This window comes from Melanotaenia boesemani, chromosome 6 (genome assembly GCF_017639745.1).
Source record: "Melanotaenia boesemani isolate fMelBoe1 chromosome 6, fMelBoe1.pri, whole genome shotgun sequence".
NCBI lineage: Eukaryota > Metazoa > Chordata > Actinopteri > Atheriniformes > Melanotaeniidae > Melanotaenia > Melanotaenia boesemani.
In genome coordinates, this window is record NC_055687.1 from 19,965,223 (window position 1) to 20,031,977 (window position 66,755).

Sequence of the window (66,755 nt, forward strand, 5' to 3'; positions counted from 1 at the left end):
TTAACACCCCAATGAACTAACACTCTGGGATTTGGAAATTGAGAGGTATAAGAAATGGCCTAATATTGCCATCTGCCTAATATTATCTTTTGTGCTTCCACAATGGTCTGACCCACCCTGTGGTAAAAAGCAGAGCCTTTAAACCCAGTGAAATGTGTGTGAAACCTCCATAGCTTGGAATAATATCTGACCATCCTAAAGATGTTCAGTCAGATTGAGATCAGGAAACTTGGGGGTTAAACTTGCAACTTGATATTTTTGACATGTTCCTCAAACAATCCCATCATAATTGTTTGGTTACAAGGCACAATATCCAGCTGAAAGTAATACTACTGCTATGAAAGAATGCATTTGGCCTACAACTATGTTAAAGTAGTAGCTTCAATACAGGGAACCTGTATCTCTCAGCAGAATATCACCCAGAAAATCTTTCTGCTTCCAGCAACTTGCATCCATGTGCTCAATCCAGGAGCCATTTCTTCACCAAATAACATACAAGTGTACATAAATACAAGGTCTGGTAGCACTTTATAATGCAGCATGGTAATAATATGGTAATAGTATGGTAACATGACTGTAATACAGAAGTAATAACTGGGTAACACCATGATGTTACCAAAGTAAAAACCATGTTATATATTCTGGTAGTGACACTGGGTACATCATGGTAACAATAGACTAAAGCCGAAATTACAGGATAATAAGAGGCCTGTAACCTCCAGCAAAGAGAGGAAAACAAATATAACAACAAATTTAAAGTATTTGGTGGTAGTAAGGTAATATTGTTATAATTATGTCGTAACTCTCTGGAAATATCTACAAAAGGTCAATATATATTTAAAATGATTTATTATAGTGACAGAAATGTCATAATAATCTAAACGGACATGTTTCTACGTAACAACCACAAATCAGTGCTGTAAAATAATGAAAAGCAATTACATGTTTCTGTGTTATTTTATGGTAATATTACATTAAACTAAAGATAAACAGGCTTAACAATAACCTGGAAACAATGGCGGTAGTTAAATAAAGGCCACTAAAGTAAAAGAAATCTATAAGAAAGAGAAAAAAATAGCATTTGACAGTATGAAGTCAAACCAGTACTAACACCATTTGGGCGCTTCTCATCCTAAACACAAAGAAAAAGCCCATTATTTTTTTAGAAAAATCTACTCGACTTGCATATAGCAGAGTTGTTTTATTAAAATAGTATCTGTGTCATTGGAAGCTCAATGCACCTGTTTGAATAGTTTCCTGATTTAAAACAGCTCACACTATAGCAGAGGAACAAATAATTCCTTCTGCCTGTAACTAGTTCTTAGCACAGTTCTTCGTGCATTTCTTTCTAACATTGGGGTGCAAATGGTAGTGGGATCGGTGGAGGGGCTTGACATTATTGATGTTGGTTAAGGGCCCTGAAGAAAAGGTTTGGGAACGTATAAACCATGTCAGATCCTTAGACTTGATAATTTTTTTTACTTTCCACAGTCACCTTCAAAAAGTGAAGTTGGTTCCTTAAATAACGGCTCCTTAAAAGGTGCCATTATAATGAAATAATCAATGTTAAGCAGTTCACCTGTCATGTGTACGGTTCAGTGGTACAGAACGCAAGATTTCACTGTATTGGTGAGCTTCACTTTATGCACCAGAATTCATTACAATAGACTTGTGGCTCTCATCCATACTGCATTTTGCTTATACAGTCAGATGCTGTGCATTATAAAGCCAATCATGGTAATGGCTGCAGCCTGGGAAAACTGGACAGTCCAATCATCACCCTTGCCTGAGAGTGCCTCTTTCCATACTTGACATTTGATATGTGATTGCTGCCTCCACTCACATATGTTTTGATAATCAGAAAACCTCCCACACTGTTTCAGGCTGGTGTTTAGCTGCAGCTGTTATGCTTTCTGAAGTCTTGTTCGGCTCTCTAATGCCTGGACTTTTTCCAGATGAGATAGTCTTTAAGTTCAGCTTCAGAGGGCAAGAAACTCTGGGTTACTTCAGGATGGTTGGGGGTGTACGAAGAATAATTAGCTTACTAGCAGAGAAGTTGCTGTCAAGGCTGCAAGCTAATTTTTGTTTAAGAAACCAAACCAACAACTATTTTTATTACAATATTGCTTTTTGCATGTATTTGCTATTGTGGATAAAAAGAGATCAAGTGATTTCCATTATATGTAAACCCACATACTCTTGAAAACACAGACTGGGCACTTAGTAAAGCAATAGAGCAAAGACAGTAATTACAGCCTGGGACAGGTCACTGGGCTTGTGGTTCACCTCAACCCTTAACAGTGGAGCTATTCTGGACCTGTGGGAATATAAGAAGGGTTATTGTCAGAGGTCAACTTCAGTTACAAGGCTAAGAACATTAATTACTCATAGGGGCCGCACAAGAGTGCAGCTTAGACTGTAATTGGTGGGTTGCCTGCAAAGCACATGAATCACTGAACACCTCTGCTGACCAATGTATCAGTGACTGATTATATGGGTTGAGTAATTTTACTTCAAGCACACTGCAAATAACCTTCTACCTATAGAAATGTGTGCTATTTGTTATTTCCCTCTTGTCAAAGTAATTATGCAGTAGGAATAGAGTATTGGAATTTTGTTGTTGTAAAATAGGGACTGTGCAGTGGAAGATCGGAGGGGGTTGGGGGCATACCAGTGCACTGTGTTTGCATACTGTGAAGTGGACTTGGCCTAGATATTGTTTACAGGGAGTTCAGTGTTACTGCTTCATAAATGTGATGGCATTTTATCCATTTTTTCTGAATATCCAAGTTGTTCTCTGCATTTTATGTAGGACAATACTCTAAACTGTGACTGTTTCCGGAGTTTTATATTTACTTACACACTTTACCTTTAAGGAGTCAACAAAATGCATCCAACACATTAAAGAAGTGTACCCTTTGTATCTTTAAACTAACTAAGTACACTGTGTTTTTAATGGACCTGTGAGTTTGTAAAACTGGAAATACCACAGTGTTTTGGCAGGCTGGAGTAATTTCTTGTGTGTTTTTTCCAATGTTGCATAATCTGTCACAGATAATCCACTGACTTCCCAGAAAGAGATCATAACTGAAACCTTGCTTTAGTGTTTGGAAGCCAGGTGCTCTCTCTCACACACAGACGCAGAGTTTCAGACAGAACGAATAACCACACACTGAAATTTCTGCCAGCATTTGCACACATGCCTCCCAACTTTTCCCATGGAGTTTCCAAGTTTAGACAGACTTCACCCTGAGCCAGTCCAAAAATGGGAGGGGATGGGCCAATACAAAAGCTGCAGGAAGACTTAAAATCTGTCACTGTATACACTGATGAGTTAAAAAGAACGACGCAAAGCTGTAAAATTGAAGGCAGTTATTTTGTTGAATTTGTTTGGAATCTAGAGAAATTACTGAATCAAATTTCAATACGTGCTGACACAAGACCTGCTTGTAGCAGTGCTTTGTTCTTTCCAAACCATTGAATATTTTGTGTGTCAGACTGAGAAACATGTCAGAGGAGGTGAAGTCAGAGAGCCTTTCACTGTGTGCTGTAAGCATGGCAGCTACCCGTGAACCGGAGCTAATTTGCATTTTTGGAACTGGGGATTTAGGGCGCTCTTTAGGCCAGCGTCTGCTCCAGACTGGCTACAGGGTGGTGTACGGCAGCCGCAGACCTCACAGCTGTGGTCCATTACCTTCGGGAACTCAGGTATTTTGCATGATGTCTTGCCAAAATTAGGAAATTTTTCCACACAGTTATTGATTAAATTGCTTTTGTTGTTGTTATTGACACCTGGTATTTTAGCAGGATGTTCATAACACAGATCCAATAACTGTCTGTAAAAGTCAAATTGCATATTTAGTGTTGGCAAAAAAGAAACAGTTCATCAGGCTTTTAACTAGCCAAACAAGGTCACTGATTAAATGCCACTTCTGTGCTACACTGTTCAGTGTTTTGTTTTTATCTTTTATGCAACACATGAACTTGTGTCTCTGAGCCAGTTGTTAGTTGATGTGCTGACTTCATTCATACCTGTGCATGATAAGAGTGTTTTCTCTGTGTGTGTGCAGGCAATGAGCCATGAGGCAGCGGCCAAATCAGCCAGTCTGGTCTTTATTTGTGTTCACAGAGAACACTATGACTTTCTGGAGGCACTTGCACCCCAACTCCAGGGGAAGGTACCTTGTTGCACAGTGAGATGTCTTTGTGTAACCTAGTAGTTGGATCATTTCTAACTTTGCTTCCACTTCACTGATTTCATTAATTGGAAGGTGCTGGTGGATGTCAGCAACAATCTTAAGAAGAATCTATACCCAGAGGCCAATGCCGAGTATCTGCAGAGGTAAGGAGAACTTAGGCAGTAATTTAATAATCTCAAAATTAATGAGATGTTTAATGGATCATGTGGTTGGAGTCTTTCGTTACTGGCACAACATGAAGCAAAAGTTTGTTGTTTACTGTCCAGGCTAATCCCTGAAGCTCATGTGGTGAAAGCTTTTAACACCTTGTCTGCCTGGGCCCTTCAGAATGGACCCTCAGATGCCAGTAGACAGGTATTAAAATATCTTTGTTGAAAGAAACATGCAGATTTAAAAATGTGCATAGTTTTCCTTTGAAAATTTATCCTTGTCCAATAATGTAATCTTTTTTTTTATGTAAGCAACACAAAATAATAATAATAGGTTGGATTTATATCTTTATATCTCAAAGGGTTACAGGTTTAACAAGGAAAAAAACATTATTAAAAGTAAAGATATTTAAAAGATAACTAAAAAAAAAAAAAAGATTTCTAAGAGAGGGGTTAAAGTTTTTGTTAAAAAAAGAATGTTTTAAGCCAGTGGAGTGAGTGGAGGACAGGGGTAATATGGCCATGTTTGCACACTCTCATCAGGACCCTAGCTGGAGGGTTCTGAATATATTCGAGCCGTTGCAGGCTCTTGCTAGGCATTCCAATAAGAAGTGCGTTGCAATAGTCCACTCTGGAGGAGATAAAGGCATGGACCAACTTTTCTGCATCTGAGAGGGAGAGAATGGGGCAAATTTTGGAAATGCTCCGGAGGTGACAGAATGAGGTCTCGCAGAGGTGGTTTATATGGGATTCAAACGTGAGTTGGGGGTCCATTTTTACACCAAGATTTGTGACTACTGACAAGAGGGGAATATTGGAGCCAGAGATTTGGTCTGGTGACGAGTGCCGACCAGGATGACTTCAGTTTTGGAGCTGTTGAGTTGGAGAAAATTGTTCTCCATCCAAAGCTTAATCTCCTCCAGACAGATGGTGAGCTGTGACAGGGATCACAACGATGATGATGAGGGTGGGGTTGCAGCTGTGGTTTTGACATAGAACTGAGTGTCATCAGCATAGCAATAAAAAGAAAAACAATGGCGGTTGATGACCCGGCCAAAGAGGATGAGGCCAAGGACTGGCCCCTGGGGAACTGTGAATGGTGACTGTGTGTGGGTTGGAGGTGGAGTGACCCAGGGAGACGTGACAAATCATTTGTTTTCCAACACAGACACAATCGAGGATTACAGTTCTCTGATGTGTTCACATGGTGGGTGCTGCCCAACAAGTTAAAAATAATGATCATTTTCAGAGAGGAAAGCATTTCAGTCTGAATAACATTAAAAACTCATTTTGAAGTTTTCATCAAACAAAATGCAAGAGAAACAAGCTAAATTCTTGGAGTCAGCCTAATGTTTTTGTTGTGAATGCCATCTCTGATATATCTTTAAATCAATTAACTTCGCAGTCTGGCTGAGATCTAAGCTTCCCATCACATGTTTTGCTCCTGCTCCCTTTAGTGCACAGCTGCATGTGTGATTTTCTGTTTCTTTTTGATCTGGTTGTGCAATCCCAGAGGACAGCAAAAACCACCGAGTGGTGTGCTTTTTTTGCACTGGTGTGTGTTATATTTGGAGCACCACATCATAAAGGTGTTCATTGAGCATTGTTGTTGGTTTTTACTTACATTCTTTAACTAAATTTAGTATTTCACACAGGACGTCACGATTTGTCTGTGCACTTTTATGTTCAGCACTCTAGAGTCAAATGTATCCTTTCATCATTATGTGTGCACATGCATAAATGCATAAATATGAAAATAACAAAGACAAACAGAACTACTCAAATTTTGGAGCAGTAATTACCTTAGATGTTTTCATGCTCCAGGTGTACCTGTGTGGGAACGGTGCTGAAGCTAAGCAGACAGTGGAAGAGACGGCTACCAAACTGGGCTTCACTATTGTGGATAGAGGTTCTCTGTCTGCAGCCAGAGAGCTGGAGGACTTCCCCCTGCAGCTGTTCCCACAATGGAGGCTGCCCATGTACCTGCCCATTGGCCTCACTGCCGCCTTCTTCTTCTATCTGGTCATGAGAGATGTCGTCTATGCATATGTTACACAGGGGAAAGACGTCTCCTTCAGAATTATGATATCCATTGCCAACAAGGTGAAAAGAAATAATTATCTTGAAAACTAGAATATCCATCACTGAAATAAGAAACTCTAGATGTGTTCTATGAAAAATGTTTTAATCCTCATAATAATCTCTTTCAGGTGTTTCCCATTGTTTCTCTCATCCTGCTGTCCCTGTGTTACCTGCCTGGAGTCATTGCTGCTTTTCTTCAGCTCTACAGAGGAACCAAATACAAGTCAGAACCTGAGATGGACTGATATTCAGTGTCTGCACAGATGTTTAGAGTGTGTAAATATACAGAACTTCTTTGTTCCAGGCGTTTCCCAGACTGGTTGGATCACTGGATGCTGTGCAGGAAGCAGTTGGGTCTTTTGGCTCTTGCCTTGGCTTCCCTGCATGTATTGTACACTCTTATCATTCCTATAAGGTAAACAACAGCTGCATGGTAAATACAATATCATCCCACCCCTTTGTTGACAACATTCTTGTATTTTCTCTTTAATTATTTAGATTTTGTGTCAATCTGTGGCATCTCTCTTTTTTTTTTTAAATGAAATATTGCAGTCAAACAAATAACCAGGGTGTGACATGCACTAAAAAGCCTCTGACTGAGATTCAAAGCTGGGCTGGCTGTCTTGAGAACTGGTAGCCACCATACATGGGGTGTCTCCTCCACTCACTGAGCTAAATGCCATACCATTCATGTCTTTCTTAATGTAGAGCTGAAGCACGGGGCATGTTACTGACTCAGTCCATATCAGTCAAAAAGGAAACATAACAAAAAATTGCTACCTGCATGTGACCATATAAAATAAGTAAAAGTAATATTCACTATTTTATATTCAAGCTATTACCAATACTGAAATGCAGAACTTTATGTATAATTACATAATTGGACATATGGCTATGGGGTGTGGCCATGGACTGCTGTTGTTGTACATCTTCTCCAATTTATGTTTGGGGTAGGGATAGGGAACCAGTTGATTTGATTCCAACTTAAACACTAAATTCCCCTAAATATTACACACTGTACATTTAAACCTGCCTTTATTTTATTGTTCTTTTTTCCATGCTTTGTCCTGCAGATAATCACTCATAAATCAAAACATAATGAAGATTTAAATAAAAGATTTTAATGCTTAGTTTTTATTGGAACTTTTGCAAGGTGGTATCATTATAGCACTTCTCATTGTGTCTGTTGTTTTTGCAGAAACGTGTTAATCCAAGAGGTATTTGTTAAAAGCATTCAGCCCACATGGATGTACAAATGTTATTGTGGCACTCTTATATAAAAGCCCTTTATCTGACAAAAATGTTGCAGTTAACCTGTTGCAGGTAACACTAGCATAACTTTAAAATAAAAAATTAAAAGTGAAGGTTTTTTATCCATTGGCTAAAGGTTGTTTGGCATACAACATTTTAAAAGGATGGGTCTTTCAGAACATGAATGAACTTAAATAAATTTGCTAAAATGATCAAATGTTGGGGGATATGTTAATGTATTGCAGATTCATAAAAAAAAGAAAAAAATGTACTGATTTAAAAGAATCAGCTCACTCTGACAGTGTGTTGAGATGCCTATCTTAGGAGGATTGCATTAGTTTTGTCTTTAACTGTTGTTGATTATTTCATTTTTGTTAATTTTTTTGTTTAATTGTTTTTATTTGTTTGTTTTTTTGTCCCCAGGTATTATGTGAGATACAGGATTTCAGCAATAACTATCTCACAGGTACCATGACAGAAAACTTTTCACAACCAAATGACGATGAAACATTTCTCTAATTCATGTACTGTCACTTTAAGATCAAGGAGAACAAAACGTCAGTGTTTGACACTACCATGGCCTGGCGCACTGACTCTTACTACTCCATGGGAGTTCTTGGATTTGGCCTGTATCTCCTGTTGGGAATATCCTCCCTCCCCTCTGTTAGCAACGCTCTCAGCTGGAGAGAGTTCAGCTTTATCCAGGTGAATACTGGCATATTTATCTTTTCTTATAAAAGAGGTTATCTGAAGTGTGAGCTTCGATGTTTTCACACACTTATAACAGAGCTTTATGTGGCTACACAGTCCATAGACATTTAACCCAATCGCTGAATCCTGTTTACTTCAGGTTTTCACCTGTGTACAGTGTTGTGTCTGCAAGAATAGATTTCCATTTGTGCACACAGTAGTGTCTGTGCCTCTATGTGCTTTTACAGAAATGACAAAATGACAGAAACTGCAGTTTTGCATGATTTCTATGTTTGTACTTTTTTAGAATACTTTTGTAAAAGGCATGTTATACTGTACCTACTGGAGAGCAGAAAAATACTGAAAATGTAGGAAATGATGCAGATTATGCTGGAAAGCTTTCATTTACACCCATGTACCCAAGCTTCTGGATTTAAAATGAATTAATTTTTAATTTCCTAATTAAGTATAAATTCTAAATTTCAAGGAAAGTAAAAACTAGCAGAAAAACAGTTGCTAAATCTTCACACGTTTGCGTGCTCATCAAGATTCAAGCCGGGATTGATGAGGACAGCTATAGCGCTAAGACTGAAAATAGGAACACAGGCCATACATCTGATTTCACCGTTTTGTTGAAGTTTGAAAGTTTGGTATTAACAGTATTTTTCTCTCCTTGCTTACTCTTCTGTGATTGTTTTATCTTCTTCCACGTGGTGACCAATCAGCAAAGAAATTGGCCCGACTACAGGGAACAAACTCATTCATAAATGTATCTGGGCCATGTCAAGCTAATTTTCCCACTCCACCCCTCCCCTTAACTCCAACCCAAATTACAGCAGCTCTTTAAATGTTAAGTTATTCATCAAATGTAATTTGGAGGGCATATATTAATGCTGGGCCACAGTCTTAAGGTTTTCTTTAGGCACACATACTTGTGTGTGCTGTATGTGTATGCACATTCCCTAGGGGCATGAGTTGGTTATTTCTATAAAAATTTGTGTGCAAAACTATTCATGTAGCCGAAAGCTTCTCTTAGTAAATGTCAGTCTGTTGCTACAATTCCTAACCAAGGCTACAAGAAAACTCTAAATAAGTTCTAGAGGAAATTATTTTTTTTTATCTGTATGGTTGAGGAATATCATTCTACTATATAATATTAGAACAAAATGCACCATTGTTTTCTGTGTAAGTAGTTAGCTGAGGTATGTCTTACTGTGTTTTATTTCTCTTCCAGTCCAAACTTGGATACCTGACATTATTCTTCTGTACGTTTCACACTTACCTGTACGGTTGGGACAAATTTCTTCACCTCTCCGCCTACAAATGGTACACTCCTCCAGGCTACATGCTCTCTCTGGTGGTGCCGTCTGTGGTGCTGGTGCTCAGGCTGCTGCTATTTCTGCCTTGCCTGGACAGAAGCCTCACTCGCATCCGACAGGGCTGGGAGAGAATGGATCCCGAGGATGACAGCAAGAAAACACTGCTAACGTAGGACTGTCAGTATTAGACACAAATGCAGTGGTTTGCATGAAAAACAGACAAAGACTTGGAGACTTGTCTGTTACATGCCTCAGCAATATTATTATGCAACTAAATAAAGTCATTAACTAAGCTGTTCACACACTTATATCATGGTAACATGGCTGTATTTTATTTAAAGCCTCACTCTGGTTTTTACAGGAATACAAAAACCACAATATATAGTCACTTTTTTCTATATTTCATCAACAACCTGCAGTTAGTCAATGTGTTACAGGTCAAAGTTTATTGGATTTATTTTACTTATCCTATTAATCTGTCTTTTTCTATGAATCTTTGTTTTGGACTCATTTGTCAGTGGTTTTCCATTTTCCTTAATCTGTGTTAAAATACTATTAAAATAAAACTAAACAGTGTATTCCTCCTTTTTTCATAATCAATCATTTTCCATCTAGAAGCTTTTTTTGAATGTAAAAATAGTAATTTGTTTACCACAAATCATAAAAAAGATCACAATGGTGAGTGTGAAAGAGTGGCAAAGCGAATAGCTGAGTGATAATGTCTAGTTTATTGAATGCAGTGTTTGATGCCACAGAAAGTCGCTGATGTGTGTGAAAAATGACAGAGATGAATCTAACCAGATGCCCAGGTATTTGTAAATTTAAATAATAATTTAGGGCTGACTCATCTGCTCTTGGGGGCATTAAAGGCATTTTTTTTAATTAAAGATGCATCTTTTTTTTTTTTTTTTTTTTTTTTTTTTTTTGCTAATAAGGGAAAGATAAAGGTTTTTAAACTCATCTTACATGGGGAGTATTTTGCTGTGTGTTTTGTTAAAACATTCTTTGTTTAGATGTCTCAGCCTGAGCCCTCATCCTGCTGGTCGATGCTGTTCTCTGAGACCTATTTTCACTGAGCAAAGGCTATGAAGATCTATTTAAAAATATACAGTAAACATGTAGTAAAAATGTAGTAATGTTTTGTATGCATACTCTGTACTCTGTATGTATACTCTGTGTATATATATATATATATATATATATATGTGTGTGTGTATATTGTTATTTTTTCCAATAAGATTCTTGTCTTTGTAAGGAACTTGTGTTAAAAGCAGAATCTTCTTCAAAGCTTAAACTTCAAAGTCCTTTATCATAAATCATGAATGATAGGTGTGCCACATGCGATGCAGAGTTCACATGTACATCATTCAAATTTTAAGAATCTACAACTTTTATTTCTATGTACTTAAAAAAATAAAACAATTATTACCTTTTTTTTAATGTCTGGACAAATGCTGTTTTCTATGTCAATAAAAACAAAACATAAAATCATTTCAAATTCTTTTGATAAAAATTTTTGTTCTTTTTTTAGTTTCATAAGCTACCTCCTATTAATTCTTTTTTTTTCTTTTCAGTCAATAATTCACAACTATTTTAATATCTTTCATGTAGAACGTAAAAAGTCACTACAGCTTATGTGACACTGACAAAACTGAAAATAAATTAAAAAACACTGTTAGTAACTGTGAAAATCACAATGGCCACAATAGTTTATTTTCAATATATCAAGGTAATTTACTAACTGATCCAACTCTTGTCTTTCTGACCACACACACACAGACACACAAGACAAATTTGCCTTTGTGGCCTTTTGCCAGAAAAGCCTCTTCCTGTCAGAAACCATCTGCCAGACAGATTACTGAGAAGATAGCTTCTGCCAGAAAATATTCATGCCAGGAATTTGTGGCACAAAACCCTGAAGGCAAACTTATCACAACAGCTGGCCACACCTAATACTGCTTGTGACTTCCTTATTCTCAGGAATACTGCTGATTATCAGATTCCATTTGCAAGATAATGTTACAAAGAACTGACTCCACATGGGAGTGTGTGTCTCTTACAATAACAACATCATATACAGTACACACTTTTCCATTCAATCCAGTGGGTAAATGTGTCCAAACGTCTGACTGTGGTGTATCCTCGCTTTATTCAGGAGCAGGAACCTAACAGTGAGGATTTTAACGTGATATGGTAACATGAAATCTGACAATGTCCACATGACACATTACAACCTTGTACCATGTACAACAAAGTTCACACAACGAATGCGCTCAACAGGGGGATGCTGGATCATAGACAACAGCTGGGAAAAATTAGTCCTCGAATTTCCTGTTTTGCAAGGACAATAATTTGTCTTCAGCTAATTGATTTGTCACACATTTCTTTCAGAGATATGCATCTAGATATTTCCCACATTCTATTTTATATATTTTATCATATCTAAAGCTGAATTAATATGATTGGGTAGTCGGATAGACAACTGGCTGTGTATTTGGATGATGATTTTGACGAGATGATGTGGTGATAAAATCAGGACTTTATCAGAGTGTTGTTATGCAAAGTGACACAGAAACTTATGCACTGCTCTCCAGTCAAAATATCTGACATGTTTTGCCAGTTTATAAAAGAAAAATATGTGAATGAGTGAAGAATAATTAAAAATATTGACTGTATTAATGTACACTCCAGCTTTACAGTTTTTATAAAATAAATGTGCAAAAGATCAATCTTAAACATCTACATGTTGTTTTTAAGTGTCATGTAAACTGGCCCATACTTGTTCTTAACTTGTCACTTAGTCAAGAGCCTTTCACTCTTACAACATTAGTTTTCAACACAAAGAACTGTTGCTGCTGGTTACCAGCTGTCCTGCTGTGCTGTGGTAAGAAGGAATTCATTCTATACTTCTGGGTTATCAACTAATATTAATATTGCACTAAAATCTTGAGGTGAACATATTGACACACAATCCTAAGTCCCACAAACTGTGGTCAGCCAGTCAGGCAGAACATTAAAAAGGATGTTGTACAGGAATCCAGAAGGATTTTGAAAGCTGAACTGTATTAAAACATTTTAAAAATCAAAGAACATGATCCTCACAGCGCTGCCTGTTTTGTCCAGATGAGAGATAGCTTGTTAAAGCAAACTGCAGAGGGTCTTTTAAGGTGCTTATTTGCTTACTTGGTCAAAGATTCTCTCCAGGAATCATGATATCACATGTTAAGACAACTCTCTATTGAGGAGAAATGGATTAAATTGTTTATGATATTGGAACAAAGCAGTCAGTTCCCCAGAACACTGAGTCCTTCTCCTGACTTAAACTTTGTCCACACAAAGTCTTTTGGTCTTTTGACAGTTTTTTATTCTTCCTACTGAAAAGCAAAAAAAAAAAAAAAAAAAAAAAAAAAGAATCCAACAAAAACAGAAAAACTTACCAACTCACATGGGCACAGTCCTCAATAAATTCTCTCTTTCTCTGAGGGTCTCTTCAGAAGGCTCTCTGTAGTAGGTGGGACAGCTTTGAGAATGAAATAAATAGTCCAGCAGAACAAAGACATTTTTTTCTCTGTTGTTTTGAGTGAACTGCTTCACCTGCACATCAAGACAATTGTAATGAGATCACCTGTCAGACCTATTAGAGACATTTTGTGAACACTGAACTATTTAACAGATGAAGGGAGGTCGGCTATGACAGCTAACACCTTTGGATTGTGAATACAAGTAGTTTGGAAAAAATATATATTTACGTAGTATACACTTAAGGCTCTTTGTGAAGCACTAGGAGTTACTGACATAAAACATTGTATCCACATTTTGAGCTTGTCCACTTTCTCTTATTTGGTCTCAGATTCTTCTGTGCTACATGTGGGATGCCTTTTCCTCGAATTTGGAGTCTCATTTAGCTGTAGAAAGTATTCTACAAAAGTATTCTCAAATGTGAACAAGTCTCCCACTGGCATGGTAACACATCAAAACAAATGTTTAAAAATGCCAGCAAAAATGGTTACATTAAATCCAAACGAAAGATAACGATAAAGATGAAGAAAAGTGTGCTAAAAAGAAAGAAAAATCTGGGAAATACACATATGTGCTAATATATCAACAGAGCTAATGCAACAAGCAGCAGTGTTTCTTCTCTTTGCTGTAATGTGATGACAAGTTTGGCTGGATATACATTACATTTTTAGAAATAAAACACAGCAACTTAGAACAATATAAGCCCCGTCTGAGAACATTATACGTAATAATTCAGATTTTGTTAAACAAACAAAAAAAGGAAACACATTTTTGCCGGTTCAACTCCAAGAAGTTCCTCTGTTACAGTTGTGAAAGCCTGCAGTTAGCATTCTTCACCTCAAACAAGGAATATTTCACCATATGAAAACTACTCTGTAAATTCTGATGATTAATCAAGAATCAGACAGCCCTGTGCTGGTGCCCTCTAAACTAAAAGAAGAAGTAGATAAAGGAAGTTGATGTGGGGGAAGGAGTAATTAAAAGTTAATCCTTTTCAAACCTTTGCATAGAACCATAGGACCGGTCTCACGGTAAGATCACACCATTCACTTTAGATATAGATAAACCTATGTAGACTTCTTTTTTTTATAATTTTCATCTGTTTTGTTTGTTGTAAGTTACCAAAACAAGTTTTTGAAGTTTTAGTCTGTTATAGAAAGGGTTTTGGGATGAAATCTGAACATTTTCTATGGTGTCTTTTCTCTTTTCTTTTCTCTTTCTCTAAGATGAAGTTGCTGTTTGTACTGGTGATGATGACAACTTGTGCTGCAAGACTTCAAGGTATTTTTCAAATAATTTCAAGTGACTTCTTGTCTTTATGTTTTTATTTAGGTCAGAAGCAGTCCACAGTCTTTATTTTTATTTATATTCAGACTAAATAAATAAAAAACAGAATAAACATGAGTTTGTTTAAAGTACCAGCAGATCAACAAATTAAGTAAGCATGCAAACTAAATTACCAGTGTCACCTTTAGCCACACAAGTGTAACTTTTGCAGTTTTTCTGTAAATTTGCAGCCAGAATTTTTCTTGCAAAAACTTTATGGTTGGCCATGTTAATGCAACAATAACACAATGTTAATTAATTAATGCAGACAACTATTTTACTGCATATTAACAGTTTTTTCTAAGTCTGAATTCAAATACGGACAAATCATGGGTCATTACAAGTCTCAACCACTGAGAACAGAGGTCATTACAGAGAAATGTGGTCATTTCAGCCTGCAGCTCCTCCCCCATTTCTGTTCTGTCCATATGTGGAAGAAAGCACACTAGTTCCTGATATAGTGTCCAACGACGTAGCTCAATCTCTCATTTTACTGTTTCTTTTTAATTTGAAGTTTTAAGTTTTAAAAGTTATTAAAAACTAGTTTTCCCTCTTAGTCTACAAGTGCTCAGATTCAAATCCTGCTTTATATTTTTTATAGCATAAACACCTGCTGACTTGTTACCTTTTAACAAATCTTGAAATTTAAAATTTTCTTTGTCTCACACACAAAATCATATACATATAATTTTATTATAATAATATTTCGTTGGGAATTTACAAGAAATATTTAAATTTCCATATTTTAATTTTCCATTTTAATTCTCAATTTAAAAAGCAGTTTATTTGTTTTAAGTGTTTGTATTGTACTTTACATCCTGTAGCACTATTTTTAAAAGTGTGCCAAACAATGCTTATGGTGTCCGGATCAATTCATTATTAAATTATGTGCATACAATGGGATTAATCTTGGTTAATCACAGAAAACCATGTGATTAATCAAGATATTTTTTATAGATGCCCAGCACTACAGAAATGATGACATTGCTTCTCTGGCCTTGTAATTTTTTATTTTTTTATTTATTTATTTTTTTTGCCAGTGATTCTGGGGATTATCTGATAAGTTAGAATCTGTAATTAAATTATTGCAAAATCATCCTCCAATCTTCCAATAGGAAAGAATCCTTCAAAAAATTCCTGGATCCAGACAGTGATCTGGATCACCACTAAAATGTAATCACTTGTTCCTTTATTCCATTTCTGATATTTTCTGAAAAAATAATCAAATTCCATATATAAAATTTTGAGTTATGTTGCCAACAGACAGACAGACAGACAAACGTACTCTGCTGGAAACATAACCTCTGCCTTAACATGGGTCATAAGGTTCCTTTTTTTATAAAAACTCTGCTTGACCCTTTCTGTGTAGATCTCTGTGCTCTCCCTGTTCATGAGTGGGTTCTATCCGGATATTCTGGTTTCCTTCAACAGTCCAAAGACATGCATTTTTGTTTGATTGTTGTTTCTAAATTCAAATGATTACCACACATTGTTTGTAACATTGATATGACATAGATAGCTTCAGTTCAATTGTTAAAAAGATGATTTAATAAAAGAAAAAGTATGACACAAATGTATTTTCTTTTTGGACTTTTTTCAGATATGTCAGGTAGAATGTTTACCTTCCCACTTCAAACGAACAAAGCATATGTGAAGCTGAACACACCAAGACAGGATTTCAATGCTGTTACCATCTGTCACAGGTAGCTTTAAATGTGTAAACTGCATAGTGGGTTCTACTGTATCTCCATCTGGGAGGAAAACCATTAAATATATTATATGTGTTATCTTTTCAGATCCTTTACTGACCTCAAAAGAGATCACATCTTGTTCTCTTTAGCCACACCTTCTCGTTCCAATGACTTCCTGATTTTCTGGGACAATGCAAACAAAGAGATGGAGGCCTTTGTCGGGGATAAAAAGGTAGAGTTTGGAGGACTGGATTACAAGCCAAACATGTGGCACTCTGTCTGCACAACGTGGGATTCTAGTTCTGGACTGGTGCAGCTATGGTTTGATGGACAACCCTCCATTAGGAAATTTATCAGTTCTGGATCAAACATCACAGGGCCTGTTATAATCATTTTAGGACAGGTAAGTTGGTAAATATAACCTCACTGAATATATTTGATTTATACAGTCAATTTGGAAATATCATACTATAAAGTTGATATTTACTGTCTCTCAAACCACTGCTTTCCTTACAGGAGCAGGATACCCATGGTGGAGGATTTGACATTAATCAGTCTTTTGTTGGCATGATGACCGATGTCCACATGTGGGATTACACCCTGTCCCCCTGTGAGATTCAAAACTATGTGGATCAACTAAACTTCACTCCAGGAAATGTGCTGAACTGGAGGGCACTTGAGTTTCAGATTGTTGACCAGGTCCTGACAGAACAAAGAATAACAGTTTGCCATTAAACATTTAAAATGTAAACATTGTATGTTAAATCATTGTTTATGGAAGAGTGAATTTGATTTCTTTTAAGTGATTGTAATACAACAGTGACGTTATTTTGGTTCTGCTGTATGTTCTACATGTCCATATCATAAAAGGAGTGTTCATTGCAAGACTCTAAAACCAAACAGTTTATTTTATTCAGATCTCAGTGTTTGCAGATATTTTGCATACATACATACATTTTGTATGTATGTATTTTGTATGTATACAACTCTGTTGGAGGACTGGAAAGAATCAGGAGCAAGATGCAGACCATCCTCAAGAGCAGTAGTCACCCCCTGCATGACTGTGGTTGCCCAGAGAAGCAGCCGCAGTGACCGACTCCTCTCCATACTAGAGTTGGGCTGATATTGATAGTAGTATCGGAAATACTCGTCCATCCTGCCAAATGTAAGGGGATCGGCAAGAATCATAATCCTTTGTTTTCTGCTCAGCATAACCACATAGACACAGGACGTTATGCAATCTCATCCCTGCACTCCCTAATTAAAACAAAAAAGAAAAACTCTTCCCGCAGTTCTGTACTAATATGCCTTCTCCTCCTCTGCTTCTATTCCTCTTTTTTCCTGTTGTTCTGTGACTGGCTGCCGGTGATCAGCTGTTTGGCTTTTCCGTTGCTAGTACCGTCTCTCATGTTGCGTTTGTTTATCGTTCATCAGAGAAAGAGGTTCTGCGATACAAAGCAGAGCAGGACCCTTCTCTAACAAAGAAGCTGGCAGGTGGTAGAAAGAACTTATACTTCAGCTATGCAGAGGTGGGTTTAGAAAAGTTTTGATGGGGAGACACTGACCAGGAAACGAGTCCTCTTTTTTTAAGGTCTTGACTTTATGAAAAATTAAACTTATTATTACAACTAAAGTGATGGTAAAATGTAAAAAATGAAAAAAAAACCCAAGTAAAGGTTAGTTAACATTTAATATGTGTGAGCACTGGCTCTTTCAGTTGATGCAATAAAATAAAAACAGGCATAGTTACAAATGGTGATTCATCATGATTGAGAGCCAGTGAAGACCACCTTTACAGCAACAGCATGAAACTTACAATTTAATGGTATTTAAATGCAGCACTTAAGGGTAAGGCATGATATACTGTACAACACAAAGTTCAGGACAATTGTAAAACTATTACTTTTCCCAAATAGACGACACAGATTCATAAGCCTTGTAATAATATGTTTAGAACACTTAAAAATTCTGTCATTCTAAGTAAGAGTTGCATATTAACCCAATTTTGTCATTTAATTATAGTCTTTACTGTTCAGTTGAAATTCAAGAAATCTATAATAAATCTATAATAACTGATAACGCTCAAGGAATTGACCTGGATGATTTTCATTTTTATGTTCAGCAACCACGTGACACTGGTACTGTAAATAAACAAGTCCAAAGGTGCAAAGGCAAACGTGAACAAATTCTTTGATAATAAATGTAACACTACAATTACAGACTTTTTTGCTAGTAAAATAATAAAACTTTTAGTGTAAAAGGACTTTCTTTCATCTAAACCATAACAGTATCAAAAACAGCGCCACTCGCTACAAATATGTCTCATCATGTTCCAGGTGAAAACTAAACACATCATGGTGAATCAAGTGGCAGATTTTATGCTATCCCTGCAGCTTAGACATGATTTGATGATTTATTTGTAGTGTTCACTGCACTGTCACCAGCTATTCTGCTACTTAAAAAATGCAATTGTTTGACTGCCATGTTTAAAATTAACCACATTTCTAAACAGAAAAACAGAAAACATATATTTTTTCCTTTCTCCTCTGTATTTCTTGACCTTATCACTTGATATAACTGTGTTGTTGACCTCGCCCTCCGTTTCTTGAAATATAAACCCATATGGTGTAAACATTTACAGGAATTAGCAGGAAGTATTAGCTGGACACAAACACAGCCAATCAGGACAGCTATTGTAGTAACAGCCACAGTATAAAACTCACAGTCCAATGCTACTATACACAAGATCCAGACACAACTTTCAAGGTAAGAACTGGCATACTTTGCAAGGCAGAATAAATTAAAATAGCTGCATACATTAATTGTTTTTTACCTGCAACATTTCATCTATATGTTAAGGCACAGATTGTTTTGTAGTCTAACAGTGGTAATAATGTATTAATGGTGTTAACAATTGTTTAATGTAATTGTGTTTATATTAGATGGAGCTGTTGCTTCTGCTGGTGACACTGACATCATGTGCAGCAATTCCTCAAAGTAAGATAAATATATATATATATATATATATACATAGTTTTGAATCTCACAGGGGGACAGGGTGTATATTTTTATTTATTTATTCATTCATGTATCTCTATTTCAGATCTGGTGAATAAAATGTTCACATTCCCACAAGAAAGCGCCACAGCTCATGTGAGACTCACTACATCAAGACAAGATCTGAGAGCTGTAACTGTCTGTCTTAGGTATGTTAAATTTAAAAAATGATATGAAAATTACCTAATTCTTTAACAGTGAGATCCTTTTTTTTTTTTTTAACAAGACATGTGCTTCCTGCAGGACCTTCTCAGACATCAAAAGGGACCAGGCGTTCTTCTCTTTGGCAACACCCTCTAAAACCAATGACTTTCTTATATTCAAGCTAGGTGTAGCTGATAAGTTTAACCTGCATGTTAGAGACAAATATGCAGCTGTTGAAGGGCATGACTGGAAACTGAACACTTGGCACTCAGTCTGTGTCACATGGGACGCTGCATCTGGACTGGTTCAACTGTGGCTAGATGGAAAACCTTCAAGCAGGAAATTTGTCAGCTCTGGATCTAATATAAATGGACCCTTTATAATTGTTTTGGGACAGGTATGTTTCGAAGCCACATATTTTTTGCCTTTAGGTGAAATACAGTTTCACTAAGAGAAAGGTGACCAACATAGATCCTATCAGCACATTTTATGCTTAGTGTGAACATTTTATGCAATATAGGTAACAACACAACAGCAAACAAAATAATTTCCTGTGTGACAGAGCACAAGTAACTTTGAGTAACTCCTGTTTATATACCCACACCTTTACTTTTACCTTTTCCCAGTGTCCTGCATGTGGCTTTCACTGACAGGGCAGCAACAAAGGCCTAGTACTCAAAATGTCTTAAATATGGGAGCTTGCAGATCCTTCTGTTCTATGCTACCCACACATTTTTGCACTAAACAACCAGTTTTACTTAGTTTTTCATTGGCCAATCAGGTATTATATTCCTCAAAGAACATCTGTGAACCTTCTCCCAATGGGCAGCTAAGGAATCAAGGGGTGAAGGAATCAGGGGGTGTGGCTGCTGCTGCTCTGCAATATTTATTTATCTGACGGTTTCAAGTCTGACTAATTCTTGTCCAGAACCAGTACAGTTTTGTCCAATCATTTACTATTAAAATTACATATCTTAAATTATGACAATTGGTTTTGTTTTGGGGTTGAATATTGGTAGGGACTGAAGGTTGTTTTATATGTGGCTTTCCCTTTTTCAATTAATTTTAACCAGCTGTATTAAAATTATTCTGTCTGAATCTTACATTTCCAGATATTATAGTATTTGTTTAAGTCTTCCAACTATGCATCGAATGAGATGTTATGGTTTGCTGTATATACCACATATCAGGAAAATATAAAGCAAAGTAAATATGCTGTATCTTAACATAAGTTTCTGCAAATTTTCAGGATCAAGATACCTTTGGTGGTGGTTTTGATACAAAACAGTCATTTGTTGGCATGATGACTGACGTCCACATGTGGGACTACACCCTTTCCCCCTGTGAGATCCAGCGCCACGCGGATGGTCTAATTTTCAACTCAGGGAATGTGCTCAAGTGGGAGTCACTGGAATTTCAGGCCAATGGAAAAGTGCTTATTGAAGAAAAACAAAACAGGTGTTGTTGCAATGCAAACACAAATTTTGTATAATTTTTACAGAGAATGTAACAGACTGAATTATCATTTTTTACAGATATTGCTGACATAGAAATTGCATTCTGGTTTTAACTTTTTACCTTTATATACACAATGTTCTTTTAATCTGTAAATTATTTAAATTGCTTGTTTCCTTAATCTCTCAGCAGCATCATTTGTACCTCTTTATGTATTACAACAACTAATATGAATATGTGCGAAATCAGGAAGACTTGTCTTTGGTGCAGAAGTGATTAAATAAATACATGTAACACCACATTTAGAAGCATGAGAGCTGTTTCTAAAAAACAGTCGCAAACACATGTAAGGCAACATAAGTCTCAACTTAACTTGGAGTTAGAACTGATGGTGTTTGAACAAGAAAATGGAGCTGGATAGTTTACCTTTAATATCTGTAATGTCTTTGTTTTATGTAAAGCACTTTGAATTGTCCTGTACATGAAATGTGCTATACAAATAAACTGCCTTGCCTTGCTTAAGACAAAACTACTTATTTCTAAAGACTTATAAAGAATTGATCACAGAACTTTCAAAAATCAGTAGTGAAAAAATGAGATGAGAAGGAAATTGAAAAAAAAAATAGATAAATAAATAAGGTAGATACATCATTCATTAACTTCGATCTATTCATTTCATGTACATATCCATGTCATGTGTGATTGCCACTGATGTCTTTATCAATGTCTAAGTGTGTGTGTGTGTGTCTGTGTGTCTGTGTGTGTGTGTGTGTCAGAGATAAATGTGTAAACAGACTCTCTAAGAAGTGCTGTATGGGGGTACAATTTGGTGAATGTGGCTTTAAATGTAATTGAAATAAAACTAAAAAGGAGCTATATGAAGATAAATACAAAGAAAAGTAAACATAAAACTATGACATGGGTAACATGCACTTACCCATATGGTTACCAATGCTATGTTTTGAACTGTAAACTATAAAACACTGGAAGGCTTCTGTCCTCATTAGCAAAACCATTCAAGTCTCCATGATTTCAACAAATTTCAGACTTTAATCCATCATACAAACCTGCATCTACTAGTCCAGCTATGTGAATCTTAAACTTGTACCAGAGAAGGTGACAGAGCTTCTGATTACTGCTTGACATGTAAATTAAATTTTGTTCTTTAAAGTTGACATTCTGTAATAATAAAGCATGTTTTTTTCATGCTGTTCCCTCCTCGTCCTGCCTCTTCTCTAGCCTCGAACTTTCAATTCTTTCTCATTCATCCAGTCCAACCACTGCATGCATTCAGCCCATCAATGATTCTGTCATTCAAAAACAGTTATTTCACTTATTGTCCCTCTTGCCTAACCCACACAATAGACACTCACCGCCACCTGAAATCTCAGAACTCCTTGATGAAGCAAGCCAAGACTCCCACCTGCAGAGCAATCTGCCTCAATTTTTGCCAAGGACTCAGTGCCGAGACTTTGTTCATGTTTTTTTTTTTACAAACTATTTAATCTCAAATTAGTAGCAGGGCCTCCTGTTATTGAATTGACCACAATTTATATCTGTTTATCCATGACCATAAGATAAAGACTTTAAAGCCTGGACATGCATGATCATGTGATAAGTTTTAGGGTTGTTTATATGTGCAAAATTGGGGGGGGGGGGGTATTTCTCTATCTTAATTTAGTCTTGGGACAATATTGGAAAACACAGTCTCATTAATATATCTATGATCTACAAAATCACTTTATACCCAGGAAATGTGCTAAAATCAACAACCGCTTGTTGGTAACAGGAGAGTAATAGGTATAAAAGGGTGATTGTAAATTATGTTTCTAAATAAGATTTTTCAGATGCTTTATAACAGGATGTCTCATTTAAATAGCTGCTTTGGAGGAAAGAGAATATGACTGTCATGGCAACAGTTACTTGGATCATTTCTGCCACCTATACTAAATTCTATCAACATCCTACACCACTGTGGTAAGCTACCTGCTTCTCTAACGCACTGAAATGATTTTAGAGTGTCTAAAATGTGCATGAATGGCTTGTATATCCTTTGAAAATTAGTAAAAACTGTGGCTGCCAGATTGCAGCATATGTTGTTTTTCCTACACAACAGACATGTCTGCACTATGTGTCATTATATGCATCCTAACTTGTTTTTTTTTTCTATTTTTAGCCCACCCTCCAATAAATTACATGATATGTTTTTTGTTTATTTGATGGTTTGTTTGTTTTGTCTCTTTGGCACGAATGTAAGTCATTGGTACCAAAATATGAATCCAGCCCATTTCCATTTTAATGGTTCCAACTTAAGTATCTGATACATGGTGTCACCACTCATATAATTCCATTTTTGATCAGATCTGATACAATTCCCAGAGTTGTTTCTATTTTCCTTATTCATATCAAATCTTCTTTGAAACAAGCTTAATAAAACAAGCAAAAAAAAAGTTTACATAAGTGAATAAACTTGCATATTATTTGCAGTTTTCTTTTTTTAAACTCCTTTTATTCACTATTTTTATTTGCTTGTTCTGTGGTACAGGATTAAATAATAATCTTGTTCTTTTTGTGCAAACATGCTGGGGTCGTAGTTGAAAAAAATACAACCTATTTATTATTAATATTGTTTTTTTTATTATGTGTTTGTTTTGTTTTATTTATTTTTTTATCATTTTTTTTTAATCATTAAAATTCTTGTTATAAGTTCTGTAGTATTCTTTCCAGGTCTCTTGCCCACCAACCATGACTTATCCTGTCTGGAAACTCAGTCAAATGGCAGTTTTTCCCTGCTAAGTTAAGTGTGCTCTCACTACTTGCAGTCGCTGGGATCTAATCCCTCCCCAGGGTTCATCCCACTAGCTGATCCGATGCCATTCTCAAAAAAAAAACTATGAAGCTGCACATCCTCTGCAGATAAATGATAAAATCAGGTTGTGAAGGTGCAGATCAGCTTTTCATGTTTTGCTTCTGCAGAGATTTGTAGATGTTTAAGAGCAAACTACAGTTTTTCATAGTATGTAATAAACCCTCATTCAAGGAGGAAGTAAGAAAGAAACAAAGAAAGAAATCTAAACAAATCCACGCTGTCCACACCCACACATGCACATTTTTAACTGTTAAAGGTTTTGCTGTGAAAAGTGAAACATATTGAAGCTGTATGTTTAACAGAGAACAGATAATACATAAAACAGGGTTTTAGGACTTAAGCCAACTATTTTTCAGAGGTTTTTAGTTTTCCAGGCCAAAGAACATCAGATTCACTTGAAAGACATCCTCATACCTCAACTCCATGAAAAATACATGGGTATTTTTTTTTTTATCATAGCCACACTCATTCTTCCACTGAGTTCCTTTTTCAGTTATAATACACTATTCTACCTATATAATTTAATATTGTTACCAAACAATAATTAAAAATAATATTGTGTTGAGACAACAGCAAACATCTTCACCCAAAATCTAAAATGGTAATGAAGCTGTAAAAGTCCATGTCATGCTACCATAAAAATATTTAATCATTGTTCTTAAGCGGTCTTTTCCTAAATATACACGCCCTGAAGACTTGAATGGTAAATATGTAATGGCGAGTCCAAGACTTTTGGATGTAAAACAATGCATGACTTTACATTTTTATTCTCCAGCAACTCTGGCTTAACGCAAGTGCAATAATGTTTTTTCATCTCCTTGTTTACCAAGAATTACAATATCTGATGATATTCTACCAAAAATGTTCCTGATGATTCTGATGTTAAAGTTGCCCAAATAATGTTTGAAAAGCTCAATACACTAGTTTATAGTTTTACTCAAGTGGGCGGACTCATATCTGATTTCCAAAACCAAATGAACCACACGGACAAGAGACTTGCACAATTAGTTCAACTCCCACCCAGGTCAGTATGAGTAGCAGCTATAAACAATCACTGTTTTTGCTCCCTAAATACAAAGAAGGACCTACATTAGTGATCATTTTTTTCTATGAATTTCTGTATCTCTCAGCATTGTGTCAGTAACAGTCATGGCTGCAGGCTTTTTCATCTCAGGTTGTTCTTCTGTCCGTTTATTTTGCAAATTTCTTAGGTTAGCCAGGACATAATTTCACTTACACCCCTAAAAGGTTAATGTGATTATGTGATGACATTTCATATATAGAAGGCTAAATTCAGCATAATAGAAACACCCTTTACTTGCAAAACAGATGCAAAACCTACTATTGACTGCAAGCCTTTATTTTTCACACCCCTACACTGTTTTCTTATAATAATAATTCTCATATCCTAAAAATATATTATGAGGGGTCAAAATCTTTGAAATCTCCATAAAAACAAAATTATCTTTCAAAGAACTTGATAATAAAATGTATGAATGGCCAAAGACATAAATACAGTGTCACTGACAAGTCAGTTGTGGATTTACAAAGAAAGGGTTGCACATCTTTGATAAAGTCACTGTGGGGGAAGGAGAAGTGGTAAAAAACTTGTACAGTTGAACATGATCATCCTCTAAAAAAAAAAAAAAAAAAGAAATCGCAAAATGACTGTAGCATTCAGAAACAGAACTGAACTTAGCTGAGATAGCCAATGTTTTCTCCAGGGCATCTTCCCAATCTACTAATAAAATAATTAATGGGATTAGAAGCTGTAATTTATTGCTGTTGCTGGATCTAATTAGTTATGTGTCGCCAGGAGTTCTCCTCATCCAAGTCACAAACTCACAGAGCTAAATATAGTCATTGCACCCCTTAGAAGAGAAGGGGTGAAACTTACAGAAGATGTTTCTTGGGGTTTTAGATGAGCTGTAGATTTATAGTGTATTACTGTTTTATTCCTTTTTGACATATGGCGACAGAACAGCAAAGGGTAAAAAATGTGCATGCGGCTCATTGCACTGATAATGCCAGGCATCCGTCTGTTGTCCAGACAACTACTGGAGTGATGCTGAAGCAGCCACTGAAATTATGCAAACTAGCCTAGATTAATCTATCTCATATTGTAATTCCTGAAAATAGCTTAAACATCTTTCATGTATCACATCTTGTGTAATACTGCCGGATACAGCTGTCAGGGCTCCTGGGAAGCCAGTGCTCATAGAAAGTCAAAGACCTCTGCTTTAATCACTATCTCTTTATAAGATTCATTCTGCCTCACTTTAGCCCTTGATTGTGTATATCAGTGTTATACAGCTTGAAGTTTTGCGTTATTATACTGTTATGTATGGTCGGTTAGCTCAGTTGGTGAGAGGGTGGTGCTAATAACGCCAAGGTTGTGGGTTTGACCCCTGTATGGGCCAATGCTGGTGCTTTTTGCATCACAATAAATTGGTGATTGCCGATGAAAGTAAAGCATCATGTCTAATATGACGGATGTTCACATAAGCCAACTGCATACAAACACTGGCCCCCCATGCTGTTACATATTCCCTGTAAAATGATAGTTATTCTTGGGATAGAAATATAACAAAATCAGAGGTAAGAAAACCTTATTTTGCTTTATTTTTTATGTATTTGTGTGAATATTCTCATTTGGCACATATTTGATCCCCGCAACCAAATTTAAATATAAATATCATAATGATGTTTTCATCAGTTTAGAATCCCATAATAATAAGAATAGTTGAATTTCTATTTTCTTAGAACAAGTCATTTATATCTGCACGTCGCCCGCCTCATCTTTTACTACCATATTAATAAAGTAACACTGGCTATTTATCAGGGCTTTTCCTGTTGTTTAATTGTAGGAGAGGCTGTTGTTATCTTATGGAAATGGAGCTGCTGTGACATGATACGCTCACTGTTTGGATCTTAAGGCAGTTTATTTTTATGTATGAATTTTATGTGGTAGATAAGAAAAAGTATAACGTAAATGTATAGAAGTAATGTGGTGAAAAATGTGATCTGCTCATGGCCCCATTCAGAGTAGCCGTTAGTTTTTACTCCCACATCAGGTTAATTACCAATTCTCCAAAATCTGAACACTTGCATTCCTGTTTACTGCAGGTGATTAAATTCAATAAAATTTTAAAAGCTGGAATATGCCTTTAAGCATAGCAGATAAAAGAATGAGGTTAAAGTAGAGCTGAACATTATCCAACATTTAGCATTGCACTGCTTAATGTCTGTTTGTCGAGATAATAATTTAATATTTTAAATTTTTAATCTCTTTAAGATGGTCTTTAATGTTCTTGCTATTTCAGTGGCAAAACTCATTTTGGACAACTACTTATTCATCATAAAGATTTTCTAATCAGACAGAACTCCTCTGTTAGGAAGTTTAAGACTTGCTTGCTGTAGACTAGCTGCAAACATCCAGTGACTTCCACAATAAATTAGTCTGCACAACAGGAGCTGCAGCAGCAACACTGTTCACCTCGAAACACCTCTCTTTTGACATTCCTGCTGAATGAATTAAGCACTGTGTGTAGTGTGAGAACTCAGAAAAAGACTCTTGTGATCAGAAAGCTGCTTCCTGATGTAATGGAGGGCAACTTTTATCTCAGCTCTCTGGGAGACTGAAAAAATTGTGAAGGTTTAATTCAACAGACAATGAGAAATACTTGCTTGTGATTCAGGAAGCATTCGCAGACGTTTGAATCCATGTACCCTACATGGTTCTTAAAACATAAATCTTAAATGCCCTGCTGAGGTTCACAAAGCTGATATTTCTTACATGTTCACAGTAACAAATTCAAGATTTACCATGAATTGCTTTTGACTTAAATATGTTTTGTTTTTTTTGGTAGATGTTTTTGGTTATAGTGAAAATTAGATGTGTCCACTCTTTAAGAACTGAACACACACTCTCTTTGAATATAAGTGTGAACATCTGGGTGTTTTTCCCATTGGTGCTGTTTGGAGTCAGAGCTGATATATACCCGCGATTACTGCAGTCACCTGATGAGGGACTGAAATCCAATTAAACTATTTACCATCAGACACAAAAGCAAGGTGTCAGCATTTTTATTTATTTTTTTATCCATTACATAAGGGATTTACTGTCTTTTACGAAAAGTGCTCTTTTCAGAAAGAGAACAGATTCTTATTTCTATTTTGAGATAAAACTCACTTGCATATGAACTGCTGAACCTCACACCTGTGTTTCTGATCTCAGATAGGTTGATGCTTGTATGAATGTCTTGCTCTCCAGTTTGGCAAATCAAATTTGATTTAAGGCACCTTCAAGCTGGTTTACCATAAAAAAAAGATTGTTTCCTCACCCTGTCAGCATTTAGGAATCATAGGCTGTATTCTCCATATTTGCAGACAAGGTTTTCAGAAAATTATGGCAAATGGCTTTCTACCCAAACAATCCAGAACAGACTGCACACAACCAGTCTCCTGTCTCACAGGTCTGCCAGAAGGCCTGCCATTAGTGCCTTTCACTGTCAGGACCATTTGTGCTGCTGTCTGCCACATGTGCACTAGAACCTGGACAATTAAAGCAAAGTTATGTTCAGCAATGAGTCTGCCACAGTTGCATCGTAGGGGGAAAGTGTGGAGAAGATGCAGAGAATACTATGCTGACTGAGACTAATTAAAGCGAGGCTTACATAGCCTGGTTATGTGGAAGGTCCTGAGAACGTAGGAAGTTCTGATGAGTGAATGGTGGAAAAGAGGAGCTGGCAGAAAAAGAGCGCAAGCCGAGATCTGTCATTTTCTTAGCAGCTGAACAAAGAATGCTGTTGGAGATCTGTGACGTGTGGTGGGGTTCATGGCTGGTGAGGCACTGACTCCTCTGGAGTCAGATTTACAATTATAAGAACTGAAAAGAGCATCTTATTTCACTATTTCACAACTATGCCCCCTTGAGGTGAGGTAGAGTACTGCCTGTCTCACCTGCTGACTTTTCTCTGCACTTTATTGTACGATAAGTAGGAATAATTCTCTCACACATACATTAAAGACATTACACAGACTGTGGACAGTCATGGTGTATAACAAATATTTCTGTAACGTTCATATTGGCAATATGCTGAGGAACAGAAACGGGCTCGCGTGATGCAAGCCAGTTTATATTGGATCACGCAGTCAGATGAGAGGCACAGCTCGCCGCTGCCTCACTCGGGATTTCTGCCCTGTATTTGATCAGTAAATCCTTAAATTCTGCAATTTTTGTGTAGAGTCATAGTGAAAATGCATTTTTAACACAGATTAGTGGAAAATGTTAACATTTATTTTATGTACTTTTTTCTTTTTTTTCTTTTTTTTATCATGACGCCTTTTCTGTATAAGATGTACTGGCCCTGCACAATTTATTAGTAACCTAATAATCAATACGCATTATCATACTTTGTGAATATATTATCGTGTGTGTGTGTGTGTGTGTGTGTGTGTGTGTGTGTGTGTGTGTGTGTGTGTGTGTGTGTGTGTGTGTGTGTGAGAGAGAGAGAGAGAGAGAGAGAGAGAGAGAGAGAGAGAGAGAACTACATTAATTCTGCACTGTTACATTTAAACAGAAACAATCTTTATAGTCCAAAGCGTACCTGGCAGCAGGTGGAAATAAAGTACAAAAACATATTTCAGAGTGGGAGGTAGCCTTTGAGGAAATGTATTTGTTCAAAACATGTGTTGAGCTGTATATATGTTGCTGGTGGGGGTCCTTCCCCTGAAAACCTGTGGGGCTGGTGGCCTGAATGCGCTTTGAATTAAGCGTGCGCCCTCTGCAGGGACATTAATAAAAGGCCAAGCCATGGTTGTCAAAAAGGAACCCTGTCTCTATCTATCTACATCTGTCTCCATCTATAGATTAGCTTTCTCTTTTTCTATCTCACTCTATCTTTCCCTCTCTCTTCGGCCTGTATGGACAGGGCTCAGCAGCTGATTCCAGTTTTACCGTTAGCCAGCCAGAGGCAGTGTACTTTAGGTGTTCGTGAAATTGGGGATATGTAGGGTATTAATTAGTTTTAATGAATGCCATGTTCTTTTTATTTAATGTTCAGTACTTGTATAGTTGGGTTTCTTTGGTTACATTGGCACTGACAAAACTATTGATTTATTCAAGACAGTCAAAGTAGTAAAATGATAACAAGTGTTTTTTTGTTTGTTTGTTTGTTTTGTTTTGTTTCTTATACAAGAATGAGTGGCGGGAGCGCAGCATTCTACCAGGTTGAACTTTCTTTTGGGAGTTTGTATCAGACCTTTGAGACACAGCTAAGCTAAGCTTGAACGTTAGCCTGCCCCCAAGCAGGCTAGTTCTGGTGCACAAGTTACCATGGTTATTCAGCCATTCAAATAAGCCACGTGATGGAACGGTCCTCTCTTATCAAGATAAGCCTGGCTTTCCTTTAATCCAGCTTCATGGACTACCCCCCTGCTCTTACCAGTACTGTTTACATCACTCAATAGTCACTCTTGATATTTTGTTTCAGTTTATTTAGACTGACAGGCAGTTAAAAAAAACAAAAACAAAATAAAAACAAAAAAACCAACAGCATTATAAAAGGGAGATTTTTCTTTATCAGTAATCTGTTGAATATATTAATCAGCACTGACGTAATCATGAGTATCCAGCATAAGGTCATGGAGTGTCAGACATGTCTGTTAACAGTTGTAACTGTTAGCTCTCCTCCAAATTGAGAGGGTTCTGATCACTATTTGATGCAGTTGAAGGTGCTTCACACAACTCCACTACAAAATAAATTAATAATATATCCCTTTTGAACCATTTGTGGTTGTTAAATATATTGACACAGCCTTATAAACCATTACACAACAATACAACTGTTTAAAGTATCTGAAACATATTAAAGGCTTTTACATTGTTGTATCAAGGTTCAAAACATATCTGTAATCTGTACGTAAGATAAAACATAACATTTCACACATTAAGCACAAAGCAAACTTTTCCAGATATCTTGATTTTAGAAATTTCTTTTCAACTTCCCAATATTATATACATTTTCTGACTACTTTCCAATTGTATTGAGATTATCTTGGTCCACAGTACATTGCACTTAGTCTAAAGATTGGCAGAGAGATTCCAGTCAGCTATGACTTTAGTTATACAGCTTTCATTTAGCATCTATCTCAACATTTCATGGATGAATCTTATGTAAACTCTTCAATAAATGTGGTGTATGCTGTTTATTTATACTCATACAGAGCTGAGCCTTAATGGTTGGTCACACATAAAGTTATTAAAGGTTTCAGGGCTGTCTAAAAGTGTAAAATTAAACGTGAGAGGAAACAGAATATGTAAGTGAGCTTGTTTCACAGCTTTTCTGCATGTTGCTACATTTTAATTCTTTCCCAGGGCAATATTGGAATACTTTACACACCAACACACACAGCTGAATGTACCCCAACAGCAGGAAGTGGGCTAAAATCAACAGCAATTCTTCAGTAATAAGAGAATAACACAAAGTGAGAGGGTGTAAGGGATTACAGATTGTGTGTGCAGATAATGATTTTAGATGCAAGATAACTGGATGTTTGACTAAATGTTCTGCTGTGGGCATGACAGGGAAGGCAAATTTCTCATTTACAGAAGCACCACACTCTGTCACAGTGACAGCTACTCCATCTTTCTCTCTTTTCTCTTCTTTCTCTGTGGATCATTAGTGTTGGACATACTAACCTCCCCTTACCATTTTACACCTTTTTCTCCAGCCATTTTTATAGTGTTTCCCTCCTCTGCGCTTCACCTATCAGGTTCAACCTCATCTGCCTACTCAGCTACTCCACTGGCAATTGTTGTATATTTATGGCAGCCTTCATGTTCTGTTGCTACCTGCTTGCTTTACACCTGCTTTGCAAATCTGCTAGTGATTTAAACACTGCATTAGACCTGTGGGAGTAAATCTTGTCTCTGTGAAACCAGCTTTGCTTTCTAAGTAATTATTTTGATTCTTAGTATCTTCACACCCTTTGTTTTGTCACTTCCACACGTGCATCTATGTACATGTACTAATTCTGTCTGTGTAAATTCAGCATTTTTATCTTAACCATGATACAATGGCTGTATAAGTGTATATGTATAGTACAGTCATGTGGTTCTTTGTGCACGTTTGCCTGCCCTTGAGAAGGAGGCTGGTTTGGGAAATGGGGTATTTGTGTTGGAAAGCAGGGAGATCAATAACATCCAGGGGGGGAAAAAAAAACTATCTCAGGGACACAATTGCACCACTTGAAATGAAAAAAGTGGAAAACAGAAACTGCTGCTTTAGTTTATTGAAGCAATAAATCAGTCGGGTATATCAATGTGTTTTTTAACACCTCTGGTGAAAAATAAGACGTGTTTTAAATGCTCAAATATTATAATCAGAAAAATCCGGAGAGAAAGAGAGAGAGAGGTGTCCATTTGGCTGAGAGGAACCTCCATTTAAAGATCAGAGCTCACAGGCTGGTGGCCTTCATCTCACTCATCTCCTCTCTTGGCTGATTCCTCTCCCAGCCTTGCCGAATGCGGGTGAGGGTGCGATCCACACAGGGGAGAAGAAGAAGTAGCTTGAGCACCAGAGTCACAGAAGGCACAATCAGACAGAGCATGTAGGCCGGAGGGGTGTACCATTTGTAGGGGGGAAGAAATTTATTCCAGCCATAAATGTAGCCATGTGCTGTGCATATGAACAGAGTCAGATGGCCCAGCTTAGACTGAAAAATAAAAACCATATAAGCATGAAATGAAAATACAGGCAGAATAAACATTTTAGGAAAATGACCCTTTCTCCCACATGCTGATATTAGATGAGAATATTCTCATTTTATACCCTTAAGCCCAAACACCTGCAGGTACTCTAAAGGGGAAGAGAGATGATCCCTTTTATTAAATCAGTTATTTTTCAATGTATTCCTTTAAAGCAATTAGCTAATTTATGTTAATTTGTATTTTACCAAAACATGTAAAATAAAAAAGAGGATATTTATCTAACCAATCAGCAACCAGAATACAATATTGACATACAGTTGGTACAAATATAGTTTCTAAATGTCATCATGAACCAGCATGATAGATAACACCCCTAAAGGACTGTTAAGAGGACAGCAACAATGACTTTGCACTGGGCTGTGCAGCAGCAACATGTGAGGGAATGGAGAGCTGTGCTCTGTTTATGCAGCCTCTGGCCTCTGTCTCAGCTGTCTGGGATGAACCTCAACGAATCTGTGCTGACATCTGGCAATGTGCAGCTCTCCACCAGAAACAAATTTCCTGTACTCTGTAAAGACTACTGTATTTCATATGCTATCTAGTTGTTCATCTAGTTAATTCATTTTGAAAACTACATTAAATTGATTCTGATTGGCAGAAAAGCTGTGATTATTGAGGTACATACTGTATTTGTGTTTATGTTAATGGTTCCATCTAAATTACAAACATGATGTTATAGTGATAGGTCATGGGGTAGAATGAGATAAATGTAGCGCAGGCATTACATGCACTGCTGTCATCATTACTTCTTAACAACATCTTGCAGTCTGGCTAGATAGATATGAGTCACCCATAAGTTATAGAAATAATGAACAACATAAAATCTGCTCTCTGGTTTGTCAGCTTCCATGGCTTCTTCCATGGCTACTAAAACCATGTAACATCTCATTAACACAGGTAAACCAAAGATGCAGTTAATTGGATCTTTTATTTGTTCCTCACTTGTAGATTAAACTAAGATAAACGGAGCCAGCTCACCCAATAGAGACAAAATAAACTGCAGAAATTGCACTTAGAAGACAGTGAAGCTGTTATGGTGGATAGGGAGAAACATTCATTCATAACATCAGCAGGTTATGCTAATCCAAAGTCGAAATCACAAAATATGAAATGGAGCAAGAGTATGATGAATGCCAGTGTTGAGCAGTGTTTTTTTCTGGCTAAGTCAGATGATGTCCTTTGTTTTTTTAACTCTTATTTGCTTCTTCAATCATCTTCTCAGTAAATGATTAGGATTTTTTTTTTCAATTTTTTTACATGGTCCATTTGTGAATGTAGGTGTGTGTTTGTTTTAATAATTTGTGTCTGATGCTTCTGTGTACTCCATAAAGTTATAGTTTCTTCATTATGGAAACTTCTTCCCAGTATGCCAGTATGACATGATGTTTTTGCCTCCTTGCTACAAATGTTGGCAATCTTAGGTTATATCTGGAAACTTTTTATTTCTGAGTGCAGATAGAACATGATGTATGTGTCTTACCATCAGAAATAAAATGCCAAGCTGAAACGAAAGTAAAATAAAACATTGGCCAGTTTTTTTTCCTTCTGTTTGACCCAATTCTTGTAACAACGACAGATACATGATATATTTCAACTGTCTCAAATGACCCAGCAAGAGATGGAATAAGCTACTTTCCTAAATGTGAAATTAGTTTTCTGTGAAGTGAAGGATTAGCTGAGACATACTGTAGACATTTCCAAATAACAAGATATTGCTTTATTTAAGTTTAGCTGTCAATAACAGATAGCATATGGAGACTTTCTGTACATACTACACATTGGCTAATTACAGCAATTTTTTTTTTAGTTTTTAGGTTAATGCTGGTTTAGCTAAATATACAGCTGCTCTGAAGCTATTATTTAGTAAAACAAACATTTTTGTGGTGTTTTTCTGATAGATGTGAATTTGAATGTGTTTTTTTTTTTCTTTTCTTCGTGCTTGTAGAATCCTCAAGTGTTCCAATGAGCTAAAAATACAAATTGCTCCACCGCCATTACAGGATAATTGGTTTTGTAGCACACTAGTGGCCTTTGAGGCTCCGTTATTGTTAATTACTTGGATAATGCACTTTCATTTACATATTTAGCATTCAGCTGCTGTTCACATCCACGGTGACTTAAGAGCAAACAGCACAATAAAGAAGCATTCATGCTAATGTTGTGCAGTATTAACTGCTCCTATAATGATAATTGGAGATCCTATTTAACCAGTTTGGAACGGAAAATTTGTCACATGTGAGCATAAATGTAAAAGAGTAATCATATTTACAATAAAAAATAAAATGGTTTATATGAATTTATACCCATTATTTATTTTTTTTATTTTTTCAGAACTCGTCTTGGCAAATCATCAGAATTATCTTGACCTAGAATTCTATTTCTAAATCCCATTTACCTTTTGAGGTCTAGCTATGGATCTGACCTTTACACAAATGGGCCTGTGACCTGTATTAACAACCTTCCTATTGGGAATTATACCAGGTATCATAATTCTATTTAATGAATAACTTAACATTTAAAATCCTGGGCAAAAGTCCTCCAGGCTTTCACTCTGTGTGCCTTTGTTAGGCAGTTAGTTAACTTGGCTCTTGGGAGATGAGTGCCCATGACATACTGCTTCTGGAACATTTTAATAACTCTGATAAAAACTTGGAAACTCCAAATATAGATTACTACCCAGGCCCTAATAGATGTTTCAGTGATGGTTTTACTGCACATGACTGATAATATGTTGCAAGTTTTAAAGGTTAACTCAGGCAAACACATTCACACACATGCACACAAAACACTGCATATTTCCAACAGAGCTCTGACCTGAATGAAGCTGAATTCTCTCCAGCTGAAAGTGCCTCCCACAGAGGGCAGGGATGTTAGTCCTAGCAGGACAAAAAGAAAGAAACCCAGGATTCCCAGGGCTATGAATGTGTCTGTGCCCCACGCTTCAGTTTGATCAAAGTAAAATGGTGTGGTTTTATTATCCTTCATCTAGACAAAGACAGAGAAAGAGAGGGGATTGGGATTTTTTTTTATAAGTATATGTTATGTTGTTCATCATACACAATTGTACAAATACTGCATCTAGCTTGCTGTACCTCATCCACAACAGACGAGATGAGTTTGTGCCTGAAAGCATAGCGAATAGGAATTATAATTGTGTAGATGGCATGGAGAAACCCAAAGCCCAGTGCAACCAGACCCAGCTGCTTCCTGCACAGCATCCAGCTGTCCAGCCAGTTAGGGAAGCGCCTGGAACGTACAAACATGTATTAAGTACATTGAACACACAAATAATAATGCATTCAATTGAGCACAGAGATTTCTTTTTTTTTTTTTTTTTATCTTTTTTGCTAAAGTTTGTTTTCCTACCTGTATTTGGTCCCTCTGTAAAGTTGAATTAAACCTGCTATAGCACCAGGCAGGTAACAAAGAGACAGCATGATGAGTGACACAATTGGAAACACCTTAAAAATAAAGAAAAAAAGCAAAACAGATCACACCTTTGGGAACAAAAATTACAGAAAAAATGCAGGATACAAAATCGATCTAGTAAATCTTTACCTTGTTGGCCAGGGACACAATGATTCGGTAGGAGATGTCAGTCCCCTTTTCAGCATAAGCGTAAATGATATCTCTGATGAGCAGGTAGAAGAAGAAGAAGGCAGTGAGGCTGAAGGCTATGTATAGAGGCACCCTCCACTCTGTGAACAGTTTTAGAGGAAAGTCCTCCAGCTCTCCAGCTGCTGATAGGGAACCTTTATCCAGAACAGTAAGGCCCAGTTTGGTTGTCATTTGTGCTACTGCCTGCTTTGCTTCTGCGTTGTCCCCACATAGGTACACCTGCAGCATGATAATATTAGTTCGTTTACAAAATATGCTGCAGTTGAAATATTCTATCATTTTTTTTTAATACCATAAAATAACTAAAACTGAAAGTGAATTTCTTATTTGCCACTAACTTATGTTTCTCTTTTTTTACTTCTTTCATGCTAATCAGTTTCTAAAGGTTGCAGGCCCTGCAGACTTTTTCAAAATGTACTTATATCATTTTTCTTATCTCAGGATAAATCCTATTATATGGGGAAATTTCTCTCTACTAATTTGATTCTCACTTTGATTCAAGGTTATCAATCACTGTGCATTCCAAGAATATTATTATTTGGGGAAAAATTCACAACACTAAATGCAGTCTGAAGAATGAAGTTTCAGCATGTTTTTTTTTTTTTTTTTTTTTCGAGTTCATGATCATCCTTAATTTACACACACACAAAAAAAACTTAACAAATTAAAAAATTCAAATTGACTCAGCTGAGAGGTGTTATAAATGGGTACAGATCAGTGTGTCTGGATGTAACTGAATGAAGCTGCATATAATCACAGCAACATCCCTCTGCGTGACGGAGAAGCAGTTTGCACAATGATATGAAAAAAACCAACAGGTCCTCCAAACCAAATGACAAGGCAGGTCACTATTTATATTGTCAAAATAAATTAAAAAGTCACGAAGTACAGCTGGTGAAGAAGAGGGTTCAAGGTGCAGAAGAATTAAAATGCCACTATAGTTTCTATTTTGACTTCTTTTTACATGGTGTTTACTTTTACTTCACTTTGTATCTGGTTAGGTTTAAGAAGAAAACCTTTTCTTGAAGATCCTATTCATCCTAAATTGGAAAGCTCCATCTTTCAGGTTGCCTGGGTGACAAGTATACAAGATATTTTGATTTCAATATGGCCACAAGAGGTTGTTTGAAGCGAGACAATAGTCTGCAATCACAAACTACCAATGTATTCATGTTCATGAGGAAGACGGGTCAAAACATACAGTCAACTTATAATCAGAGACATGAAAGCAGATTCAAAAGACTGATTCACATCAGCAGCAGCATTTCTAACAACGCTGGAACAACCTGGTGGAAATCTTTTTAAACAGAAGGAGAAGCTGATATGAGCAAATGAAACATAAGTTCTCACATGGGTAGAATATCAGTCAGTCATTTATATATCTATAAAAAATCTTTTAATTTTATCTTTATAAAACACACAGAATGTGATTGAAAATGCAAACACATTTCTACATGTTCATAAGCTGGTCCCTTGCTAATAACCAGGCTAAAGTTGTTGTTAGATGAGTCCTGTTTGGAATATCTAGTGCATGACTGCACAGTTTACATCAACGTTCTTTCTGCAAAGCAAACTCCTTTGTTTATCTCCCTGTGTTGTCTCAGTAATTTCTCAGATTAACTCTTGGAAGGGTTTGGCTATGTAAAGACACATGCCTGCCCTATAAGCATATGCTCAGTATGTAATCCCATTCCTAGATCTCACCATGCTGAACCTTATTACCATTCTCACAGCTCTTGTGATAAGACAATTAAGTTGTTTGTGAAAAACGAGAGATACTGAGAGCGTTAGAGGGGGCAGTCTGACAGGCATATAGGGGAGTTGGTAGGATTGAGCAGTTTTCCCCAGGTGTGTGTATAAGTGGACTGGGCAGTCAGCCATGTCTCCCTACATTACTGCACCAGTAACAGCAGGGGACGGCCGACAGACTAAATCTCCATCTGAATGTAAATGTGACAGAACCACAGCCCCACTGTGGATCTAATCAAATTGCTGGCCAGGGAATAGCACACGTACAGGCATGTGTGTTGTGTGTGTAGATGCATGAATATATATTGTAACTACACATGCATTGAGAAGGACATGCATTCAGACACAGTACTCCTGTTCTTTACCTGCTTTAAAAGAAATAGAGCACTGCAGTGGTGTGAGTGTGTGTGAGAGAGGATGTTTGTGTTTGTTTGTGCGTCTATGAGAACTTGTTTGTGTCGAGGAGGATTTGAGGCAGATTCAGGTTTGGTCTCCAGAGATTCCAGCATGTTTGTGTTTCTCTTTGTAGCAGTGAAATGAAGGCAGCAATAAACTCTGGTCTTTTAACTTGGTAACATCATAAAGTGTGTTTGTTTGTGTATTTCTATAAACACTGTCCTCATTTTCTCATGCCTTGTTATGGAAAGATGGCAAAATCGATAATCAAATATATATGAAATATATTGCTTTTTATGGTGCATGGTGAAGTGCTCTCTTGTTAGATGTAGAAGTTTAAGAGGTTTTTTTCCCTACCATATGAAAAATGTTGAAAGTGGTTATTGCTTCCTGGTTTGATGCTAAACGCTTTTCATCTTGTAAGAATCAAGCTGGTAATCTCCCCTCCTGTTTCTGATCTGTCTTTGTATCTATTCTGTTGTCAGCCAAATTCTTACTTAATGCTTGGAAGCTTCCTGGCGCTGGTTCACCCTGATCCCACTGACATCCTCTAATAGATTATTTACTTCTTCTTGCCTCTCACCTGTTTTCCAGCCAGAAGTCCATTCTGCAGAGCCCAGGCAGACAATGTGTTAAGGCCTTTCACCACAGAAGCTTTGGGGACCAGCCTGGAAAGCACACAAGGACTTAACTTGATATTTTCTCCAGCTGCAAACACACAGATTGAGGACATAAAGGGCTCAAGATGATGAGAATCAATGTTTCCGACTTTTACAGAAAAGATATGTACAGCAGGCCATCCTGCTAAGGGAGCTGAAGCCCTGCACATTCTTTTCATTTGCTCTGGTTTCACGGGACACTTCGACGTCTCTTTCTATAAGTGGTGTCCTCACAGTATGATATCCAGCATTTGTGGAGACCATTTCTGTAAAAGTTGATTAAATCTGACAAGGGATTAAGATTTGTGTAGAATCTTAGGTTTTCTTCTTAAGTACATTATCTTGAAGGGACAATTTATATGCAAAGTATATTTTTGAATGACACGTCTATTATTTGTTTTCAGTGTTTTCGCATAAATTGGTTACCTCTGCAAGTAGACAGCATTGGCTTCTGGATACATATTTTTCTTCAGGTTGTTACTGAGGTCCACCAGCACCTTGACAGTGACACATCAGTATGTATAGAGAAAAAAAAATGTTTTTGTAATTCACTTGTTTTGTACCTTTTAATAGAAACACAGTAGTTGAGAAGGATAGGAATGGTTATAATATATTTTCAAGCTGACTTAAGAGGAAGTACAAAAAAAGTTGTTAGTGGAAAAATGTAATGTTGTATAAAAGAGTTTATACTACTTCAGTGTTAAAGGTCCAATTGGCAGGATGTGGAGGCATTCAGTGCTTCAAGTTGCTACCAAGTGGATCCTCCCCATCTACCCTGAACTTGCTCTGGGTACAAAAAACCCCAAGCCTGCATGTACAACCAGGTGAGGTGGCCGCCTTTAGACTGAAGAAAATACTGTAAGATTTGGTCTATTTTGCATAATTGGATGTCTGTATAAATATCTGAACCACTATCCAAGACCCCAGTTCTGTTGTATCATATATTCCCTCTAATAGTTTATTTCAATAAGTAAATAAACACGAAAAGAATCTTAGTAAACTCAGAAATCAATCGCTAAATATCAGTGAAAATATTATTGGCTCTGCAAACATCTTGTTTTTGTAAATTGTCCCCTACTTGATAGTTGTTCGTGTATGTCTCTTCTTTGTGGTATTTCATAAACATGTGGTTTGCTGCCTTCTTAGCCAGGCCATTCTTGGAACATATATTTTTTAATCACAGTGAGGTTTTATTTGGTTAAATAAAGGGAAGAAAACTCAGGTGGATGCCAGTCCATTTAAAAATAATGTTCAAGCATATAACGTACATAGGCCCAGCATAATGCACTTACACATGCCTTTTCATTTTATTTCAACTTGTCTTTGTCCTTATTTCATATCTATTTTGCACAAATTTCTGTTAAATTTCTGATGATGTTGATGCCACTAATTTAAAATTAAACATCTGTTTTAAAAATTAAATTAAAAAAATCAGAGAAAGAAATACACGCTCAAATCAGCAGAGAAAGCAACAGCATCATCACACGGATCGTGTGTCTTGTGAAAGATTAAATGAGCCTTTAATCACATAAAAACCTCTCCTTTCTTAGAGCATGTCTGAGTTCTTCGCTTTACGGTTCCTAACATTAAAATATAGTTACAAAAAGGATTTTGCATGTCTGCTAAACTTAACACTGGACTGTCATTGATTTGAACTTTATTTAAACAGAAGCATTACAGCAGAATGGGATAAAGAACCTAATGAAGTTAATATGACCCATTTAAATGAAATGTGCTTGGAATTACTTTGATTTCTAGAACAAAAATCTTAACACTGAGCAAAGTCAGCCTAAAAATTCTTATTATATTTTGTTGACATATTGGCGTTAAAATGAGGGAAATTGGGAAGTTTCTATGTTAATTAAATATTTAATAAGGCAGGCTATAATCCACTGATGAAAAACCTCCTCATTATAAGAAGAAAAATAATTTTAAAACTTTCACACTCACTCACACTTTCATATTTTTCTGTATATTGTCAGATTTCTAAGTTTTAATGTTACATCATTCTTCTTGTTGATAGGGATGTTAATAAAAAAAGAAAACATCTTCAGATGCTCACTTGCTCATCAAAGCAAATATAAATAAAGAAATAAAAAAAGATTATAGTGAGTATAAGTAATATTTACCTCCTTGTCATAAACAATGGATATAATACTTAAAGTTTTAATATTACAACAATTCTAAGTATTCCCTGAGGAAAATGTTAGACATAAACTTAGAATACTGAAAATGGTGAACTCTTGTATGTTGTGGCTGCTGATAAGATAGTGAAGAATAATCTGTAAGATCTGTTGGACTAGTTGTATCTAATTCTGAGTTGAGCACTGAAGTAGCTGAAAACCTTGGGTGTAGCAAGATTAAAAAAGGTCTTAATATCATTTAAAAACATACCATGCTACCAAAACTAGTTTGGAAGTTGGATGTAACTTTGTCACACAGCTTTAAAGGTTTATGAAAAGGGTTGGTAATTCATTTCCATTAGATGACAATATCTAAATATTAAAGATAATATTCGTAATAATTCGTATTTGTAATGTAATAAACTAAATCAAACATATCCAGAGACTTTTCTGACTGTTTAGTTTCCTACAGTTTGAACTTAACCTGCATTCTTGATCCAGCTAATAAATTGTCCCTTACCTTTCCGTGGAGATGAGGTTGCATTTTCTCCATGAATTCATAGTGGTCTCTGTGAACGCAAATAAAGATCAGACTGGCAGACTGGGCTGCTTCTGCGTGGCTCATCACCTGCACACAAAACACACATTCAGAAGATTAGGACTATATTCCTTTTCTCCTTTTTTTTTTTTTTTTTTTCTGTATTCTTTTAAACAGAAACTGTCTTCAGGGCCGTGCCAAAGTGATGTACCTGTGCTCCCTGAGGCAAAGGGCCACAGGTGTGAGGTCTGCGGCTGCCATACACCAATCTGTAACCAGACTGAAGGAGACGTAGGCCCAGAGAGCGCCCCAAGTCCCCAGTCCCAAATATGCACAGTACCTCTGGCTCAGGGGCCACTGCCATGTCCATGTGATGCAGCAACACACCACCTTGCATCATCTTCTCTGATATGCCACTTTCTAAAGTCATGGTTAGTGCTCACTGCCGTGTGGTTATGTTGCTGTGGAATCTGACCTTTATATCATCCCTCCCTCCTCGTCTTTGATCTCTTACTGTTGTAAGAGTCAGTGAAAGTGAGAGAGCGTGAGGAGTGGTGTATTTGTTTATTGCACCTGTAACCGCGTGTGTTGGAGGTTGCAGGATTATATCATATGATTGTATATTGGTTGTCATAACTCCATCCAATAAATCCAAAAGGTTTACAGTGTTTTTGTTTTTTTACTGCTGTCATTATTTAACAATAAATAAATAAATGAACATTCTTTGTACTTTTCAAATCTTAATTGAAATCTTAAAACCTTGAATTATAACTTTGCACCATGGGGAACCTCTTTACTGTGATGTTAACCTCAGATTCACATCTTCAAACGTTTTATAACTTATCTTAAAACATAAAAGGAATAAAGGCTAATCGTTGTACCGCAGCCAGAATTTGACTTTTATATTTGACAAACATCTTAGGAAATAACATCTTATGCAACTGCCTCCTAGGGTTGCCCTTGTTTTTTATTTTCTTTGTCTTTTACTTCTCTTGGCTTGTAGAAAAATATCTGACTTTTTTGCAGTAAATGCTCTGAATTTTTGAAGCATACGGTGTGTTATAATACACACCCTTGTTTTTCTAATCACTAGATAAGTACTAATGACCAGATATTTCAGTCTAAGTCCTACTGAGGTAAGAATCTGCATGTGTTTATGTGGTTGTGTACATGTGTGTGAGGCAGAATTCATTAGTCGTGTTTGTTTATCACAGCGTTGTCAACAGCTGAGCTCAAATGTGTTTAAGTGTTCAGGTGTTGTATCAGTCACACAAACAACAGCTAAGCCAAAACTGAAAAGCAGTATTTAAAAAAAGACAACTTTACTGCATTCAGAGGCCTTAACAAGGTACAGAGCAGCCAGATGCTAATCATCACATGCACTTTATTATTTATGTGTAATAAAATGCATTTGGTAGTGAGCTTGCCTGTGGCATGTTATGTCAGCGAGGTAAGATGACAGAAAATGTCGTGAATAAACTAGAATTTAACTGAATTAATGACGAGAAGAAACATGTATATATATTTATATATCCATGCCGGTGTCTCAAGCGTCTCCTCCGGCTTCCATGCCTGTGCCTCCAGCTCACAGACTCACGTCCCCAGCATCTCCTACAGTTTCCTGGTCAGCTCCGGCTCTACAGCGTCTGAAGCTACAGCAACGGTCAGTTCTGGCTCTACAGCTTCAGATGCCACAGCCACGATCAGCTCCTGTCCTGCAGCCTTTCATGCCTGCCCTCCAGTCCTGTCATGACCTGCAGCCTCCTACGCCTGAATCCCGGTCCTGCCCAGCTCTACAGCGTCAGACGCCACAGCAACGGTCAACTCCAGCTCTACAGCGTCCGACGCCACAGCCACGGTCAGCTCTGGTCCTGCAGCCTCCCATGCCTGCCCCCCAGTCCTGTCCTGCTCTGCAGCCTCTGACGCCTGCTTCACGGTTTGCTCCAGCTCTGCCTCCAACGCAAGCGCAACGATCTTGCTCAGCTATTCAGCATTCCACACCGGAGCTTCAATGTCCGATGCCAGCTCCCAGGTCCACGCAGCCTCTGGTGGTTCCTGTGGCCGTGGAGGTCTACGGTTATGACGCTTCTCTCCAGCCAGTGGCTCCAGTCTCCGAGAGGGTCTCCAAGTGGGATGCTCCTCTCCAGCCAGTGGCTCCAGTCTCCAAGGGGGTCTCCGAGCGGGACACTCCTGTCCAGCCGCTGGCTCCGCCCTGTCTATTGGTTTCCGGCCCCAAGGGGTTCTCTGCGAGAGACGCTCCTCTTCTGTGGCCTGTGGTTCACCCTGCAGAGAAGATTGCTCCTCTTCAGCCTCTGGCACTTGGGCTCGCCCTAAGATGGATGTTACAGCGCCCGCCAGAGACTCTGCTCCTGTCTGTGCGACCTCCCGGTCGCCCACCAGACGTATTACTAACGTTTATCTGTCTTCCAGAGATTCAGTCAGCGCGCCTCCCTGTGCTCCAGCTCCAGTCAGCGCGCCCCCCAGTGCTCCAGCTCCAGTCAGCGCGCCTCCTAGTGCTCCAGCTCCAGTCAGCGCGCCTCCCAGTGCTCCAGTCAGCGCACCTCCCAGTGCTCCAGCTCCAGTCAGCACGCCTCCCAGTGCTCCAGCTCCAGTCAGTGCGCCTCCCTGCGCTCCAGTCAGCTCGCCTCCCTGTGCTCCAGCAGCTCCAGTCAGTGCGCCTCTCAGAGATCCATGTGGTCTGCTCGCCCTCCTGGTCTGCTCGGTGTCCCAGCCATCCATCTGCAGTCAGTCTGCTGTCGTCGCAGCCTCACGGCCGGCGTCCTGCATCCTGTTGGTCGTCTCGGCTTTCCGGCAGTCCTCCCGGGCCGTCTGGAATCCAGCCCCTCGAGGGCGGTACTGTCACGGCCTGTCCTGCTAATCCTCCGTCAGCACTCCCCTGATCCTCCACACCTGTCCCTGATCCTCACACTCCAATCAAGCCAACCTGTCACACCTGTTTCCCATTGACTCACCAGCCCTTATATTCCCCAGCACCACACTCACTCCTTGTCGGACCTTGATGTTCAAACCTGCATGGATCCCGCTCCTTTCCTGTACTCACTCCATGAACCTCCATTCAGCCCTTCCATTGCTTGATTAAGAGATTCTTTTCTGTTCTCCTTAATAATAAAGTTATGTTAACCTTCTCCCTGTCTCCGTGAGGTCCATGCTTAACAGCTGGTTTAGGCTCCAGCTTTCCTGCAACCCTTATAATACTAGGTATATATACACACACACACACACACATATATATATATATATATATATATATATATATATTTATGTGTGTGTGAATTACTATTATTATTATTAGTTTATACTTTACTTGCCAGATATTAATAGAAGTGGCAAAGTAATGAACTGTAAATTAAAGCATGGGGGTTGCTCTGCACTTTAGACACATTTAATCACTTCTTGGAAGCACAGACTGCTTTATCTTTCTTGTTCAGACAGAATTTGATTTTTGCATTGGACAGAAAAAAAGAAAAAAAACTAATACTGTTGCTTTTCAGGGCTGCTGTCCTTTTCTATTTTCTCTAATTTCATACAAGACACGATGCCACATGGGAAATCCTGGCCCACATATTCATTACCATTTCAAAACCCGCTGCTCCATCCAAACAACTAGAAAGAGAATTTTTGCAAATTTTGTGTTGATGTCCTCATGGCTAAAACATCTGCAAAGTTGTGACACAAACAGATTCAACAGAGCAGAAATGACTTTTGTGTGTGGCTGTTTTGCAACATATTTGTAGCATTACATGTATGTTTTTGGTGGGGTACGTGCACGATTGTGTGTATTTGTGTGCTAAAATAGAAACGATCAGAGCTGAATAGAGTCTCAGCTGTGATGTGCAGCACCTGGGGAGTTGGCTCTACAGACAGGGTGACAACCTGGCTGTTGAAATGACACACAGCATCACATCAAGTTTACTGAATATTTGCACAAAAATACTCGTCTCTCCATAAAAGCAGCCTCATTGAAATCACAATATACATATACATAGCTACCAATATTTATGGCAGACGAGCTGCTTTTTACATCAGGAGCTTTTACAGCCAGGTCCATAACTAAGGCATTAATATCTACCTGGGGGAATATAGCAGCAAAATGAGAAATCATTTTATGACTAAGTTTCAGGGCACCCATTCAGTAGTATTGCTGTTAGAAAAGACTTGATAGCAGATTCACTCTGATGACTCATTTACTTGCTGTGCCTCTGGGATAGCTCTCTTTTCTTGTTCTTTTCTTTCTGTCCCTTCCTCACCTCACTCATTCTCCGTACTTCTCCAGATTCTTTTTTATTATCTCTTTTTTGCTTGTTTGCTCGTTTTGAATTCAGCCGGGTTCCAAGTGTTCTCTCACCAATTACACAGTATTTCCTTAAGTTAATAACTATTGAATCTACTATTTTCAGGGGAGGTTTGGCTGAAGCTGGTTGTATTGATTTCATCCAAGGCCTTATCCTTTATCTCTTTAATGGGAGAAGCTAGCTAAAGTAAAAGGGCAGCTCTTAAAAGACTGTTTTAAAAATCTTTTTTATTCTGCCTTTTAACAAAATAAACACAAACTTAAACCAAATGAATCAGTTTTCCTTGTCCTTCACTGGTCTTTTCAACTCATCTTTTACAGACGTGGACAAAATTGTTGGTACCCTTCGGTTAATGAAAGAAAAACTCACAATGGTCACAGAAATAACTTGAATCTGACAAAAGTAATAATAAATAAAAATTATGAAATTTAACTAATGAAAGTCAGACATTGCTTTTCAACCATGCTTCAACAGAATTATTTAAAAAAATAAACTCATTTAACAGGTCTGAACAAAAATGATGGTAGCCCTAAAAAGACTGAAAATAATGTGACCAAAGGGAAATGTTAATCCAAGATGTGTCTGCTAATTAGCATCACAGGTGTCTACAATCTTGTAATCAGTCAGTGGGCCTATATATTGGGCTACAGGTAGTCACTGTGCTATTTGATGACATGGTGTGTACCACAGCAAAGGAAAGAATTGTCTCAGGAGATTAGATAAACAATTATAAATAAACAAGAATGTTAAAGGTAAAGGCTATAAGACCATCTCCAAGCAGCTTGATGTTCCTGTGACTACAAGTTTCTTAAACCTCATATACTTACAAAATACTGAGATTTGTCATGTTAAGTTCTACAAACGCAAATCGTTCCAAGTAACAAAAGTCTCTAAAGATTAATGCTTTGTTCAAGGCAACGACTTTGCATGTGTTTTTTCTTTGTTTTGATTTTTTAGTAAAGTCAATTTGTTAGGTTTTACAGTGCAATTTTCATAGAAAAGCTAGTTTATCCTAAAATGATTAAGAGTTCATTATATAACTGACATTACTTTTCTTACTCAATACTTAAATTTAGTTATAACTTTTAAAATCAGCTTTATGTATTGGTTATTTTGACTCAATATTTTAAATTAAATAACTAAGGCAGAGTAAACTGTAGTGAGTGGTATCAAAATTCTAACATTTTAACACAATTGCTTGTTGAAGCAATTTTAATTATGTTGAATAAAATTGTGTCTAATGCATCTGAGTTTATTGTCGAAATAAATCACCTCAGAAGAGATTCGTCTGATTTGTATGATGCAAACAAATGCATAGGCTAATCATAAAAGCTTCAGGTAAACTTGTCAAGGACACCAAAATAACATAAGAAAATCCATTACTTTCCTACAGTAACATAAAGAAGTAAGGAAGATCTATTTTAATGTTTTTTCAGTTGCTTGATTATATTTATTAAGATAAATTAGAAACACTGAGCTTATTATTCAACATTAGGATTGATCCATACAAATTAAATCCATACCAATCATCATAAACAGACATTCTGCAATTTATTCTGGATGCCGATTAGCAGCTTGAGGGATATTTGTTGCCCCCTGTGCTTTAAATGCAAAAGAGAGTAATTTTGGACCTTGTGAGATAAACCGACTTAAATGTATGGCACATGACACAAAGAATCATTTCAGAGGGCGGGTGAAGCTCTTGCAGCTTGTGTGTGTCCAGAGGATGATGCAACATTTTGTTTGAAACAGTGAAGGTCCACAGATAGTTTCCTAAATAGTTTTTATTGCAAGAAATAGTATCCACCATTCACTCTGATCATTAAATGTGTATCAAGCAAATAAGTCTATCCTAAATCGTTTTTATAAGGTTATCCGCCATTCACTCTTTATCAAGTATGTAAGTAAGGTAATCAAGACAGAAAGACAGGCAGCGACCTATTTAAAATTAAATGTAGCATTGCTGTTGTTTGTGACATTTCATAAAGATACTGGTATGTCCATAGTAACGTTTGAAGGATGGAGATTTAACGTTTATGGACCCTGACCACTGCTGGTTGGGACATTGGGGGATGTCAAAATGTTGCTCCATTCTTGTCTCTCCTGGACTGACGGAGCCGAATAAGCCTGCACCTGCCTTCACAGCAATGCGCCGTCACCGAGTTTGGTAATCATCAGAAACTGTTAAACAGTACATGAAGGATTTTGGTCTCTGTGATGCTTGGCGCTCTCACCATCCCACACTAAGATAATACACCTTCTTCTCTTCAGTTCACCATTCCTATTCTAGATTAGATTATTTCTTAACTAGCAGCTCGCTGATGAGTGACATGTCAGAATTCAAAATCCATCCCATTTCCATCAGCGATCATGCATTAGTATCATTCACTCTAAGAAATAAGAACAATAAATCAGCAATTAGAAACTACATCATCCTGAGATCCTGAGTTTATCAGCCACTTTAAAAGAGAAGGGTCCTTATATCTAGAAAACAACGACTTGCCAGACACTTTAGTGTGTGTTCTTTGGGAAGCAGGAAAAACAGTAATGCAAGTGAAAATAATTTCCTTCTCTTCCCACAAGAAAAAGAAGGCGGCTTCGAGAATTTCTGAGTTAAGAACTCAGAATGAAATCCCTAGAAGACACTTACCATGTCTCCCCAGCAGAACACAGACTAAACGAAATAAGGAAAGCTAAACTTGAACTTAATGAAATAGTAGATTAAAAAAAAACAAAAAAAAAAAAACAATTGTTAGTGCAAAGACTGAAGAACTTTGAACAGGCATGGTTGCACTTTGCACGTTAAAATCTCCTCATTCCTCATGCTGCATGCTAACACAGTCACTGAGTTGTCAGGTGGGTATATACACTAAGAACTATTTTTATTTAGATTTTATTGTGTGTTTCAGTTTTTTGGTTTGGTTGTTGTTATAGATTTATTTATTTATTTATTTTTTGTCTCGGTTATTTTTTTAGGAACTCCTGATGATTGTCAGCTTTGTTTTCCTGTAAAAGCCGTAGGAAATTCTCTGTTGTGTTTCTGTACAGGCGTAGCATTTGGTTGTCTGGTGTTAGTTTGGATTGAAGGGTCATTGCCTTCTATCTGTTGTATCTTTGTCTCAACTTTCTTCTTGCTACTTTCCTTTTCACTTCTCTTCACTATTATTATTTTTCTACCCCCTTCGGTCAGGTCCAGCAAGATTACTGTTGTATCTTTGTGTAGTAGTAGGACGTCAGCAGCAGCCGAGTAAAGAGGCAGACTCCATTGTAAGCTCCACAATATTTTTTTATTCTTCCACACTTCTTCTTCTACAGTACAACATAGCAAATAGCGCCCTCTGGCTATGTGGAGTGGTAAAGGAATACACAACATATTTACCCCTTTGTTTAAGAAGCTTACTGCAATAGGGAATGCTCACTATTTTAAATCAAAATTGTCTGGTTGTAGAATAGTAAGAACTAAATCTTCCTTGTGTACCTTAACAGCAACCCTGAACTATTTCTGTTGTTTGGAAAACATAAACAATGGGCATATCACCATACTCATATTAACAAATGTTACTAACAGTTTATAACTGGTTCCACATTACTTCTCCTGGAACCTGAGCGAACATTCATAGTCAATTTCCAACTGTAGGATGGTAAATCTGTAAACAAAGTAACCAGACAAACACATGCAAATTCAACTAATGCCAGAAATATACATACATTGACTTTTTTTTTTTTCCACATTCACTTTTTCTCTTCTTCCCCCCCAAAGGCCATGAGAACGATAAGTGTTCCTAATCGTTTAGCCATGCCGGCTTTTTCTTGACCCTACTGGGTCTGGTTGTGTTATCAACAAATGGTTGTACCAGCTCCGGCTCAGGTGCTGGGGCTGGAGTAGCCGTGTGTGTGATGATGTCCTCTGCGCTGTCTGGAACCAGGGAGAGATGAGAAGCGTTCCATGTGCATCCATCCTCTGGCACATAGGAACTTGTGCCTGCTTTCTGAATTACCCTGGCAGGTGCCTGAACCCTTGGCAGTCCTTTTTTAACATGGAAAAGTTTCCTCTGACCAAGCTTCCTTCTTTGATCTTTGGTACCTGTGCTCCTCTTTTGATTGATCTGTGTAGACCAGGGCTACTCAATTCGGTCCTACGAGGGCCGCAATCCAGCAGGTTTTCCATGTATCCCTGCACCAACACACCTGAGTCAAATTAGGTGGCTCTAACAGCCAATCAGGTTCTACACAATAACTCATTAATTTGACTCGGGTGTGTTGGTACAGGAATACATGGAAAACCTGCTGGATTGCGGCCCTCGTAGGACCGAATTGAGTAGCCCTGGTGTAGACCTTTGATGCACTCCGTCTGGAAGTGACAGTATCTCACAGCTGTTTCTCTGGTAGTGACGTGGCTTTGCTTGCTGGGCCAATATCCACTTTTGAACGCATCTTTCTGTTGAACATGAGTTCATAGGGTGACACCCCTATGGTGCCATGTGGAGTGGCATGCTATGTAGATAGGAAGTCCTGTATGAAGGGTTTCCACTGTTTCCTCTCCTGCTCAGCAGTAAGGAGTGTTTCTTTAAGAACAAGGTTCCAGCGTTCTATGGCTCCATTTGCTTGAGGATAATACAGGGACACTCTGCTGTGCTTGATATCCCTCACTGCCAGGAACATTGCAAACTTCTTTGAAGGGAATTGTGTGCCATTATCACTCACGAGTTCTGTCGGGTTGCCAAACCTGGAGAATACTGTGGACAGGAGTCATGATTGCTGGGGTTGTGATGGAGGGAGTGAAAGTGACCTCCGGCCACTTGGTATAATAGTTGATCAATATCACTGCATAGCAACAATCCCAGGATGCTGACTCAAATGGGCCCACAATGTCGATTCCCACTTTCTGTCATGGGGCTTCAGGTAGTGGAACTGGTTGCAATGGCGCAGCATAAGTTTTGGCACTCTTATCGTTCCTTTGGCATATCACGCATGTGTTAATGCTCTCCTGCACACACATATCCATGCTTGGCCACCAGTCCCATAGTCTCTGCTTAGTGCGAACAATACCCTGGTGTGTTTCAAGTACCAGATCAATGAGCTCCTTCCTTAGAGCCACAGGGACTACCCGTCGTTGAGATCCCCTGTACACTATTGCATCTTGTGCTGAGAGTTCATTTCTGATAGCAAAGTATGGCTGAAGCATTGCAGGTAAGGGTTTTGCTGTCTTAGGCCATCCCTTGTTCATTTCTGATAGCAAAGTACGGCTGAAGCGTTGCAGGTAAGGGTTTTGTTGTCTTAGGCCATCCCTTTTCCATTTGCGCTCTCGGAGCAGTCAGTTCAGGACAATTCTCACAAGCCACAGTAAAGTCTTTAATCATCAGGGCTTTTAGTTCAGTGTCTAGCATTGCTACAAGTATGGGCTTCATCACTGGCTCAGCATTCGCTACTGATGGAAGGGGCAACCTGGAGAGACAGTCGGCAGCATAGTTTTGTGCACCAGCACGGTACGCCACATCGTATGTGAAACATAGAAGTCTAGCTGACCATTCCTCGCATCCTAGTCCTTTTGTGGTTAGCAATGTGGTCAGGGCCTGATGATCTGTGTGCAGTGTAAATCTTGATCCCCATAGCAAAGTCTGTCAGCACCATGGACATGAGTTTGGAGAATGCACTCGGAGCTGAACACAGTCCATAAGGAACTCTGCGGAACCTAAACAGTCCATCGTTTGTAATGAATGCATTTAGGTCTCGGCTTTCTTCCGCTAGCAGCACCTGATGATAAGCAATAGCTAAGTTGATGGTGCGGCGGCGTGGCTCAGCAAGGTAGAGCGGTCGTCCTGTAACCCGAGGGTTGCCGGTTCGATCCTCGGCCAAGTCGTGTTCATGTCGAGGTGTCCTTGGGCAAGACACCGAACCCCTAGTTGCTCCTGATGGGTCGTGGTCGAGCGCCTTGCATGGCAGCTTCCGCCATCAGTGTGTGAATGTGTGTGTGAATGGGTGAATGTGCTGTATACTGTAAAGCGCATTGGGTATCCTGGTACAGAAAAGCGCTATATAAATACGGACCATTTACCATGGTGGAGAAGACTGTAGCCCCACTCATGACAGAGAAAATGTCATCCATATGAGGGAGTGGATGACTGTCCATTATTACTGCTTTGTTGGGTTCACGATAGTCCACACACATCCTCACTTTCCCATTTTTTCTGAGTGTGACCACAGTGGGTGATACCCATGGAGATGCATCAATCTTCTCGATCACATCCATGAGGTGAGGAGGCTATATCTGGGAGCACAGTATTTTGTTCAATGGAAAGCCTCAGTGCTCTGAATAGGTCCAATCCCAGCAGAGCTGTGCCTGATTCCATGACATATAGTGTGGCTGGTACTGTTGCGTTTGCATGCTGCACAGGGGCTGATAGGCAACCTAGCACTGGGACTTTGGATTTTGTGTATGTCACCAACCTTGTGAGTGGAACCTCCAGTGGCACGTCACTGAAGTGTTCTCTGTAGAGGTGCTTAGGAATGATAGACACAGCAGAGGCTGTATCTACCACTAGTTCAGCAAACAACATAGCCAATAGCACCCTCTGGCAATGTCGAGTGGTAACGGAATACACAACAATTACATAAATTCCATAATTCAAAATAAATAAATAAGTTTTTAAAAATAAATAAATCAGATTATGAAGCGGAGCTTTATACACATTAAGCTCCCCTTTGCAAAGCAAATTTGTTCGGCACAACACAGCAGCCAGACCCTCATTCTTCTTGCTATGATGCTGGACAGGAGAAGTTAGAAAAAAAGAGTTCTGACTGATTTATGCATTTATTATTACTATCACATAAGACTAGCTAAGGTTCATTTGCAATTGAAAGAAAGAAAGGAAGGAAGGAAGGAAGAAAGGAAGAAAGAAAGAAAGAAAGAAAGAAAGAAAGAAAGAAAGAAAGAAAGAAAGAAAGAAAGAAAGAAAGAAAGAAACTGTCGGTTTTACTTCACTGTTTTAATTTACTTTTCAGTTTTTTTAGCTTATTTTTAGGATCAAATTAGAATGATCAGGGGTCTCATTTATAACCGTTGCGTACGCACAAAATGGGGCCTGAAACTGGCGTACGCCTCTTTTCACGCAAAGGTTGTGATTTATAAAAAACAAACTTGACGTGAAAATGTGCGGTCTTTCACGGCAGCTCTGACCCATGCGTACGCTGGTTTTGGAGGCTGGGGGAATTGGCGACACAGATGGAGAGGTGGGGAATTAACAACACACTGCATCCAGAGTCCTCTTGTGGCAGCGTGGGGTCCTGTCACCATGTCTCCAATTAATTTTGCGCTCTGGCTGTATGACCGCAGATGTGATTTCGGCTCACTGGTCAGCGTGCATGACTTCAACCCGGCAAGAGTTCATAACCCGTCTCCGCTGTCTATGCGTCCTGCTACACTCTTCCACATCTAATTTCCCTAAATATCAAATATTAATAGATAGAGAATAGATATACTTTAAAGTATAAGAAGGATTCATAACAGCAGTGTTATATGCTGCACAGGTGAGCTATAACCACACAGCCTAAGGACCTTCCAAATAAATAGAAAGCTAAGAAAAATAAATCTCCTATCAACATATAATCAATTTGCCCACCAACGCATTCTCCTCCCCAGTGATCACCAAGGCTCTGTCCCGCTCACAGAGTTAACTGAGGTAACTATGTGTTGCCACTCACGACACTTACTCTTATTTGTCACGCCACTACTGTGGCTACCAAACAAAATAATTTTTCGACTCTCCACCTCACTCACTAATGCATCGATTTCTGCCTCTGTGAAGTTGCGTTTTTTGGTTCGCTTCCCTGCGGTTGCCATTGTTCATGGATCACAACATGGATCAGCTGGCTCATTTTAATACACGCTGAGGTACTTTGCATTGACCATTTATGGTGGAAAGTGGGTGTGTAGTGGGCGGAACATGAGCCAAATTCACCTGCGCAAACTTCAAGGACGAGTGTGATTTATAAAGGGGAAATTGCTTGCACCTGTGCGTACGCACGGTTTTATAAATCAGAATATTTTATGGCGTACGCCAACTTCCGGTTTTGGGCGTAAGTACACTTTTAGTAAGAATCCTACGCACAGTTTTATAAATGAGACCCCAGATATTTGTTGCTTTTCATATTTAGAAAACAGTGAGGTAAAAATAGGGGTAGAGATTGAATTTCTCAAAGCATTTTCTTCTAACTGTACCACTCAAAACCACTGCTTGCACAATATAAGTAGTAAAATTGTACACTACCCAATTTCACTGAGAAAGCTCTTTCAAATAAATCTTTTGGTGATTTTATTTTATTTTTTTTTTTTATAGCCCTGCACAGCAGTTGAAGATCTTGGTGAATTGCTGTAATGACACTGAGATAAACTGTCTCTAATCTCTTGTTTTTCAGAGTAATAGAGCAATGATAAATTAAGAAGCTCACTCCATAAGCAGTCTCCCCAACCTGCAGCCCCGTGGATCCACAATTTCTATATCATCAGTTCAAGTCATCAAGTCATTGATGTGATATCTTTAATTTGTAACAAAATGGCTTTGTAACATGATTTTGGGAGACACCTGACAAAGCAACCTGTTTTTTTTTTTTGTTTGTTTTGTTTTTTTATCACTTAGCAGAACACCCCTGTCACTTAATAATCTTTCTTTATCTACTTTTTCTTGCTTTCCTAACAGGCAATATGTGTTGGGAATTGAATTCTGTTCATTTAAGCTTCCAACAAAAGGCTGCATTGGGATCCCATGGTTCCCAAGGGATCCAAAACAAATCTTGCATGAGCAGGCAGTTTCAACACTGCCACAGGTGGAAGCAGGCAGTTGGAAAATAACCTGCAAGTCCCACCATGATAATATCGCATTGTGTAGCTAGCTTTAATCACATTAACAAATGTGTAGCTGTTTTCCTGGGGCAACAGTTCAAGTTATTCTCCAGAAACTCCGAGCGCTGCTGCACTCTCTCCCGGCCTCTACCTATTGAGTGATAGTGCACAAAGGGACAAATGATGTAACTCGCTAACAATCGGAAGTGAAGGATTTTAGTGGCCTTTTAACCTTTCAGAAAACTGTGGAACCCTAACCCTAACCCTCACACTAACCTGTTTGCCTCTCTTCTGTAAACGGTTGGTGAATGAGGCCAAAATTGTGTTCCTAAATCCTACTTACAAACATTTAGCCTCTAAAACCTTGCGGATTAATTGTGTAGTGTTGTGGTTTTTGTATTCGTGTTGTGACTTTGAATTGCTGTTACACTTCAAGACCACCATAAGTTTCAGTAGCAGTTCTTTGGAAGCAACAGTAACAGTTGGGTTAGCAAAGGAAAGCAGGTGGAACATAACACGGTTCATTTTATATACATAGCAGGTCTTTATAATAAAAAATATAATCTGAGTAATGGGGGGGGGGGCATAGGTCCCTGTAGAGCACAATGTCTAGCAACGTCCCTGCCCTCACACTTTCTGTAGGCATAACTTATCAGTCACAAACGTCTTTATTTCAGGCTCAACAGATGGATCCCAAATACACTCAGCTGTCAGCAATGCCGGAGTGGTTAATCTTTAACCCTATTACTGCACAGTTGAACAGAACAGGAAGCCTAAATTTTAAGATAGCAGGGAACTCCTTTTGTTTAAGCATCATCACAAAAACTTGAACCTAACTAAAATCCAGAAATCCGGAAACGCATAATCCCAAACTGACCAATCACAAGGGAGTACTTCCACGTAACCGTCTGCTTAGCAGGGGTGCCCCGTCAGGTCTGGAAGAGGTGCACGTCGAACCTCTGCAGCACCTACGGCAGTGACGCAGTTACGCAGACACCACGCAAGTATAAATCCAGCTTTAGTTCACTTCATCACAACCACATCACCTCTGCTTCAGTGTCATGATGTCATGGTTTCTGGGTGTTGGTGTGTGTTATGTTCATGTTCTTGGTTTTCTGGTTATATTCAGTTAGTTTTTTCCCTGATGTTCTGTGGTTTTCTGTTCCTTCCTCGTTAGTTCACCTGGTCTGATTAGTCATCCACTTCACCTGTGTCTTGTTGTTCCCTCTGTGTATAAGTACTCCTGGTTTTCTGTTATTCCTTGTCAGATCCTTACATGTGGTTCATTCCCCTGTTGTGTGTGTGTGGTTCCCTGTCCTGTGTTCTCTGGATTAAACCTTGTCACCAGCACAGTTCTGCCTCCTGCCTTGACTGCCTGCATTTGGGTCCTCACCACCTCCGCCGCCCGCCACTCATGACACATGACTGATTCTCAGACGTTTAAGGAGGTTTGTGCTCTTCACACACACAACTGCACATCGTTGCTGTTTGTAAAGCTGAAATATCTCCACCTATCACTGCATGTCGAACTGATCACTGAGCAGTGAATGAACCACACGCTGCTGCAACGCGACACTGCACCTTTTTCTTGAAACTTGAAAGTTTAGTCAGGCTATATATATGTTAGTATAATAGGAGATACTTTACTATTTATCCACATATCATTAATATTTATTCTCAGATAATTACTTAAATCAGGCCCATTCCAACTTATTTACTCATTTGTTTGTTTGTTTCATCAGGACACCGGCAGCCCACCGGGAATCTTCCTGAACCTCCCAATTAACCACACCAGCATTGCTATTGATGTATATTTCAACATGAGAAATCGGAGGTGTGGTATGAGAGCATGTTAAGCCACTCAATCGTGTGAGTCTCACGGGCAATGCATAAGAGTTGGCAGCCCTGAGTAAACACTTTAAAAGTGAAGGGTGTATTGCACATATTTATTGCTATTTTTTGTTTTCACTCATCAGTGTGTCATTCTGTGTGTTATTTTTCCTCATCTTCTGTCTGTTTGCACATGGCCTGTAAGTCATAACCTTTTGTGGGCATTTTTTGGGCATTTACCTATCCAAAGTGGGGCCTGCTGGTCCATTCTTTCCGCTTAGGGAAGATAGGTATTCACCAATCTAAGAGGACAAATAAAAACAATTCAGTGGGTCCACGAACATGTTCATGAATCTGATGGAGGGTTTTCTTAAAAAAATTCTAAAGTACAACTTAAGAACAAATTTAAGAAAAATCATAAGAAGATATTGGCGAATGAGGCCTAATGTTTCCTTCTCCTGCCTATAGCTGTGGAGGTCCCGGGATGTAGTCTAGTGATCTCCGGGGGGATGAAACACTTGGCAGGTGAGTGGTATACTCCAGTATTTAGATTAAAGAGTTCAGTTTGGCTGTACTGGAGTGCACTGGCACCAAAACACTGCAAAAGAATACACAGCACCACCAAAAAAGTTTTAAAAAACTACGCCAGTTGTAAACGCTCAGTCTCTGCGTCTGTGTGCCCCCATTATTTACAGTTAGCGTCCAGCTAATGTGTTAATAAAATAGATTAAAGGGAAAAAATAATTATCAGATCATATAGATGTGGTTGTGCTGGATTTTAAAAAAGATGGCTGTGGTAAATCTAAATTATTCAAAAAACCAAAATGGTCTCAGAGCCCTCAGAGTTATAAGGACTTTTCTGAGGGACTCTCTTTGAGTTGTGTGACAAATGTCAGTTTTGGTGCTAAATGACTTTTACAATGATAGCTTGCATTAATGACAAATAAATAATACCGTATTTTCATTTGGAAATAACCTACTTCTGTCTGAAGTGTGCCTGATGGAAAAGGGTAGCTCTTTTCAATTATACTTTAATGTCAATCATAATGATAGGACTTGGATACCTTGATGTTTTCTGAAGTGGTACTTGATATAAGAACTACTGAGTAAATGAGTTGATTCCACTCATTCTGAGTTACATGCTTTTTCTTATTATTTTTAATAGGCAAAGCAGCTGCATCAATGCCATGTAAGTTTCACATTAGTTGTTACATAAAGCACTAAAAGTTTTGTGGGGTGTGGCATAGTTATATTAGTCACTGTTTCAGTAAGATTAGTTTTTGTTTATAAAACGAGACCGATACACTTGTCTATACAACAAGATTAAATTTCATGCCAGGTAAGATTATGTCCATGGTCTCAAACTCGTGGTCCGGGATGATATTTTGTGGCCCCCCTACTTGGCATCAAAGTTAAGTGTTAGTGTGCAAGTTTTTCTCAAACATACACTTTCTGCCGAGTTGTTGCACAGCCATACTTTCACCAATTAAACATAGCCCTGCAGTCACATGACCACACACAAACAAACCATTGCAGCATAGCAACATAAACAAACTCTTCATATCTAGCAGACAGGCAATGAAATACATATGAAAAGATAGGCTGTCTGTAATGCTAATACTGAGGATGAAGGCCTCTGGCCTCATAAATGAAGCATGTTTGCAGCATAAGATGGTTTTGGTTGATTCTGACCACCACTGTGACAAGGCACCTATACGACCAAACTCAGCTTCTCTTGCAAAGATAGGGCCAAATTAAGATTTTTAGAAAAGCACCAGTAATGACTTTGTTTTTGGACAACCAATGACAATAATTCTTAATGTAAGGCTTGAAAACTGCCAGAATCTTCATAAATAAGGAGGACATAAGGAGTGTTTTATTTCATTCGTTCGTTCGTCCATCCGTCCGTCCGTCCGTCCGTTCATCCATTCAGGCCCCAGTATATTAATAGGGCAAGTGGAAAAGCAGAAAAACTTGGCAATTTTTGAGAGAATTGCCCCCCACCTTCCCTGAGCTTTCCATAATGTTCAGTTGGGAAACATGTACCTTTTGGGGAGCATCTCTGTAAAAAGCTCTTCTATATATCATGAACTTTAATACGTTAAAGTACAGGTCCAAACTTACTAATGAGCACCTTCAAGCCACACTTAGGGTCTCAAATGCTTCCTACCTCAAGTCAAACATGGTGAGAGGAAGCGCTGCCAGGTCTCTGGCAACGAGGATCAAGCAAGAGAAGCTTGTCTTCTGAAAACTGATCATGGTCTCAGGAACCCAGTCATGTTCATGTTCAAAAACTGTTAATAATAAATACTGAGACTATTAGATAATGTTTGAAACTCTTCTTTTGTATAATATTCAATGTGGTCCAGACTCATATCTCCAGGTAATTTGCGTTTGAGACCCCTGACCTAAACCTTATATTAAGTATAAACAACAGAATTATTTAATGCTAAAAAAAATACAAATATTTGTGTGTAAAAGTGCTTTATTTATACAGCAAGTTGTGTTATTAAGCGTTGAATAGGCAGGTTCCTGGCTTACAAAGCTAACAAGATGTGTACTCATACAGGGGGCAAAGCCACAGTTAGTACTTTGTAATGTACCTTTTTAATAAATGTATATCTTCAGTGTTGGCAAATTCTTGTTATGTCATGATCAAATAACTCAATCATAAAACATTATTTTATAGTTATTTTTTTATTTAAACTTCTGGAAAAGTGAGCTGACATTTTTGAATGATTTCACCTGTCTGTTGTTTTGTTTGTTTTATTGTTTTTGTTTTTTTTTTATTTTGTGTTTTTGCTCTACATATGTGGGGATATAAGCAGCTTGGTGGTAACATTAGTATCCCTGAACTCAATATGTCAATATATAAGTTACAATTTTTTATTATAGTCCATGATGACCGATTTATTAATAAAAATGTTGTGGTCCAAGCTAACAATGTAATCAGTTAGCCAGTGTCCCAGACTAAGCTGCTGTCACATGTTTTAGTCAATATTTGTATGCAAATCACTGAGAATGTCACTGAGTGTGCTTATAAAGGAACATCTGCATGCAGGCAAATCCTTATATAAATATAACCTTGTTTTCTGTGCAGTTTTAAGAGACTTGTCTTATCAGGTCAGAACTATTTACTGCCCCCTAGCTGCACACACAGCTCTGTGATGGTATTTCACACCTTCCGGTCAATACAGATGCTAGACTAAAATAATTGATAGCGGTGTAGGTTATATATACTCTTAAATATAAGTAGTTGTTGTGATGAGCTGCCATGGTCATGTACTGTACAAATTCACTTTACAAATTGCACTTAAATTGCAAAACTTACACAAAGTAATGTCTTCAAATGGGTGTTTTAGGTGAAAGCCATGCTCGCACAAAGAAAATTTTAAAATATATGTAACTTTTGTGCTTATCCAAAATGATCTTGCAACATTTAACAATGGACACCAAAAACATGATTAACTGACATTTTAGAAATATCAGAGGAGTTGATCAACCAAGCTCAGATCTTTGACAATTTTAAGTTGTGCCAGCCAGCAGAACATTAAGAACATGCATACACGAGTGAACATGAAGAAAAAAAAAAAAAAAAAATCTCATCTAGCAACTCTTTCTGATAACTCTACAGTGCATACACTGGAGGGCAGGAGTGCAAGGCTTTGCTACAGAAATTCAGTTCCTGTCAGGAATTATTTGAGAGATTCCAGCAGTTTGCAGCTATCAGAGGGCATACATCAAGATATGAAGTGTAGCTGTTAAGACAGTTTTCAGTTAGAACATGCATATTGTGCATTGTGTCATGCTGCTAAAGTGGTGTAAAAAAATCAGCCTGCAGGATAGATGGATTCTAAGGGGTTTCTTTTGCTTGATTGCCACAATGGTAATGCATTACATATGAGGTTTGTATTAAAGTTCTGATTAAGCTCAACTTATGAGGTTGTTAAAAAATCAAAATGAGAAAAACAAAAGATACTTGATATACACGAAGACACAAAGGACAGAGTGAGAATAGCAAAGAGACTGGCACAAAATGAGAAATGCAACCTAGAGAAGAAAGAAATGGTCCCTCAGCAGAACAAAGACATTTATTATAATCAGAGTTTCCCATAAGCATTCCCGGAAATACTCTATAAATATTCCATTAGCAGCTTTCCAGATAGTCACACTTGGGATGTTTATTATGAAACACTTTGAGTCGGTTTAAAGAGAAAGAGAAACAATTGGATAAAAATGAAACCTCGTTCCGCAGATATGTCTTTGAGGAAAATGCTGAGGGTCAGTTAAATAAATTATTGGGTCTTCATGCATGTGCACAGTCATGTCTGAGTGTCCTGTCTGTTGTATATTTAGCTTTAAAAATGTATTGTGTGTATATTTTTTAGAAAATGAAACCTGTGTGCAACACAGAAACATCTCAACTTATAGGCTCATCCTCTATTGCAGATTTAACAGGAAAAGCACTGACTGAATGTTTGAAGTTGAGAATTTTATCTGGCAAGCCAAGCTGCAGAAATCAGAGGCAGGGAGGAGCTGCATGAATCTGCAGATTTAGAGATATTCCTCTTTTGTCTGACACACATCACTGCTGATTTATATGTCCATACTTTTATCCAAATTCAGCCTTTTTAACAACGGGGGCGCATCTTTGAAAATGTGTCACAAAGACAATGCTTGCATGGGATTGCCTTATCCTCTTCTTGGAAAGCAGCCTTTGATAAGCTTTTTACTTCATCTGACTTCCTCCAGCCCTTACACCCACCGTCACTCTGTATATAATCTAAGAGAGATGAAACTGAACAGTCCTTTGGGTTTCCATGCTGAGAAAGTTGAGATTAAAATCTGTGATGTATCTTTGTCATTCTATATAATCATATCTTTGACAAACAGCTGTGGTCTGCAAATAGCATGCGTGCACACAGCTCCTCCTTCGTGCCACCACAGCCCATTATGGGGGTGAAATATGCCTAAAGAATTTTTCGCCTCATCTCCTCAGCCATACCAATCAAGTGAAAGAGCTGACAAGGTAAGAAAAAGCTGACACAGAAGTCTAATTCTAAGAGGTGCCATTTCCCATTAAATTTTTTTTCTTGTTTTTTCCCTTTAAAAAAAAAAAAAAAAAAAAGCAGAAAGGGTGAGGGGTAAGAGAGTGCAAACCAGACACCATGCAATTTGCACAAGCTTAGTGAGGACTATGATGATTAATAATAATTAATAGTGATAAGGTAAATTATTATTACCAGGTATATTTTTTGCTTCAAGTCAATAATTAACAAAAAAAAAAAAAAAAAAAAAAATCCCTAATAGGCAAGGATGCCATTTGTTCTCAAAACACCCCTCTCAGAGATAATACTCAAGTGAAGCTACTCACATAGACCAATGATTAGCGAAAATAGCCATGAGCCAGCAGGCATGTTAGATCAGCAGCATGGTAACCAAGTTTAATTGAGACCTCCAGTGTCAGTCGAGTTGAATAAGTATCTCTTTGTTTGCTTTGGAATCTATAACTGATTATAAAGACTGATTTTTTTGCTGTAAAACAAAAATTAAATGTTTTACCATGCTCTACACTTTTTAAAGCTTTTAAAGAAATCCATTTAATTAAAAGATTTAACAATGATATTTTCTTGAGGCAAGTGGCAAAAAAGTTAATGTCAAGTAACAGATATTTTCTAGTCTTGTTGTTTTTTTTTTTTTTTTTTGTTTGTTTTTGTTGTTTTTTTTTGTTTTTTTTTTCCTCATTTGAAATATTTTATTGTCTTTTGAATCAGTACCTGTATATATCGTATACACAGCTGGAAAGAAAATATCTTGTAAATATTTAAATGTATTATTGTCTACCAGTCTTTTTCCATGCAAATTTCCTAGATATTGCAAGAGTATGGACAATTAAATTTAATTCTAATTCCTTGTGATTCTAATATTTACTTTGGCTTTTTCGGTTTTGTTTTCTTTTTAAATTTCCTGGATTTCTCATTTCATTTAGCTTTTCGTTCCCCTCCTTTTAAAGTTATTTTCCTCCTGCTCATTTCTTTTACCTTTTCATCTTGTGTTTGCTCCTCATCTCCTTTGTGTTTATTTGATAACACTGTCCTGGGCTAGACATGGTTGTAATCATCCATTACTTACTCTGTATTTATTCTGTTCCCTGAAAGATTGTCTTAGTTTTTTTTGGCATTTCAGAAGTTTTCCCAGTGGCTTTCTGGCAAGTGCACCACCTCAAGTTGTTTAGCCCTACTTTTGCCGTTAGCGTTTGGTTCTGGATCTATTACTTCATTTATTTATTTCTTCTTTTTTTTTCCTTTTCTCTGAAAGTCACTTACCTTTGTCTTGTGAACTGATTGTCTCTGCTTCACCTCTGTTCAGTTTAATGAACCTCATCTTTCTGAATTTTGCCCAACTCTGCAGCTGGTCCTCCACTTCATGCAACCATCACAAATCTGGCCCTTCCATGGCCCTTAATTAATTCTTTGTGATTAATTGGTTTGATCTCACTTCACAGCTTATAACATAGTATTGCTTCAACACCCTTTGCCTTCACATTGATGATACACTGGGTACTTGTTAGCATAAGATTTGAATATGTAAAGTTGATGTTCATAAATGGTATATTTGAATCCAAACCCAGGTTAAATATGGGTCTCCAAGATGAATGTGGTTTTAGTTGGCCTGCATTAACAGAATGTCCTGCCTTTCCCTCCTGCATTCCCATAACATTTCCAATACCACGATTTGCTGGTGATGGGAGTAGAGCTGGCTCTTTGTATAGGCCATTTAGGCAACTGCCTATAAAACCCTACTCTGGAGATGTTCGGGATGCTGCAGCAAGCCCGCAAAAAAGAAAAAAAAAAAAGTTTATAATTTGCCTGATTGATATCTTTTCTTCAAACTGTCTCATTCGTATTAGCTAAACGCTACTATCTAAATACAACACACCATATAATGAACACACCATGTAGAATTGTAGTCTCTCTGCTGCAGCTACATATTTTACTTATATCGTATAATAAAAGACATTTAATGCAGCTATGTATCGGTAAGGATGTATTGTATGTCTGAATATACCTACAAGTCAGGCAATAAGCAGCAGAAAGGCAAGTCAGACACAGTTTGAAGCAGGTGAGTTCTATAATCATACATTATAGCAGCAGTCATGTTTTAATGACAGTGTGGATAAATCCAGACACATATAAGGTGCAGCTCTACCCACAATATTCACATCACCTCCTTTCCAAACTTATCCTGGCCTGTTAAACTTTGGGGTCTGTTATGTGGGTGTTGTCAGCTAATATTTGGGGTGACATGTTTGGGTTGATGGGTGGAGGTCAGAGGGATCTAAAACACATTTTCACCTAGGGCACCAAAATAGCTGGTTCTGGTTAGAAAATTCCTTTTCTGAAAAACGGTTATATATTACAACTGAATTATCTGTTCAGAGCACATTATTACAAATGATTTTAAAGGCAGTGACAAACTAGTTTAGTTTTAATGCTCTTTTTGGGCAGCAAAGATGATTAGCTGCAGACCTCCAGGGCAGCCACATCCAAACACAGGAAGCTTTTATATTATTTACTTGTTGTTGTCCTACATTCTTTTTAATTCTAATGAAATCTCATGGCAGGTTGAGCATTCAATCTGATACATTTCAGTGGGATTAACTTTTTTTTACTTTTGCAAATAAATGCTGAGATTATAAATATCTGTGATTTCTAGAATTAGCAAATAGTGAGATTTAACTTTCTGACTGGACTGTGTAATGGTAGCAATGAATGCCAGTGCCAGTCTTGTTTACTGCTTTCTTGAAAAGAATACAACCACACATACTGTCAGTGCTGATAAGACACTCCAGACTACTATGTATGCTGCTTTCTCAAGTAGGTTTTTAATGAAAGGAGGAATTATTCATTGTCCTCTACACAAATCTGTTAACCTCACTTGTGTTTGCTATTCTATGTGTTTCTATCATGTTCTATTGTGCTGAACATTATAAAGCTTTCAGTGTACATTGGGTTTTTAAATAGCAAATGGCATGCTAGTGGCGATAAGAAAAAGGCATTTAGCAGACGAATTAATAAATAGATATTATGATTGGATGTACTGTCTAATATTCATATACTGCCAAGCTGTTGTGACAGAACAATAGCCTTTTCTTTCATTTTAAGATAATGGAAGATTTGTCATTAAATGAACTGCTGAATTTGAGCAAAAGCATTTATGGCTGACCAAATTTTGAACTGAAAATGGTATAAATAATTGTTAGTATTCTGGAGAAGAAGGTATTTTTGAAAAAAAATGATAAGTTAATGTCTTTCTTCAGATTTGACAGCAGGAACCAACTTTATGTGCTATGATTGGTTTCCAACTGTGTGTGTGCATGGTGCATTGAGAGGAAAAGGATATGCTGGGCCTAAATCCTTGTCATGCAGGTAAATAAATTTTGAGAGAGGCACAAATAATTTACAACCAGCAGCAATTAAATATTTGAAAACTCATGCACAATAGATGTGTGTAGATGTGCATTGATGTGTGTGTGTGTGTGTGTGTGTGTGTGTACCAGATTGACATAAAGAATATGCACTGTGAAAAGAGAATTTTCCTTCTGTATGTTAAGTCTTTTTCAGATCATTTTTAAGTACATGAAATATAGATAGGATAAAAACATACTGGGTGGGTAGAGTTGTGGTAAAAATAGCATGTAGTGCAACAAGCCCCCAAAAAATCAATGTTTCCAAAGATCAAGTTTATTTTTTTATTTTCACTGGTGCCATATGTAAGGATTTTTTTTTTTTTGCTAAAAAGTGCTAAACCTATGGTAGCCAGGAAGTGCAAAACAATATTACATCAAGTGAACCACCTTTACATTGCCGCGATGCACATTTACATCATAGAAGCCGTGTTTACGTTTTCAAAACAAAAGTACAAAACATGGAACACTTTCACCATGCAACTTCAACTTTAAGATTTATAAAAGCATGGGCATGCACGTCCTATACCTGTTTCTGTTTCCGTACCTGGTGCACATGAGGGAACGCCTTCCTACGCCCACATGGTGGCTATAAATGGTCAGGTGGACGCCTGCAATACATATTTTATTTTTTAAACTGTTTTTTTATTTTGCTACCTTTAGAAGCACAACTGCTAAATGACTGTACCGCTGCAACACCAAAATTTCCCAACTTGGGATGAATAAAGTACTTCTATCTATCTATCTATCTATCTATCTATCTATCTATCTATCTATATTCATCACATCATTTGCATGATGCTTGGGAGGGGAAAAGTGGAATTTTTCAGGGTGTGAGACTGAGATCCTGATCGACCACGCTGACAAATGTAAAAATGTTTAATTGGTGGGCACGGCGTGGGCATTACTTGTGTCAGAAAGGCAGAATAGTGGCAGCAGGTGGCAGATGTTGTCATTGTAGTGTCAGAAGGGAAGACACGCCAGAGGCATCAGAGCGTACAGCTGGATATCTCAGTCGTTTGAGCATCTGTCTGTCGTGCAGGAGATTGAAGTTCGAATCCCCCAGGGTTGAACAGTAACACCTTCCACTTGGGGCCTTAGGCAAGATGCTACAGCCCACAGTAGATCATTTTGGAGAAAAGCGTCTCTGCTAAATGACAGTAATGATGATGGTAATGTAGTCTTTTGTTTTAACCCATAAGAACCCGGCGTGACATATTTGTTACATACAGTTTGAGACATTTTGCTTCAATTTATGGTATAAACTTTGCTCAAAATCCTGTTGAACACAATCTGATATTCGTCTTCTGTCTCCCAAATAGACCCAGAAGAGAGACTATATTATAATATTTTTAATATATCACATAGTAAAAAATGGTAGATAACATTTTCTTAAAGGGTCAAATAATAACCTCATATTTTTAAAAAATGGACTTTTCTTACCATGTTTTTTCATGGGTCGGGCCTTGACGGGTTAATGTATAAAATAAATATGTAAAGATACATCGAAGATTGGTAGCCGTTTATTCAGAACATTTTCCCGTCAAGTTTGGTTTTTATAAATCCCAAAAGTTGACTATATTTGGCATATGCCGGTTTTTGTACCTACGCCAGCTTTGTAAATGAGGCCCCTGGTGTTTCATCAAAATTGGTGACCCATCAGAATCTGTGATGGAAGCGATAGTGTACATTTCTCTGC

The 66,755-nt window shown here is 37.8% G+C and overlaps 4 protein-coding genes across 4 annotated transcripts; 3 read left to right on the plus strand and 1 right to left on the minus strand.

Moving 5' to 3' along the window:
• Positions 1-3,308: 3,308 nt before the first annotated feature.
• Positions 3,309-11,119, plus strand: LOC121641382 (metalloreductase STEAP4-like). Its single transcript, XM_041987483.1, has 10 exons — positions 3,309-3,708; positions 4,071-4,178; positions 4,272-4,342; positions 4,466-4,553; positions 6,173-6,451; positions 6,559-6,653; positions 6,735-6,845; positions 8,105-8,147; positions 8,222-8,386; positions 9,606-11,119. Exons 1-10 carry the CDS (start codon positions 3,508-3,510, stop codon positions 9,861-9,863), a joined length of 1,419 nt encoding a protein of 472 aa, XP_041843417.1. The 5' UTR covers positions 3,309-3,507; the 3' UTR covers positions 9,864-11,119.
• A 3,023-nt stretch (positions 11,120-14,142) lies between these two features.
• Positions 14,143-17,913, plus strand: LOC121641383 (C-reactive protein-like). The gene is made up of 5 exons (XM_041987484.1): positions 14,143-14,240; positions 14,436-14,490; positions 16,136-16,238; positions 16,332-16,629; positions 16,743-17,913. The coding sequence occupies exons 2-5, from the start codon at positions 14,436-14,438 to the stop codon at positions 16,959-16,961; spliced, it is 675 nt and encodes a 224-aa protein (XP_041843418.1). The 5' UTR covers positions 14,143-14,240; the 3' UTR covers positions 16,962-17,913.
• Positions 17,914-18,986: 1,073 nt separating this feature from the next.
• LOC121641420 (C-reactive protein-like) lies at positions 18,987-20,919 on the plus strand. Its single transcript, XM_041987530.1, has 5 exons — positions 18,987-18,992; positions 19,169-19,223; positions 19,330-19,432; positions 19,527-19,824; positions 20,677-20,919. Exons 2-5 carry the CDS (start codon positions 19,169-19,171, stop codon positions 20,917-20,919), a joined length of 699 nt encoding a protein of 232 aa, XP_041843464.1. The 5' UTR covers positions 18,987-18,992.
• Positions 20,920-32,211: 11,292 nt separating this feature from the next.
• LOC121641421 (metalloreductase STEAP4-like) lies at positions 32,212-47,412 on the minus strand. Its single transcript, XM_041987531.1, has 10 exons — positions 47,394-47,412; positions 41,819-41,997; positions 41,590-41,697; positions 39,373-39,443; positions 38,871-38,955; positions 36,083-36,361; positions 35,891-35,985; positions 35,617-35,770; positions 35,339-35,509; positions 32,212-32,469 (listed from the first exon to the last, which is right to left on the minus strand). The coding sequence occupies exons 1-10, from the start codon at positions 47,410-47,412 to the stop codon at positions 32,212-32,214; spliced, it is 1,419 nt and encodes a 472-aa protein (XP_041843465.1).
• Positions 47,413-66,755: the final 19,343 nt, after the last annotated feature.

What these genes read in the sequence shown, in the direction of transcription:
- LOC121641382 (XM_041987483.1), top strand. Translation starts at nt 3,508, where the DNA reads ATGTCAGAGGAGGTGAAGTCAGAGAGCCTTTCACTGTGTGCTGTAAGC. An exon ending in CATTACCTTCGGGAACTCAG is followed by an intron (nt 3,709 to 4,070) that starts GTATTTTGCATG and finishes GTGTGTGTGCAG; the next exon opens with GCAATGAGCCATGAGGCAGC. An exon ending in GAGAGTTCAGCTTTATCCAG is followed by an intron (nt 8,387 to 9,605) that starts GTGAATACTGGC and finishes TTTCTCTTCCAG; the next exon opens with TCCAAACTTGGATACCTGAC.
- LOC121641383 (XM_041987484.1), top strand. Translation starts at nt 14,436, where the DNA reads ATGAAGTTGCTGTTTGTACTGGTGATGATGACAACTTGTGCTGCAAGA. An exon ending in TTGTGCTGCAAGACTTCAAG is followed by an intron (nt 14,491 to 16,135) that starts GTATTTTTCAAA and finishes GACTTTTTTCAG; the next exon opens with ATATGTCAGGTAGAATGTTT. An exon ending in TTATAATCATTTTAGGACAG is followed by an intron (nt 16,630 to 16,742) that starts GTAAGTTGGTAA and finishes CTTTCCTTACAG; the next exon opens with GAGCAGGATACCCATGGTGG.
- LOC121641420 (XM_041987530.1), top strand. Translation starts at nt 19,169, where the DNA reads ATGGAGCTGTTGCTTCTGCTGGTGACACTGACATCATGTGCAGCAATT. An exon ending in ATGTGCAGCAATTCCTCAAA is followed by an intron (nt 19,224 to 19,329) that starts GTAAGATAAATA and finishes TCTCTATTTCAG; the next exon opens with ATCTGGTGAATAAAATGTTC. An exon ending in GCTGTAACTGTCTGTCTTAG is followed by an intron (nt 19,433 to 19,526) that starts GTATGTTAAATT and finishes TGCTTCCTGCAG; the next exon opens with GACCTTCTCAGACATCAAAA.
- LOC121641421 (XM_041987531.1), bottom strand. An exon ending in CTTTGCCTCAGGGAGCACAG is followed by an intron (nt 41,698 to 41,818) that starts GTACATCACTTT and finishes TTTTGTGTGCAG; the next exon opens with GTGATGAGCCACGCAGAAGC. An exon ending in GACTTCTGGCTGGAAAACAG is followed by an intron (nt 36,362 to 38,870) that starts GTGAGAGGCAAG and finishes ATCATGCTGCAG; the next exon opens with GTGTACCTATGTGGGGACAA.